This window comes from Chlorocebus sabaeus, chromosome 15 (assembly GCF_047675955.1).
Source record: "Chlorocebus sabaeus isolate Y175 chromosome 15, mChlSab1.0.hap1, whole genome shotgun sequence".
Taxonomy (NCBI): domain Eukaryota; kingdom Metazoa; phylum Chordata; class Mammalia; order Primates; family Cercopithecidae; genus Chlorocebus; species Chlorocebus sabaeus.
The window spans coordinates 89,305,408-89,375,231 of record NC_132918.1 but is presented as its reverse complement, the minus strand read 5'-3'; the positions used below and the strand labels follow the sequence as shown (position 1 = coordinate 89,375,231).

At 51.5% G+C, this 69,824-nt stretch overlaps 3 protein-coding genes and 1 long non-coding RNA gene across 5 annotated transcripts in view; 3 read left to right on the top strand and 1 right to left on the bottom strand.

Moving 5' to 3' along the window:
• GP5 (glycoprotein V platelet) overlaps positions 1 to 6,089 on the top strand; it is a 7,235-nt gene extending 1,146 nt beyond the window's left edge. Inside the window, exon 1 of the mRNA XM_073023757.1 lies at positions 1 to 6,089. This exon is cut by the window's left edge and continues 1,146 nt beyond it. Coding sequence (XP_072879858.1) covers positions 1 to 598 — 598 coding nt within the window. The 3' untranslated portion in view covers positions 599 to 6,089.
• A 21,122-nt stretch (positions 6,090 to 27,211) lies between these two features.
• On the bottom strand, positions 27,212 to 29,311 carry LOC103241940 (uncharacterized). The gene is made up of 3 exons (XR_500643.3): positions 28,794 to 29,311; positions 28,304 to 28,692; positions 27,212 to 27,562 (listed from the first exon to the last, which is right to left on the bottom strand). It is a non-coding gene; the product is annotated as an uncharacterized lncRNA (long non-coding RNA).
• Positions 27,751 to 42,017, top strand: LRRC15 (leucine rich repeat containing 15). Its single transcript, XM_008009560.3, has 2 exons — positions 27,751 to 27,864; positions 36,344 to 42,017. Exon 2 carries the CDS (start codon positions 36,349 to 36,351, stop codon positions 38,092 to 38,094), a length of 1,746 nt encoding a protein of 581 aa, XP_008007751.3. The 5' UTR covers positions 27,751 to 27,864; positions 36,344 to 36,348; the 3' UTR covers positions 38,095 to 42,017.
• Positions 42,018 to 45,147: 3,130 nt separating this feature from the next.
• CPN2 (carboxypeptidase N subunit 2) lies at positions 45,148 to 55,517 on the top strand. Of its 2 annotated transcripts, none has more exons than XM_008009559.3 (2): positions 45,148 to 45,351; positions 53,394 to 55,517. In XM_008009559.3, exon 2 carries the CDS (start codon positions 53,394 to 53,396, stop codon positions 55,029 to 55,031), a length of 1,638 nt encoding a protein of 545 aa, XP_008007750.3. In that variant the 5' UTR covers positions 45,148 to 45,351; the 3' UTR covers positions 55,032 to 55,517. The 2 variants fall into 2 exon arrangements, with proteins under 2 accessions (XP_008007750.3, XP_008007749.3); XM_008009558.3 differs by having other exon boundaries at positions 53,391 to 55,517.
• The last annotated feature ends 14,307 nt before the right edge of the window (positions 55,518 to 69,824 follow it).

The following is a 69,824-nucleotide window of genomic DNA, read 5'->3' as shown; positions in this document are numbered from 1 at the left end:
GGGCAGGCTGCGCCAGGTGTCCCTGCGCCGCAACAGGCTGCGCGCCCTGCCCCGCGCGCTCTTCCGCAATCTCAGCAGCCTGGAGAGCGTCCAGCTCGACCACAACCAGCTGGAGACCCTGCCTGGCGACGCGTTTGGAGCTCTGCCCCGGCTGAAGGAGGTCCTGTTGGGGCACAACCCCTGGCGCTGCGACTGTGGCCTGGGGCCCTTCCTGGGGTGGCTGCGGCAGCACCCGGGCCTCGCGGGCCTGGAAGAGCCCCCGCGGTGCGCAGGCCCTGGGAAGCTCGCCGGCCTGCCGCTCTGGGCCCTGCCGGGGGGTGACGCGGAGTGCCCGGGCCCCCGGGGCCCGCCTCCCCACCCCGCTGCGGACAGCTCCTGGGAAGCCCCGGTCCATCCAGCCTTAGCTCCCAACAGCTCAGAACCCTGGATGTGGGCCCAGCCCGTGGCCACGGGCGAATATCAAGATCATGGCCCGTTCTGGGGGTTTTATTTTCTGCTTTTAGCTGTTCAGGCCTTGATCACCGTGATCATCGTGTTTGCTATGATTAAAATTGGCCAGCTCTTTCGAAAATTAATCAGAGAGAGCGCTCTTGGTTAAGTCAATGGGAAAATCTTCTAATTATTTAGAACGTGACCAGATGTGGCTCGGAGGGGAATCCAGACGGGCTGCTGCTGGCTTGCTCTCCCTCCCCTCCCCACTCTTTCTTCTTCCTCTTCTCTTCCACTGCCACGCCTTCCTTTCCCTCCTCCTCCCCCTCTCCGCTCAGTGCTCTGCGTTCTCACGGGTCCGCAATCCCTCCTCTCTGTCCGCCCCTCCCCTACCCCGCCCTCCTTGAAACTAAGCTTTACATTTGTAACCTGTGGTTGCCTGCCCTCCCCAGCTCCCTCCCACTCGGGTGTACGGATTGTGTTGGGCCCATCCTTGCCCGGCTGTGCCTGGCTTGGCGTCTGGTGGAGAGAGGGGCCTCTTCGGTGTCTAGTGAGTAAGGGGACAACTTCAGGCCGGGGCCTGTCTCCTGCGCAGAGTAAGCCAGTAAATGTTTGTGAAATCAATGTGTGGATAAAGGAACACATGCCATCCAAGTAATGATGGCTTTTCCTGGAGGGAAAGGATAGGCTGTTGCTCTACTTTTTTTTTTTTTTTTTTTGAGACAGAGTCTAGCTGGAGTGCAGTGGTCCGTCTCGGCTCACTGCAGCCTCCACCTCCCAGGTTCAAGTGATTCTCATGCCTCAGCTTTCTGAGTAGCTGGGATTACAGGTGTGTGCCACCACACCCGGCTAATTTTTGTATTGTTTTAAGTAGAGACGGGGCTTCGTCATATTGGCCTGGCTGACCTGGTCTGAACTCCTGGTCACGAGTGATCTGCCTGCCTTGGCCTCCCAAGGTGCTGGGATTACAGGTTTGAGCCACCACACCTGGCCCTCTTTATCGACTTTCATTTGACAAGTAGAGCTCTTGCCGTTTTTTCCCTTGCCCCATTTTTCTCACTTGATGTCTCTCTGACCTATGGGCTACTTGGGAGAGCACTGAACTCCATTCGTGCATGAGCATTGTCAGGATAGGCGACTTCTGTGAGGCTGAGAGAGGAAGAAAACACAGAGCCTTCCCTCCAGGTGCCCAGTGTATGTCCAGCGTGTTTCCTGAGCCTCCTGTGAGTTTCCACTTGCTTTACATCCATGCAACGTGTCATCTTGAAACTGGATTGATTTTCATTTCCTGGAACTCTGCCACCTCATTTTACAAGCTTTTATGGAGCAGCTAACATGTGACTGGTGTTCATACACGTAATGATAAGCTTGATTCTAGTTCAGCTGCTGTCACAGTCTCATTTGTTCCTCCAACTGAAAGCTGTAAAACCTTTGTTGCTTTAATTGGATGTCTGTGCTTGTGAGAGGCAGTGGTTAAAACAGCGGCTGGCAAGTTGACAGCTATGGGTTCAAATCCCAGCTCTACCACTTACTAACTGCATGGGACTTTGGGTAAGACACCTGCTTACATTCTCTAAGTCTTAGTTTCCTCAACCTTAAAAAGGGATAACACAGCACCTGCTCCGTAGAGTTTTTGTGAGAATTAAAGGCAATAAACCGTATAATGACTGGGCCCAGTGGCCTGCAGACAATACATGTTAATGAATGCTAGCTATTATTACGAAAGGATGAGCAATTATTATTAGCATCATGATTTCTAAAGAAGAGCTTTGAGTCGGTTTTTTTCTCTGTGTAGAAAGGTAAGTCCAAACTTTCTCATACTGGAGGTCACATTCAAATCGGTCTGTCCTCCCCTGCGGATGGCCTCGGCCCTGTGTGGCCAGGCTCTGTGATCACAGGCCAGAGCAGGGGCTCCTCCAACACCACCCGGTGGATGTGGAGCAGGAAAGCTGGATCCTGACATTTGTTTCTGGGTTCTGCAGATGTGGGAGTTGGTTTCTGTGTTCTCCACTGGTCTGTTTGTCTAGTCCCATAGCGTACTCACCCTCTTCATTATTGGAGCTTGAATCGTTTTTGGTATAGGGTCATCTCTCCACCTGATTGTTCTTCTATTCTTGGCTCTTTGCAATTCTATGAGTATTTCAGGGTCAGCATGTCAACTCCATCGAGAATTTTAATAGAAATTGCAGTAAATTAGCTGGGTGTGGTGTCTCACCCCTGTAATCCCAGCCCTTTGGGAGGCCAAGGTGGGTGGATCACGAGGTCAGGAGTTCGAGACCAGCCTGGCCAAGATGGTGAAACCCCGTCTCTACTAAAAATAAAAAAATTAGCCGGGTGCAGTGGCAGGTGCCTGTAATTCCAGCTACTTGGGACACTGAGGCAGGAGAATCACTTGAACCCGGAGGGCAGAGGTTGCAGTGAGCTGAGATTGTGCCACTGCACTCTAGCCTGGGTGATAGAGCGAGACGCCATCTCAAAAAAAAAAAAAAAAAAAAAAAAAAAAAGAAAGAAAAAAAAGAAAAAAATTGCAGTAAATTTAAAACAATTTGGGGGAAGAATTTGTATTTTTTTATAATACCTAGTGTTCCTGCCAGTAAGCATGTTTCATCTTCCCATTTATCTATGTCATTTGAAATCTTTCAGTGATGTTTTAGAATGTTTTTTATAAAACATTCATGATGAGGACAGAAAACCAAACACTGCATGTTCTCACTCACAGTCGGGAGTTGAACAATGAGAACACATGGACACAGGGCAGGGAGCATCACACATCGCAGCCTATCAGGGGATAGGGGGATGGGGGAGGGATAGCATCAGGAGAAATACCTAATGTAAATGACCAGTTGATAGGTGTAGCAAACCAACATGGCACATGTATACATATGTGACAAACCTGCACGTTGTGCACGTGTACCCTAGAACTAAAAGTATGTGTGTGTGTGTGTGTATATGTATATATATATATATATATAAAAGAAACCTTGCACTGATTTTGTTAGATTTATTGCTAGGTATCCTTCCTCTTTTTTGATTTGTCATTGCTATTATAGATGGTATCTTTTTAAGAAGTTATATTTTCTAAAGAAAAAAAACAAAAAAATTGTATTTTCTCATTTTTATTACCAATATATAGGAATGTAATTTAATTTTACATAATTATCTTATGTCTCTGATAATTTGCTTCTTCCTATTAAAACCTTATACCCATTATTGATTTATTTTTCTATTTTAAAATATCTTCCTGCACTGGCTAAAACCTCCACTATAATGTTGAGCAGGACAGTGAGCATCTTAGAACAGTCTTGGTTGCAAAGGGTTTTATCAATAAATGTGACATTTCTGGTCTGAGTTTGCTAAGTATATTTAAAAATTATCAGTAAAGTTAGATTTTATCCATTTTTATCTTAACTATTGAGGTGCTTATATCGTTTTTCTCCTTCACTGTGTTAAAATGGTGAATAAATTTATAGACTTTTGAAAAGTAAATTCATTCTTGCATTCCCGAAGTAAACCAAGCTGCGCTGTGTGTCTTTAAAATATATTGCTGAATTCAGCTTGCTATTTTGTTTAGAACTTTTACTATCTGTTCATTAGTGAGATTTGCTTATACATTGAAAATAATATCCTTGACTGGTTTTGGTATCAGGTTATACAGCCTCATAAAGTGGGTGGGGACATTCTCTCTGGAATGGTCCATAAAAACTGGGATCATCTTTTCCTTGAACGTGTTGTAGAACCCCCTGGAAAACCATCGTGGCCTGGTTTTATTGTATGTGTGTATTCGGTATTTATTGTTGCATAACCAATACCCCAGATCTTGGTAGTTTAAAACAATAACATATATTATGTCACAGCTTCTGAGTAGTTGAGTGGCTGTGGCTCAGGGTCTGTCATGAGGTTGCCATCAAAATGTTGGCTGGGGCTATAATCATCGTGACTGTGGCTGGAGGATTTGCTTCCGATATATCCTGCTCACACTGTTGGCAGTGCCCTGCTGGCTCACGGCAGGCAACCTCGGGTCCTTGCCATATGGACCCCTTTAGGGATGCTTGAGTGTCCTCATGACATGGCAGCTGGCTTCCCCCTTTCGTTCTTCAAAGAATTGTGGGTTTTGTGTGTTTTTTTTTAACGTAAGATCTAAAAGAGAAAAAATTAACATTGATCTCTATGTTGCTTGAGCTAGAAGGCATAAGAAAACGAATAACATATATCCATGAAATTTCTCCCAAATGTGCGGTAAAAAGATGAAATCTTTAGATAAGTTATACACAGAAGCTAGATTTACTACTCTCTAAATAGTGAAGGGACCTGCTATATAAAACACAGAAATAAGTTAATGCTTTTGGTAAGAATGTAACCTGAGCTTTGCTGAAGCTTCATATTCCCTGAGGATGTCTAAAATGCCAGTCCAGGCCAGGCATAGTCGCTCACGCTTGTCATCCCAGAACTTTGGGAGGCCAAGGAAGGTGGATTGCTTGAGCCCAGGAGTTTGAGACCAGCCTGCTCAACATAGCGATATCCCCAGCTCTACAAAAAATACAGAATTAGCTGGGCACAGTGGTGTGCTCCTGTAGTCCCAGCCACTTGGGAGGCTGAGGCAGGAAGATTGTTTGAGCCCGGGATGTTGAGGCTGCAGTGAGCCATGATCATGCCACTGTACTCCAACCTGGGTGGCAGAGTGAGACTCCATCTCTCAGTAAATTAAAAAATAAGATTTGATTTAAAATGTTTTATAGTTTAATTTACTGATATTATACATTTCTACTCATATGTTAGATTGAACTGTATTAAATTTTTGATGTTCAACCATTTTTGACCTAAAAAACAAGTTTCTTGGAAAGCCAAGGCAGGTGGATCACTCAGAAGTTCGAGACCATCCAGGCCAGCATGGTGAAACCCTGTCTCTACTAAAAATACAAAAAATTAGCTGGGTGTGGTGGTGCACACCTGTAGTCCCAGCTACTCAGGAGGCTGAGGCAGGAGAATTGCTTGAACCCAGGACGTGGAGGTTGCAGTGAGCCGAGATTGCACCACTGCACTCCAGCCTGGGTGACAGAGCGAGACTCTGTCTCAAAAAACAACAAAAATCAAGTTTCGTGTGATTTAACCAAAAGTTCTGGCACTATATGTAGTTCTTCCAGTGATTACATCTGTAACTTTAAAGTTCACCTTTTTCTCATTCCAGCAACTGCAGACAGTGTCCATGAGTGCCTTGCTCTATGCGCTGACACCTATGTTCCTATTGTCCCATGCTTGTCTATCTCTTCCACCTCCCAGCTTCAGTCAGGACTGATCACTTTTGTATTCTCTTATAGCTAAAATTTTGGTGATTGTTGAAAAACTTGAAAATGAATAAAAAAGATTTCATATGTTTTCTTTGTAAATATTATTTGCTATAGTGCCAAATAGTCCAGTGTCATTATGCTTCCTTTCTAGCACTTCCTTCATTTTTCTAGCATTTCTAGAAATTACGCCAGCCACCTACCTGGCTGTTTCCTAGAACTGATCTTCAGCTTTCCTTGGTTGCTTCCACAATTTCCCAAATTCCATGTCTTCTTTCTCGTCTACTCCCTCATGTTTACAACGACTTAGGAAAAGGGATCCAAAGGATATCCCCTTTCCTGAGTCCTTGCCAGCAAATTTCTATATTCTTTATTCTCTCGTGCTTGATGGCTAGTTTAGCTGGTAAAAGAATTCTAAATTCAGATGATCGTCTTGCACCAAAGGTGCTGGTGGGGATTTGTTGCCATTGTTAACAGGGGACCGCTCTTTTTCTTGGCAGACATCCTTAGGATCTTCTCTATGTCCTCTGTTCTGATTTTGATTTGATGTTTGCCATACATTGCTCTTTATTTCATTCACACAAAGGGGTATTTGCAGGGTCCTCTGGAGACTCATGTCTTTTAAGTTTTGTGAGATTCTATTATACTTTTTTTGGATAATTCCTTTGTCCTCTCCTTTCATCTTTTTTTGCTTTTTCTTTTCTTCATCTTTATAGTCTCTTTTTTCTACCTTCTTTTACTACCTCTTGAGAGACTCCTCAACTCCTTCCAACACTTACATAAAAATGTTAATTTCTGCAATTGTATTTTTAATTTCTGCAATCACTGTTAATTTTTTAAAATAGACTGTTATTCTTGTCTTATGGAGGCAGTTTTTGTTTTTGTTTTAGAATACTAGAGTTGGCCGGGCGCAGTGGCTCACGCCTGTAATCCCAGCACTTTGGGAGGCCGAGGCAGGCGGATCACGAGGTCAGAAGATCGAGACCATCCTGGCTAACAGAGTGAAACCCCGTCTCTACTAAAAAAAAAATGCAAAAAATTAGCTGGGTGTGGCGGCGGGTGCCTGTAGTCCCAGCTACTCAGGAGGCTGAGGCAGGAGAATGGTGTGAACCCGGGAGGCAGAGCTTGCAGTGAGCCGACATCGCACCACTGCACTCCAGCCTGGGCGACTGAGCGAGACTCCGTCTCAAAAAAAAAAAGAATACTAGAGTTTAAGATTTTTGAGTTTTCAAAGTTCCCCTTTACTTTCTAAACTACATCTTTTTTCCTCTGGTATTTCATTTTGTTGTTGTTGTTTGCTTGCTTGCTTCTCTTAAACCCTTGGTTGTTGGTTCATATTTTTAAAGTAAAGCAATAAAAACAACTGACTTTGGGATCATTGTGCACACTGGCAGGGGTTATCAACTTCATTTTAGGCTATGGGGGAGCAAGCTGAGTGTTACACTGGGAACCTCTACAAGCCAGAATGTTTGTGGAGAGTTATTTCTCTAGGATCTTGCAATTTCTTTAATTAACTTTTTGTTTGTTTGTTTTCCTAAGGATGGGAGCAGACACAACTGTTCCTTATACTATAATAGCTTTTAAGTAACTCCCTGGCTTTTATTCCCACAGATCACGCCTCTTCTACATCGTACCCGGTATAATCCATCTTCACGCCTCTCTGGGGTTCTGTTTAGCAGACGAGATCTCTCTGTTCCCACTGGCTGTGGCTTTCTCTTCCTCATCTATCACACCTTAACTGCTCTGTTCCGTAAACTTGCTGAACTCTCCAGTCCATTGCGGATCCTCTCCCTTTCCCTGTGACATTGTAGGCTAATACCATTTCGATTTCTTTTACTGCCATCTAAGTGAGGTCTTTGGAGGGAGAAGAGCTAACTGGGTTTCATCAGTTTGTTTGTTTTTAACTGAAAGTCCAACTATTTCTGTTCTCCGAGTTTCCAGCTCTAGAAGTTTCCTTGACTTCTCCTGGGCAGAGTTGGGTCCTCATTGCCCTGGGTTCCTCATCATTCTGTCTCCTCCCTCTCCCCCACCGCATGTTGTCATTGACTTCACTTTCTGAGAACATCGCAAAAGTTGGGCTTTGAATCTCTGGTGACATCGGAAGTGACCGAGTCTGTTTTGGGAGAAGTCAATCTGGCCTTCCCAGCTTTTAAACAATCACCATCACTACAGGGCGTGCCAAAGGCAGGGAGATGCCAGGACTCACTGCCCAGTAGCTGTGCACACCCTCATTAGACAGCTGGAATGTTACAGGGTGATTCCATCAACAACGTAAAGACAAACATTGAGTTCAGTGGGTGGGTCCAGAGTACTGGAGGCTGAGAGGCCTAGAGGAAGAAAACAATGAGCAGCATTCGCTGTGACACCCGCCCGCCTTCCACCTCTCTGTCAACGCTTCCAGGTGCTCCCTGACTTTGATGACCCCAGCATAGATCTTTCCAAGTCCAATCTCTGGGGTCGGGGAGGCTCTGTTTCAGCTGCTGCCATACTCAGTGAAACCTTTGTTTTTATTAGATTATTTTTTTATTTTTTTGAGATGGAGTCTCACTCTGTCACCAGGCTGGAGTGCAGTGGCGCGATCTCCCCTCACTGCCACCTCCACCTCCCGGGTTCAAGCGATTCTCCTGCCTCAGCCTCCAGAGTAGCTGGGACTATAGGCGCCCGCCACCACACTTGGCTAATTTTTATGTTTTTAGTGGAGACGGGGTTTTTCCAGGATGGCCAAGATGGTCTCGATCTCTTGACCTTGTGATCTGCCCACCTTGGCCTCCCAAAGTGCTGGGATTACAGGTGTGAACCACCACACCCAACCTATTTTTACTTTTATTATTTTATTTTATTTTATTTCATTTTATTTTATTTTAGACAGGGTCCCACTCTGTTGCCCAGGTTGGAGTGCAGAGACGCCATCTTGGCTCACTGCAACCTCCGCCTCTTGGCTTCAGGTGGTTCTTATACCTCAACCTCCCGAGTAGCTGGGACTACAGCTATGTGCCACCACGCCCGGCTAATTTTTGTAATTTTAGTAGAGATGGGATTTTGCTATGTTGGCCAGGCTGGTCTCAAACTCCTGGCCTCAAGTGATCTGCCCGGCTCGGCCTCTCAAAGTGCTGGGATTATAGGTGTGAGCCACCAGAGCCAGCTGTTTTTATTTTTCGAGACAAGGCTCTACTACCCAGGCTGGAGTGCAGTGGCGTGATCACGTCTCACTACAGCCTCAGCCTCCTGGGCTCAAGCACTTTCCCACCTGAGGCTCCAGAGCAGCTAGGAATACAGGCGTGTACCACTACATTTATTTCTAGTAGAAATGGGGTCTCCCCATGTTGCTCAGGCTGGTCTCAAACTTCTGGGCTCAAGAAATCTGCCCACCGTGGCCTCCCAAAGTGCCAGGATTACAGGTGTGAGCCACCACACCCAGCAGTGAACCTTTGTTAACCATCTAATACATACCTGGCATCACGAAGTCAGTTTTCTTAACCCGTCCAACCCCCGGGGGAAGCAGGCATTATTATTTCACTTTACAGATGACAACACTGAGGTCCACGAAGGGGCAGTGACACATCTGAGGTTATGACTGGCAGAGCTGTCACATGAGCTCGTCTTCTGCCTTCTGGCCTAGAGCTCCTCACCCCTGCCCTCACTGCCCACTGTTTCTCCTGGCATGGACTGGATCAGTTGCCCAACCCAGGTCCTGCTGGTCAGGGGGATGCAAGTGCCAGGAAGACACTCATGTTCGTGGACACTCATGTTCGTGTGAGGTCAGACCATAACGACCTCACAGGGGTTCTAGTCCTTTAAGTCTAGTGAGGGCTTCCTGAGAGTTAAGCATTATTTTTGGAGGTCTTGGATGATGAGATGGAGAAAAGCAGTGAGAATAGAGAGGAATATGGGAGAAAAATGGGTGGAGAGAGAAATAGATGGGACAGAAGGAAGTGAGAGAAAGGAGATAGAAATGCAGGTGCAAGCCATGACTCTCAGTCACTGCAGGCCCAGCCCGGACCCAACAGGGACCCTCCAGGGCCCACAGGAGGCATCCTTGTATGCTGGGAACTGCAGAATTGGTCTCAGCTCTGCCACTGACTCAGTTTCCCCATTCACACCAGGGTGTTCTGAGGGCCAAAGAAGGCAATACATGTAAAAGTTCATTGTAAACTGGAGGTGCATCCGAGCAGGGAGGCTTTCCTGGCACTGGTCCACCAGGAAGGCAGGGGTCTGCCCCATTGCTACACCCCGGAGCAGAACCCAGAACACTCCTGCCCAGCACAAAGGACACCCGGAATGAGGAGGTTAACAGAGATGCAGAGATAGCAGGGGTGCGGGAGGCCTTCCAGGCGAGCTCCCCTCACAGGCCCCACAGGCCAGAACTCCTACCCTCTCTACCTGACCTCCACGGCAGGGCCCATCTGAGGCGGGCCAGCACCCCAGCCTGCTCTCAGCAAGAAGGCAGAGGGTTGGGCCTTCTCCTCTGCTCTAAGCCCCTAGCAGTTTATGTTCCCAGTGACATCAAAAGAGAAATGGAAACTGTCAGTGTTTCTAAGGTTTTTGTCGCTTCAAGCTCATGTTCAAATTCATTCGCAGTTCAAATTATTTTTAGTTGATTTGTAGCGAAGGAGTAGAGGAGATGGCGTCAGTGAGATTCCGCAGACCACCCAGCTTTGAGAATGGTATTGCTCTGCTAAGTCATTGGCCTGGCCACCTGCCCAGGTGCCTTTAAGAAGAACACAGTCTATCCAAGGATGAGCCTCTGAGAACCTCTTGGATGCAGCAGACCCCCTGCACACCATGATCCTCCCACTGCACGGTGCTTTACTGTGGTCCAGCTAAAGTCGCTCCTGGGCGCTGTGAGGTTTACTAACATTTCCACTGATTATGAAAACATCAGGGCTCCATTTAAGGAAGATCCTCAGTTCAGAGCTGTCAACAGGACTGAATAGAGAAGATGGGTTTCGAGAAAAGTCGTGAGCCTCTCAGCACTAGAGGCAATCAGGGAGATGCCGGCTCTTTGTGCAAAAGTAAACAAAGAAAAGCAAACAATCAAAAAACAAACAAACAAAAAACCGCACGCCCTGTTTTCTTGTCTTGATGCTTTGGGCAAGTGTATTCTTCTTTATAAATCTCCTTTTCCTTTTTGTTTCTGCAGAAACCTCCTGCAAAGCCTTTAAAGGATTCTTTCAAACGTGGTCATTCCCACAGGCAGAGTTAGCTGTTCCCTGGGTGAGCAGAATAATGACCCCCAAAATGTCCCCTTCCAAATATCAGAGAACCTGTGAATATGTTACCTCAGATGGCAAAAGAGGCTTTGTTAGGAGTGATTAGGTTAAGGATCTTGAGACAGAAGCTGATCCTAGATGATCCCTCAGGTCCTCGTAAGGGACAGAAGGAGGCGGGAGGGTAGAGTCGGATTTGAAGATGGGACGCTGCTGGCTGTGAGGAAAGAAAAAGAGGCCTGTAAGCTAAGGAGTGTGCAGATTCCAGAAGCTGGAAAAGGCAAGGAAAGTGTTCACCCTGAGAGGCGCCGGCAGGAGTGCAGCCCTGCTGACACCTGGACGTTAGCCCGGTGACGTCTCTTTTGGGTTTGTGATCCCTCATTTCGGCCACAATAGGAAATGAACCTTCGAGATTTTGGTGTCTCCATCACCGCCTCTAGCACATTCCACTGTAATTCTCTATGCGCTGATTTCCTAACTGGGTTCCCTGGGTTAAGAGCTGTGTATTAATTAGTCTTTCTCCCGTGGTACTGGCACAGAACTGGGCATGGAGGAGGTGCTCAGGGTGAACTCTCTTCCAACGGGGCCAACATGTCACGCAGGAGCTGGCACCCAGACAACAACCGGGCCCACGGCCCCTTCAACACCTGCTGTGGTACTGCGGAGCTTCCCCCTTTGGACCCCACTACTCTTCAGAGAGCTCAGTATTCATCTTTCTTATTATAAAGGTTTTCGAAAATCAGGATTTGTCACACATATTTAATTATTATGAGCCACAGGTGTTCATAATTTTTTGTCTCTGAGCAAGCGTGGCTTTCCTGTCTGGGTCCTTGAAGCTTGGGCCAGGGGGTCAAGACACGGGCTACAAGACTCGGGCTACAAGACACGGGCTACAAGACTCGGGCTACAAGACACGGGCTACAAGACTCGGGCTACAAGACACGGGCTACAAGACTCGGGCTACAAGACACGGGCTACAAGACACGGGCTACAAGACTCGGCCTACAAGACACGGGCTACAAGACACGGGCTACAAGACTCGGGCTACAAGACACGGGCTACAAGACACGGGCTAACAGGAAGGAGAAGGGGCATAGAGAGAAGCCACCTTCTTAGGTCCCTAGAGCTGGGAAGATTTAAAACACTGCCTTGACCAGGTGCAGTGGCTCACGCCTGTAATCCCAGCACTTTGGGAGGCCTAGGTGGGTGGATCACCTGAGGTCAGGAGTTTGAGACCAGCCTGGCCAACATGGTGAAACCTCGTCTCTACTAAAAATACAAAAATTAGCCAGGTGTGGTGGCGCACGCCTGTGGTCCTAGCTACTCAGGAGAATGAGGCAGGAGAATCGCTTGAATGCAGGAGGCAGAGGTTGCAGTGAGCCAAGATCACGCCGCTACGCTCCAGCCTGAGCAACATAGTGAGACTCCATCTCAAAAAAAAATAATGATAATAAGATAAAATACTGCCTTCAACTCAAATGTTCTGTTCAATCCTGGGAGTCACTATTAAGCAAGTGGAGAGAGTTTAGTAGAAAATAACTAGGGTAGAAGGCAGAAAGAGAGGTGCTGGGGCGAAGAACTAGAACCTAGCCACATGGAAACTGGATAAAATACCCAGGGGTGTCCAGCCTGAAAAAGAGAGGATTCAGGGTTGCTGGTTACAGTGCTGAACCAGTTAAAGGGGTGACACAAAGACGAGGGACGAGACTTTGTCTTATGTGGTTTCAAAGGACAAAATGAGGACAAATTGGTAGGAAATACAGGGGGTTAGATTTTGTCTGTGTCCAAGGAAGACCTTGGTCAGCACCCTCCAGGGTCGGAGTGGCCACAACGTGAGCCACGTGCTCCCACCTGGGGAGGAGCTCAGGCCGAGACCGAGCAACCACAGCCAGAAGGAGTTCCAGCTTTTGATGGAGACAGGCATGAGGCTGGAAAATGCTCCTTCTACCTCACGTGGTCTGCAGTCGGTCACCCCTGCCCTGGATTGCGCTGGGTGGGTGTGGGTGTAACCTGCTGCCCAGGCACTGGTCACATTGGCCATGGCCTTGTGGAGCTGAGCTGCACTGGGAGGAAGAACCATCTGCAGGCATTGAGTTGGTTGGGTGCTGAACGCCCTGGGGTCAGTCCGAGTCCTCAAACAAACGTGTAATACCAGTCATCCTAGCAGCAGGCTTCTTGCAGCTTGTTCTTCCAGGGGAGGAGCCTCTCCCTGGCCCACAGGTGCTTCTTCAGGTTTTATTTTCCCAGCTGTCTTTGGAAAAGCTCGGTTATAGTTTCACTAATAGTCCTTACAGGAGGACTGGTCCCTGCCCACCTGACAGGTCCCAAGTGTGTGTCTGGTCCACCCCTTCCTTCCTCTTCCTCTGGACACCCACACCTCCCCCTTCCCAGGGCATTCCCTCCAGGCCTGGCCTCTCCCTCCTTCCTGCCCTTCCTTTATTGCAACTTGACGGCTCCGGCATCCATTCCTTCCCTGAGAGATGGCCCATTGGAGGGCCCTGCGAGGTGACTCTCCTCTGAGAGGCTGATAATGCTGTGCCGGGTCACCTGGTCCTCCACAGTGGAGAAGGAGGGACCTCACAGGTCACACTGGCCATATTCAGGCTTCAGATACAGGATTAGGGAAGGTGGAAAAGTGGGAAGGCATTTCAAGATGAAAATCCTGTCATGTTTGAAAGCGGGGTTCAGATCATCCCTCTGCTACTGACCAGCTCTGTGACTTTGAGGGAGTCCCTTTCCCCTCTTGGGCCTTAGTGTCCCCATCTAAAATGAGGGTCTGGACCAGAGGGCCCTTCTGACTCTGACACTCTGATACCCAGAGTCGCGTCTCTCCCTACTCCTCACTTTCCTTCCCTGTCCAGTCTGCCTCCATCCTTTCAAAGGCACACCTCATTTGTCACCTGTCCCTTTGCCCTCCCCCAGGCTTCACCTGAATGGCTGGCCCTGCTAATCTCCCTCCTAACACTCAAGCAGCTGTGGAAAGGGCCCTTTCCCGGAGCAGGTGGAAGAGGGCGCAAGTGTCCGCCGCAGCATCCCTGTCTCCATGAGCGTCCCCACTGCCCTCACCACATTTTGCAGAAACGCACCTTGGCTAGTTGTTCTCATGGCTCCGTTGGAGGAGCTCTGACCTCAGGTACAATAGCACCTGCTGACCTAATGTGTAACCTTAAATGCTACAGGGTGAGACCAAGTCCTGCCTCGCAGTGCCTTATGGGTGCCCAGCGGACCTTCGTCACACAGAGCTTTACAAGTCCCAAAGCACTTTCTCACTCTGGTTGTTCCGAGAGCGCCTAATCCCAGCCATCCAAAGGGGCAAGAGTAGGGTTGCAATAACCCAGGGACCTCCCAGTGTTGTGCTAGGAAAAGTGAGATTCTGTGAGGAGGTGCCAGAGAACGTGCCTTCCCAGTGCGGGCAAGAACGTGGCGCCCACAAAGCTGGGGAGACAGGGTGAATGAGGACCCCCCAGTTGCTTCTCACAGCCTGACCCCAGCCAAGTTCTCTCTAAAGTCAGTTCCCTCAACTGCAAAGAAAAAAGGTTCATTTCCAGGCCGTTGACATCCGTGTGTCCCCTACTACCACTCTGTGAACTCAAGAACCTTCTCTGCTTCCCTGGGGCCCCTGGACCACTCAGCTCGGGTTGTCCTGAGGCTGTGGCACCAGGGAGACCAGAGCCCCCTGGGCAGCTCAGAGACTGGGTGTGAGGGCCAATGAAGCAACAGATGCCCCTGCCTCCATTGCTCCCTGGACCTCCCTTAACGAGGAGGGGCCTGCGGGAGAAGTGGGGCTCATCACAGGAAACCAGGCCACACAGCGTCCCGAGGGTGTCCTCCTCATCAACACAGCCCAGCATTCTGGACTCAGTTTATAGACTGCATTATAAGAAGTCACTTAAATACCCAGCTGGAACCTGTCTGTCTCTGTCTCTTCCTTTCTTCCTGAGGAATTCCTGATTTTGCTCAGATTAACCAAGTGTTTCCTTGGTCGGGCACTGAAAGACTCTGTTTTTAGGTGGTGTGATTTCATGAGAGGAGGCCACTCCAGTGTGGTAAGTCTGTATTTTCTGGAGAGGGGAAGCCCTGCCCCTCAACGCTGGGCCAAAAGGGCAGGGTCGGACTCAAACGGCCACCTGATGTTTAAAAGCTCAGGTGAGACGAATACTATTCAGGGAGAGATCCTGGAAAGAGACACGCAGCTCATCCACTCCTCCTGATGGCCTAAAATATATCCTCAACCAAGCTGGATGTGGGGGCTGGGGTCACATGGTGGATAAAATCTGAGGCGACCCCATGGAGCTCACGGCTCGGTTGTTAGGATGCCTGTCGCTGGGGACGTTTGGACCAAGTGACAAAGCGTCCACTGTGCAAGGACCCTGAGGAGAAATGCTCCTCCGGCCCCATCCCAGGGTTACCCCACCCCTCTCCCGCCCCTCGCCCCTGCACCTGGCCATGTAAATGTTTGGTATCTCCTTTTCCCCACTGCCTGCTGGAAAGCTTAGAGGCCAAGGTGTGGCCCACTTTGGTGAGTTCCCCTCCCCATGCCTCCATCTCTGGCTGTCTCACCTCGGTTTCTCCTGCAGGCTCAATCTCTTCTCCCAGTCTTTAAACACTGAAAGCCCGAAACCTCTGCCCCACCCTCCTTCTGAATCTCTGCTAGTCTGGGCAGTTTCCCGCTGGCCATTGCTTCACTTGCCTTCTGGATCAGCAACCTGATTGGCTGCGAGGAACAGACTCCCCGTAGACGCTGGCCTAGCCTAGTTGGGGATGGCTGTGCTCATGTACCTGCCCACGAGCGAGTGTAGAGGCAGACCGTCCAGGGCGGTGTAGCGCCTCCACGGTGTCTACCATCTGTGGCCTGTGGCATTTGTCCCCATGGCTGCAGCTCCTCCCACCTCTGCATTCCAGGCAGGGAGAAGAGTCGGACAAAACTGCATGCTAGCCAACTCTATCCCTTTAAAAAAATAATAAGTGGATATTTTTATTGCCTAGCATCCATATAGACAAGTGCATAAATCACGTGTGCTGCTGGCTGCAGGATCACAAAATGAATTTTGAGGTGTTCGCTTTTAGCCTCTTCCCTGACTCCCTTTTAGTCTCTCACTATTGCCTTTCTTCCTTCTTTGCTTCCTACTTTTATATTTTATTTATTTATTTATCTATTTTTGAGACAGAGTCTCATTGTGTCGCCCGGGTGGGAGCGCAGTGGCGGATCTGGAGTGCAGTGGCACGATCTCGGCTCACTGCAACTTCCACCTCCCGGATTCAAGCGATTCTCCTGCCTCAGCCTCTGGAGTAGCTGGAACTACAGGCGTGTGCCACCGTATCAAGCTAATTTTGGTATTTTCAGTAGAGATGGGGTTTCACCATGTTGGTCAGGCCGGTCTCAAACTCCTGACCTCAAGTGATCCACCCGGGTCAGCCTCCCAAAGTGTTGGGATTACAGACATGAGCCACTGTGCCCGGCCGCTTCCTACTTTTAATTTATTCTATCTTGTTATTATTATTTTTTAAATTGCCTTAAATCCTTTCTGCAGTCGGGAGGGGTAAGAATAAATTCACAAATAGGTGAACGAGTGGATGGGTGAATCCACTGTACTCTGACATGACCAGGAAGCTGATCCGGACAGTCCCCAGTCCTGAGGACCACAGCTCCGTTCCAGACAGGAGGAAAGGCCTCCGAGGAGAGATGGGATGGGCTGGTCAGAGCAGGGTAAGCCTGGGGGATCGTCCACATCAGCCCGGACACCAGCTCGCACCTCTTCATCACCTGTCATCAGGTCTGCATCCACACTGCCAGCCACTTGTTCATTCCATCTGCTCGGTTTTAAGCAGCACAGCCATAATGCTCCTGACTTCAGAGTCCTCTGCTGTGAGGAGCAAGCTCGTCTTTCCCTTAATTTGCCAGGAAGGAAATGGCTTGTGCTGGGGAGAACAAGGTCTGTCATTCCAAGGACTCAGGTGGCGGCTCCGACAGGGGAACCTAGGCTTGTTAGCATTGGTTGGGCGGCTGTCGGGGCTGGGCACATCAGTGCTATATTGACATACGTGTGGTGGGCAGTGCAACAAGAGGGTCAGAAATGAGCCAAGGAGGATGCAAGCATGAACTGGGAACAAGTGTTGCCTGGCCATCTCCTTTCCTCACGTCCTCTCTTCTCTCCTTCCTTCTTTTCCTTCTTTCTCCCTCCCTCCTTCCTTCTTGTTCTTCTTTACCAGATGAGATGGGGTAAAAAGATATATTTTTTTAATAGACTGATAGCTGTTGTAAGTGGTTATCTCACGTGATGTCCCCGCTGTATGGACGGGACACCGATTCCCAAAGGCAGAAGTGACTTGCTAAGGTCCATTTTCTGGGTCTCTAGCCTTCCAGGTCTTTCTTGAACCTGTTCATCGGGCTATTGGCACTTCTCTGTTCCTTCTTGGATTGCTCCCTGAGAGGAATCTGGGATGGGGGAGGTGACGAGGAAGGCAAGCTTCTCAGTGAGGTGGAGGAATGGGGCTCCCTGGATTGAGTCCACGTGCCCCTGTGTTTCTGTGTAACCTTCAGTCACGCAGGGCATTCAAAACAGAACTCTTCCTTCATGTAATAATCAAGGAAAACACAATTGCTCTTACAGCTCCCGACCTTTAATTACATGTGGTGACGCGCTGGCAGCTGCTCCAGCCATGAGGACTGTGAGGTTGTTAGTTTTATCATTTCAAAGGCTACTCTGCTTTATTGTGGCATAAAATTTGGAAGTCTCATATTAAAATGTACAATTAAATGCGACTTGAATAAATTGCTTTAGGCCAAAGAGAACTTTTCCCTTCTGCTTCCCGCCCCCAGCCCTGTCCCCCGCCACCCCGACCTGTTAACTGCCTGCTTTCAAGCTCTCTGAACCTCTCTGAAAGGGAGGAATGAGGGGGTTCTTTGAAAAACAACCTTAGAAAGACAGGCGGCAAGCTTATGAGTTGGGCTCAGGCTGCCCTCGAGGCTGGACTGAGCCCGCGCACCCCTGTGTTTCTGTGTAACCTTCAGTCACGCAGAGCATTCAAATCCCAGCTTTGAATGAGAAGCACTGGCGGCCTCTCAGATCTGTGAGGCCAGGCGGGCTGGTCTCTTTTTTCTTTTTTGAGACGGGGTCTTGCTCTTTCGCCCAGGTTGGAGTGCAGTGGTGTGATCCTGGCTCAGTGCAACCTCCGACTCCCAGGTTCAAGAGATTCTCCTGCCTCAGCCTCCCAAATAGCTGGGGCTATTGGTGTGTGCCACCATACCTGGCTGATTTTTGTATTTTTAGAAGAGAAGATGTTTCAGCATGTTGACCAGGCTGGTCTCGAACTCCTGACCTCAGGTGATCCACCCACCGTGGCCTCCCAAAATGCAGGGGTTACAGGGGTGAGCCGCAGCCCCCGGCCCTGGTCTCTTGATAAAATAAACGAAACCCTCGCACTCACCCCCCTTGCTGATTCCCAGTCAGCCGTAGAAAGAAGTCCACGTGGCCCACCCAGCACGCGAGGGCCTGGTGATCAGCTCCCTGCGAAAGCTCGGTCTCCCGCCATAGCCTCCCTTCCTGCCTCCAGGCCTTTGCTGAGCCCTGCTCTGCACCCGGACGGCCCACCCACCCCTTCGGCCCTTTCAGAATCCCATTCACCCTCCAAAGCTCTGCACCTACGCCCTGCCCCTCTGCTTAGTCAATCCTGGCGGGCAAATCTTTCCCTCCTCTGGTGCTTCAGGACATGTTGCTTAACTCTATGTTTAATTTTTTGAGGACAGGCTTTACTTTGGGGTACTTTATGCTCCTTGTGTGTCTTAGTACCCCATGACTGGACTCTGAGGGAGGAGGCTGAAGCTGGTTCCTGTTATCTCTGCAGACCTCGAGTGGAGTGCCCACCTGGAGCCCAGCCAATGGCCAGTAAGATCTGCTGGGACTTTGCTCCCTCTAGACTGTGAGTCTAGCCCCTCCCTGGGGTCCTACCAGCATGGCTGACCCCATGGCTGAAAAGAGCACATGGCTAGGGGGCTAATTCCAGGCAGTGGAGGCTCCTCTTGAGAGACACTGCAGGGGCTGGCATGGAGGATGAGGTCTTTAACATAGAATTCGGCCGGGTGTGGTGGCTCACACCTGTAATCCCAGCACTTTGGGAGGCCGAGGTAGACAGATCATTTGAGGTCAGGAGTTCGAGACCAGCCTGGCCAACACGGTGAAATGCTGTCTCTACTAAAAATAACAAAAATTAGCCAGGCATGGTGGTGGGGGCCTGTAATACCAGCTATCTGGGAGGCTGAGGCAGGTGAATCACTTGCACCTGGGAGATGAAGTTTGCAGTGAACTGAGATTGCGCCACTGCACTCCAGCCTGGGCAACAAGAGCAAAACTCCGTCTCAAAAATAAAATAAAATAAAACAAAATAAAATAAAATAGAATCCAAGGAATGTTTTTTTCCATTATAAAACTTGTCAGCTGCAGAAAAATGTGAAAAAAAGACAAAATTATAGAGGAAGGAAGGAAAGATGGCTCATATTCCTGTCACCTCAGCACATGCCTGCAGGGTGAGGAGAGCCGAGTTCATCCCAGAGCAGCGAGGTGAGCTACGTGACCCGTTCTTGTCTACACTGAACCAGGGACCAGCTTGCTTAGATTGGGTTTCTGTAGTCTTTTTAAAAAATATACAATGTTTTCAGAAAGGACTAATTTTTAATGTCACAGAACATTTCACCAGCAAAATGGTGGTCCTCAACTTTCTCCAGCATGATTTCATTTGATGCTTGATTTGTGTGTGTGTGGTAAAATCTACAAAACATAAAATGAATCAATTTTTCCAAATTTTTATTGTGGTAAAATATGCATCAAATTACTTTTTTTTTTCTTTTCTTTTTAGACAGAGTCTTGCTCTGTCGGCCAGGCTGGAGTGCAGTGGCATGATCTCGGCTCACTGCAACTTCCGCCTCCCGGGTTCAAGCAATTCTCCTGCCTCAGCCTCCTGAGTAGCTGGGATTATAGGCGCATGCCACCAGTCCTGCCTAATTTTTTAATTTTTAGTAGAGACGGGGTTTCACCATGTTGCCAGGCTGGTCTTGAACTCCTGACCTCAGGTAATCTGCCTGCCTCGGCCTCCCAAAGTGCTGGGATTACAGGTATGAGCCACCGTGCCCGGCCAAATTTACTATTTTAATCATTTTCAGTGCACAGTTCCATGGCATTAGTAAGTCATATTTTGTGCAACCATCACCATCCGTCTTCAAAACATTTTTATCTTTCCAAACTGAAACTCTGTCCCTAATTAAACACTAACTCCCCATCCCCCACTCCTCTCCCAGGTCCTGGAAACCACCATTCTACTTTCTGTCTCACTATTTTATGTACTTCTTATCAAAGGAATCATAAAGTGTTGTCCTTTTGTGGCTCTCTTATTTAACTTAGCACAATGTCTAAGGAAGAATTTTCTTCCTTTTTATTTTTATTTTTTTTAAGACAGGGTCTCACTCTGTCACCAGGCTGGAGTGCAGTGGTGCGATCTCGGCTCACTGCAACCTCCGCCTCCCAGGTTCAAGCGATTCTCATGCCTCAGCCTCCCGAGTAGCTGGGATTACAGGCGCCTGCCACCACACCTGGCTCATATTTTTGTACTTTTAGTAGAGACGGGGTTTCACCATCTTGACCAGGCTGGTCTCGATCTCCTGACCTCAGGTGATCCACCCACTTTGGCCTCCCAAAGTGCTGGGATTGCAGGCGTGAGCCACCATGCCCAGCCTTTCCTTCTTTGTTGAAGTTGAATAATATTCTGTTGTATGGCTGAACCGCATTGTGCTTATCTGTATGTCTCTGCCAGTGGACACAGGGCTGCTTCTACCTTTTAGCTATTGTGGATAGTACTGCTGTGAACACAGATGTACACATATCTGTTCGAGTCTCTCCTTTCAGTTCTTTGGAGTACATGCCCAGAAGTGGAATGATGGGATCGCGTGGTCATCTATGGTTAACTTTTCAATGAGCTGCCACGCTGTTTTTCACAGTGGCTGTACCATTTTACACCCCCGCCCACAGCGCACAAGGGTCCCAGTGTTCCACATCCTTGGCAACACGTGTTATTGTCTGTTTTTTGTGCAGCAGCCCAAATGACTGTGATGTTGAGCATCTTTGCGTGCGCTCATTGGCCATTTGTACATCTTCTCTGGAGAAATGTCTATTCAGATCCTTGGCCCAGTTTTAACAGCGGCTGTTGGTCAGAGGGTTGCTTCTTCATGTGTGAACTCCTCTCTCCCCCACCCACTGCTCCCAGGCTCGACACTGTGACCAAACAGCCTCCTTGGGATACTCATGACTCTGAACACATCATCATCTTGAGGAAGGGATGCTGGGGGCCAAGGGCCGTCTTACGAAACTTGCCTTTGGAGAAACACCTCTAATTACCAGGTATGGCAGGACGTGAGTCTGGGAGTTGTCACTGGGGATTTTAAGAAGGTGACTGTTTGCTTCTTTGTCCCATGATTATTATTCTATATATTTTTAGTGTTTCTGGCTTCATTCTTCCTGCATGAGGATGGTGTGTAGTACTTTATAGAAACCAAATGTTACCCCTTTGGGATAAGTAGGAACAAGTCATTTCCTCAAAGACTGCCTTTGTCCTGCTTACAAAGCGGCAACAACCCTGTAAACAGGGAAAGATGGGAGTGGGAGGGGCATTCCCACTTACAGGGCATCCGTCGTGATCAAGCCCTGAGCTGGGCATTTCACACACGATTCTCCTAATCCTTTCATCAGTCAAGTGTGGCAGGTTGTTATCTGAGCTCACACATGGGGACAAGGAGGCTCAAAGTGGCAGGTCAGGGATGGACAGGGCTGGGATTTGGAAACCACCAGGGAACCTGGGCTCCTTCTGTGATAGGAAAAGCCCTTTTGCTCCTGCTAAGCACTAGAGGGGCGTTAGGGGCCTGTTTCAAGAAGAAATAGCCTCCCCTCCCCCTCCCCCTTCCCCTCTCCTCTCCCGTCTCTTCCCCCCTCCTCTCCTCTCCTTTCCCTTCCCCTCCCCTCCCCCTCCCCTCCCCTCCTCTCCCATCTCTTCCCCTCTCCTCTCCCCTCCCTTTACCCTCCCCTCCCCCTCCCCTCCTCTCCTGTCTCTTCCCCCTCCCTTCCTCCCCTCTTCCCTTCCCCTCCCCTCCCCCTCCCCTCCTCTCCCATCTCTTCCCCTCTCCTCTCCCCTCCCTTCACCCTCCCCTCCCCCTCCCCTCCTTTCCCGTTTCTTCCCCCCTCCCTTCCTCCCCTCTTCCCTTCCCCTCCCCTCCCCCTCCCCTCCCCTCCTTCCCCTCCCCACCCCTCCCCCTCCCCTCCTCTCTTCTCTCCTTTCCTCTCCTTTTCTTTCCCTCCTTCTCCACTAGACACTGACTCCACTAGACATGTCACTCAGTCTATAAACATGCTTCATTCTTTACCATTAAAAAGTTCTGTGTGGTGTATATCCTCCGTATGATATATGATGGTGGATACATGTTGTTACACACTTGCCAAAGCTCATCGAATGACAGCACCAGTTCCACATGGGCCTTACGCTGGAGGCTGATGGTTCCTGTGTTTGAGCCCCTCAGAGTGGGTTCACTTCTGTACACCCGCAGCCGGCTCAGGGCCTGCCGCTTACCGGATGCTGTTATTGAGTGAATGCGGGGCTCCCCGGCGACCCGTCAGGACGGTTGTGGGGAGGGCCTGTGTGGGGCAGTTCCAAGGGTGCAGGAGAGGAGAAGGCTTTGGAATGGATGAGCCTCACATGGGCAAGGGCAGGCACCGTGGGGCCCAAAGGGTGGAGGAGAGCCCAGTGTGGAGGGCCCAGGGAGGCAGGTTTCAGTTTAAGAAAAAGATGTAAAAAATAGAACCTTATCGAGACCAGCCTGGGCAACATGGCCAAACCCCGTCTCTACTAAAAATACAAAAAAGTTAGCCAGGCCTGGTGGTGTGTGCCTGTAATCCCAGCTACTCGGATGAGGCAGGAGAATCGCTGGAGCCCGGGAGGCAGAGGCTGCAGTGAGCCTAGATTGCGCCACTGCACTGCAACCTGGGAGATAAAGCGAGAGTCCATCTCAAAAAAAAAAGAACCTTATTTTTATATTTCAAAATAGTTGCTCTAATTACCTACCGGATGTAATTCAGCAATGCATGTTTGTTTTAATGAAACATAAAACAACACATAGTTACAAACACCCTTGTTTATCACTGCTCCCTGCCCCCACTGCTGTGACAATTTTGTATGTGTCCTTCTAGATCTTTCTCTATGCATTTCTATATAGATACAGAAAAAGACACCATATGTGTGTGTATATATGTGCGATACAAACACACACGGACAGACACACACCATATAGCTGGGTGAAATTACTGTCACCTGCATTGTTCTTTCTTGTTCCTCTTAAGCTGTCAGGGAAAGTTTTCTATAAAACTGAATACATCTACAGACACTCAGGTGGCCGAATGCTCCAATACAGTCCTGTTACGAGAGGCTGTCTGCATGCCAAAAGCGATCCCTGTGTGTCTTTGAGATGCGCTGCTCTGAGGAACAACCTAAAATTCCTCCTTCAGAGAACAGCCAGGACCCTGGGAATGAGCTGGGGACCACTGGCTGCCCCTTGGCTCCTTGGGCCTCTCATGGCCTTTTCTGCCTCCTGAAGGGAGAGCAGGTGGAGGGGCACCCGGGCAGGAGAGAGGTGGGAGGGAACCAGGCGGAGAAGAGAGCCCTGGATGGCCATCTGAGGCTGACTCTGAGGGCACCAAGGGCCATTCAGTGGGAAAGTTGATGTTTCGTACCATCTTTGGGCTTTTTGTGTGATCATGATTGACAAATAGACAGATTGTTCTCCTAACTCTCCCATGTGTTAAGGTATAACTGAGGAGTTGTACATTTACGTCTTTTTTTCTTAAGCCAGTAAGTGCAATTGTATTATATATATTAATCTGTGACTTGATTTTATGCTTCATACATCTGATATGTTTTTCTTCTGCAGTTAAAGATGTATCTGTCTCATCTTTTCAAACTGGCTGTTTGGTATGGATTTTCCTGATGCGCGCAGTCACCGTCCTGTAGCCGGACATCTGAGTTGTTCGCGGTGATCTGTGGTTACCAGCCGTGCTGCCTGGAGCATGCTTGAACGTATCGCTTTGTGCACATGCACCGTCGTGTCTGTGTACGTGAGGGTTTACACATTTTGAGTTTCTTTTTTTTTTTTTTTTGTAGAGATGGGGTCTCACTCTGCTGTCCAGCCTGGTCTCAAACTCCTGGCTTCAAGGGATCCTCTCGCCTCAGCCTCCCTAGTCCCTGGGATTATAGGCGTGAGCCACCATGCCTGGCTTTTTGAATTTTGATAGCTATTGGTCTACCAGTTTATATTCCCATCAGCAGAGTGTGAGACTGCCATCATCCTTACCAGCCCGAGGCATTTTCCATCTTTTTTATTCTGCCAGGGGACGTAACGGTGTGGCCACAGCGTCCCCACCCCTGAGGGGAAGTGAGCAGGGCTGTGGAGGGTGCTGCGGAGGGGTCTGCCCCACCGAGGTGAGGCTGGGTCTCATGGCCTCCAGTGCCCGAGTCTGTGTTTGTTAACTACAATAGAGACACACTCCAGGGCGGGAGAGAGCAGAGTTCCCTAGCTCTTCTGGTTCTCCCAGGGGGCTGGAAAATGAGCCCTGAGGTTACAGGGCCTGCGGGTGGTAAATCAGGCTTTTTCTTTCAATAATAATAGATGTCCTCTCCCCTCATTAGTGGAACAGAACGGCTGTTCTGGGGGCTGACCGGGTGCTGCCTTGCTTTCTCTGTAGGAGAAGGTGCTTCTCTGGGGAAGAGAGGGCTCCACGTGTGGAAACCTGGAGTCCTGTAGCCCGATCTCCACAGTACCCCCAGCCTGGGGGACTGCTCCGTCCTGCACGGCCTGGTTACTGCGTGGAAACCCATGTGCTGTCACGAGAGCCAGAGAGAGTCCTCTGTGAAGACTGGACGCCCTCCACAGCACACTTCCTACAGCATGGCTCCACCTGGGCCTCTCCCTCCTCCGACACTCCTGCTGGCTCCCTACTGCCTGGAGAGGACATTACTCTTCCGGAGTATCCCAGTCCTCGGTGAGGCCCTGCCACACAGCCTGGGCTCCAGCCTCATTCTCCTGCTCACTCTGACCGGGTGGTTTTTCTTTACCCTCTCCCCTCACCTTCCAGAGCCTGCTCATCTTTTTTTGAGACAGACTCTCACTGTGTCGCCCAGGCTGGAGTGCAGTGGCCGGATCTCAGCTCACTGCAACCTCCGCCTCCCGGGTTCACGCCATTCTCCTCCCTCAGCCTCCCGAGTAGCTGGGACTACAGGCGCCCACCACCACGCCCGTCTAATTTTTTGTATTTTCAGTAGAGACGGGGTTTCACGGTGTTAGCCAGGATGGTCTCGATCTCCTGACCTCGTGATCCACCCACCTCGGCCTCCCAAAGTGCTGGGATTACAGGCGTGAGGCACCACGCCCGGCTGAGCCCTGAGGAAGGGTCCGTCAGTGACCTCACTCCTCCCATCTTCTCCCAGCCCCGCTCTGCGTCAGTCTGAACTTCCGTCCGTGGGGGTTGTGTGCCAGAGGACAGGAGCCAGTGGTGTGCAGATAGCATGGAGCCCACAGGCTGGGCTTGGACTCTGGCTCTGTCACTTAACATGTGGCTGCGGAGAAATTAGTTAACAGGCCTGGGCCTCAGTTTTTCTGTCTGTGAAATGGGGGTAATTACTGCCACTCATAGGACTATTTGGCAGATCAGTAGTTCTCAACCATGAGTGTGTGGTGTGTGTGTGTGTGTGCACGTGTGTAAACTCTCCCTTCCTGGGGACATTTGGCAATGTCTAGAGACATTTTGTTTGTTACTTTTGGATTGGGGGATACTGCTGGCATCTAGAGGGCAGAGGCCAAGGATGCCATTGTGCCTCCTATGACGCATAGAACAGCTCCTGCAATGAAGAATTATCTGCCTCCAAATGTCACGTGGTGAGGCTGAGAAAGCTGGTGGAGGTGAAATGATGGACAGCTGCAGTGAGGTACCCAAGGGGTCTCTGGTTCACAGCAGGTGCTTCCCACATAGCCATCTTTAAATGTAGCCGATTCATCCCTGTGCTGTCCACCACTCCCAGCACAGTGCCTGACACAGAGAAGCTGGGTGCTAGGATTAGGGAGGACGGAAGAGGAAAAAGAGGGATATTCTTATTCGTGCAGATTCAATGGAAAGAAAGTTAAAGTGGCCAGGTGTGGTGGCTCATGTCCGTAATCCCAGGACTTTGGGAGGACGAGGCGGGTGGATCACGACGTCAGGAGATCGAGACCATCCTGGCCAACATGGAGAAACCCCGTCTATACTAATATACTAGCTGGGCCTGCACACTGGTGGTGCACGCCTGTAATCCCAGCTACTCAGGAGGCAGAGGCAGGAGAATCGCTTGAACCCGGGAGGCGAAGTCTGCAGCGAGCCAAGATCGGGCCACTGCACTCCAGCCTGGGTGACAAAGTGAGAATCTGTCTCAAAAACAAAGAAAAAAAGTTAAAGTACCTGATTTGGGAAGGTGGAGGGACCAAGGCTGTAAGAGGGCAGGTGTTCTCCAGGTGGGAGCAAGGCTGGTGGGTGAAGGGATGGAGCCGCAAGCTGTGTGGAGCCGCTCCAAGCAGTGCCTGCCCCTCCTGGGCTCCTGGTATTTAATGGACAGACACTTTTTGTTTCTGACTCTGAATCACAGTGCCACGGTGAGGAGGAATGTGGCATGATTCAGGCTGTAGGCCTTGACCATGGCAAGCCACCCAAGCAACTATTTCAGTAATAACACTATGCACTTTTATATCTTCCTTTCATCGCAGATCTCAAAGCACAGCGCAAATATTAATTAAGCCTCTTGGCACTCCATGAGGCACTGTGTGTAAATATCACTCTCCCCGCTCAACTGAGAGGGTAAACTGAGCCAGGCGAGGGCAGGCCGGCTTCAGCCGGGGGCAGCGCAGGCCTTGTTGAGGCTCCATCTCGGAGGAGAAGCTGGGGTTTGGAAGCCTCCCCACCCCTCCAACTATGACTCCTGTATCCTCTTCCCCAGGCCCTTTTGGGGATACCACAAATAGAAACAGTTTTGTCCCCACTGGAGAAGGGGGCAGACAGAGGCAGTGGGGTGTGGGCTGTATTGCAGAGGTGAGGGGCATAGGGAAGCTCCGCACGCCCAGATAGGCCCCTTGACTGCCCGTCCCCAAGCCAGAGATGTGTGTGCCTGCACCTCTCAGGGCAGCAGTAGTGGCACAGACCCCAGCATCGCAAGGAAATCAGAAATACTGTTTTTAAAGGGGACACAGTGGTCATAATTATATTTTTCCTTGGAATCTAAAATAAATGCTTCTTCCAAAATGCTAACAACAGGTGAATCATGTTAATTGTCTGTAAATTTAAAGCCAAATAAAAAGTTTAAAAGAAAAAAGAAATAGAAGAATACATGAGTTTTCTAGAACCACAGGGAGAAGCAGTTGCCAATACTTCCAGGAGCAAAGAAACTCCCTTGAATCCTGCCCCATGCCTCTCTCGGGGTTCTTGTCCATGTCTCCTTGGGAGGGGCAGGGCAGCAGCGGTCCACAGTCACTTAGGGAGGGGGCTACGGGGTCGTTGTAAACTCCCCTCTCACAGCAGCCAAAGCAGTGAAACACTGGGGGAAAGAAAGAGGAAAACATGTCCTGAGCTTTTAAACGCAGCTGAAGCAAACCCCTTACATTTAGGGATGCCAGCTGTGTGTCCCCTGTAGTGCCAGCCCAGGACATCCAGGCGCTGCACTGTGGCCCACAGTCCCCCCTCCCAGGGCCGACACTGCCCTCTGCAGTGACTCATGCCCGGGATAGTTTAAATACCGGGACAGCTCAGGCAAGCCACACTCATGCTGCAGCCTTGAGCCATCCCTCGTCCTCCTCTCAGGCTCCCTCTTGTCCACGGTGGGCGGGCACCAAGCTGCTGGTAAGTAGGCGAGCCACCCCCTCCCTCCTCTCTGCTTAGAGGACCCGGCCAGCCCCTTCCCATTTCTGCTGGGCCTGCTCCCCTGGGAGACCCCAGAAGAGGCAGGGCTGACATGTGCCTGGGGATGCTCTCGGGACAGGGCCAGGAGAAGCCTGCGCTTGGAGGGGTGCAAGCCTGTCTCCCTCACTGCCCGGACACCAGGACCACCAGCCGCTCTGCTGATGCCTCAACAGTCTCTTGGCCCCTTGCCCTGAGCAGCTCATGATGTCATCCTGGGGTGCTGAGATGTCTGAGACCAGCAAGTTGGGCTGAAAGTGGATGAAATTATCACCCGCTTGTCACTGGATTGACCTTTCTGGAATCTAGATCCATTGGGGGAAGAACTTTTCTTTTTAAGGCTCGGATTATTTGAGCCTGTGCTGTCTTTCCTGGCACTTACCCTGGTGGCCCCCAGTGGTCTGCCCCGCATTCGGGTCTGTCCAAGACTTTCCTTCATGGGGGTTTCCCAGGCAAGAGAGCTATCTTCTTTACATAGACGCACAATTCCTGCAGGTGTGACTTCAGCAGTTGTGCCGGTCCCTGGTTTGCAGTTCCAGTTTGGAATTCAGACATGGGCTCAGCGTTGTACAGGCTCTAACCGTGTGGCTTAGGGGACACTATGCTGGCAGTTTCCCCTCTCTCCCGCTGGAAGGGCCGGCTTCGGTGGAACCTGGCGGCTTTGAGCAGGGAGTCAGAGCAGGAGATGCATTTGTGATGAGGGGCGTGTGGATTTGAAATTGTGATGGCTGCACCTTGACCTGTGTCTCTGCTCAAATGTAGAGGCAGGACCTGGGGCCAAGAAACCAACTGTGGAAAACCAGAACTTTCAAGACTCTCCCACCCCTGCCAAAGTGTAAGAGCCATTCCACCCCCTGGGCCCAGTGCGTCACCTCGGTGCAGCTGCACTCTCTCTGGGATGACACGTGTGCTCCAGCGGCAGGTGCCGGGTGCCTGTCTGCCACGTGCCAGCTTCTCCTTTGAGGTTATCTGGGATACATCGCTTTATCTCGGGCAGCTCTCAAATGTGCTGGTGCACTGGCTCCTTAATTTAGAAGTTCTCTAATGGCTGGCACTTCCTTCGTTCTGCATAGATTGAACATCTGGGGTAAATTCAGGGCCAGACAGTCCAATTTGTCTGTGGTCTTGAGTCAGCTGGGCGGGCTCAACAGTGATGAGGCAGGCATGTGAGAGGGGTTGGGGCCAGGGGAAAGTTCTGGATAGATTCCGCAGAAGTCAGGTCGTGAAAGCTTCTTCCCAGGGCTAGGGAACACTCCCTTAGCTTGCTCAGTAAATGGAGGGGGTGGTGAGGCGAGGGTAGGAGTAGATCCAGCCATGGAGAAATAAGACGCGATGGGGGAGAAGCTGCCCCTGCTCAGTCCTGCCAGTAAACAGACTGTGATCACACATGGCAATTTGCTGCCCTGAATCCTGACCACCAAAGAGTCACTGCTGCTTCAGATTTCATGGCCCTCTCTTGGCTTCGGGACACAGAAATTAGAATCTGCTTCTGATGCTTTTTTTGGATCAGGGGCTGATCCATTTCTCTCTACTTTGGGATCCCAGGTGCCCACCTGAGAAGGGGGCTGTCTGTAGACCGTGGTTAGTCTCATAAGAGCCCTTTTGGGGCAGTTCTCCCTGTTCTGCTGGGCGATTTGTCAGTGTCTCCTGCCACCCTTGCCAGGCTAATGACAGTCCTGCTCTGGCCTCTGTAGGAAGCCAAACCTGGGAGGATCCCCAACAGAAGGGCTGGAAAGGAATTGCGCTTTTTAACCGATTTTCTTTTTTAAAACAATAAGCAACATTTTGGCTTTGAAGGGCTGTGAGAGATGAGAGATGGGGTTCCCCACTTGATCAAGGTGAGGGTGAGGGTGTGGCCAGTCTGGCTTCGGAGTTCAAGGATGCTTTCTGTTTGGGGTGGAATATTCCCAAATCAGGGGCCTGTAACCTCCGCCCCAGCTCCTGCCTCTACATTTGAGCAAAGACACAGGGAAAGGTGCAGCTGTCCCTATTTCAAATCCACACACCCCTCATCACAAATCCATCTGCAGCCCTGACTCCATCTCCAGCCTTCTTGTTGAGATTACAGGGGTCAACCCCTTCTGGTGACCCCCTGTCCCTTCCCTCCCTTCCCTACAGTCCTCCAGGAGACCCAGGTGGAATTGAACAAACACTGGCATCAGAGCAGCTTTAAAGAATGAATCCCTGAACCCACGCAGCCTGGTAGTCGGTAGAAGCACTTGCCCTTGGTGAATCATGCTGGGTAGGGAGAAGGTGGATTGTATGAGCCTCAGTTGATTTAAGCTGGGGGGTGCAAAACCACCTCCTCCCCAGTCCCGCCCTGCCAGGCATGTGGTTGACACAGTCCCGAATCCCGGTGATGAGGCTCAGGGGTTCGCCAAGCTCTGTAGTGAGGGGCCCTGATCGGGTGTCAGAAGTCTCTAACGGACTGTGTGACCTTGGGCCAGTCCCCTCCTCCCTGGGGACCCCCTCAGCTTTCCCAGGTACAAAATGAGCAGACGGTTTGACTAGGTGCACTCAGACAGCTCTTGCACCTCTGGTGCTCCAGGCTGTAAGTGCCGTTTCTGGAAGCAGCTTCTATTGCCAGGTTCAACTCAGCACAAACCACAGTTACTGATGGGGATGCAGAAGGGGCTAATGAGAGAAGTATTGGTAGAGGCTGGGGCCAGGCCTGTGCCAGGACCTGCGGCCTCCCCCGTGCTGGGCCCTCTTGTTCTCAGCGGTCAGCGATGAAAGGTCCAAGCCTGGGTTCTCGGCTAGTCTAGACCTCACGTGGTGTTTCTGAGCATGTTCTGTGGACTCCTGCATTGGAGTCATTTGGGAAGTTTGTAAAACATGCAGCATCCTGGGCCCCACTGAGACCTAGGGATCAGGATCTCTGTGGGTGGAGTCTCCAGAGATTCTGATTTTACCCAACAACAAAAATAACGATCGCCACAAAGATTTATTGGATCCTCACTTTGTGCCAAGAACTCACCCAAGTGCTTCACATGCATTAACTCATGTAATCCTCACAGCAGCAACGCTATGAGGTCAGTTCTGTTAAACAAGCCAGGCGATTTTATGTACTGCCCCAGGAGAGGGGACGTTTGGTGAGATGGGGAGGTCTGGAGGCACCAAGGCCTGAGCTTCAGGCCAAGCCTCTCAGGCAGACCTACTGGCCTGAGCCCCGATGAGCGCGTGACTGAGGACAGCACCTGCTGTGGGCAGTGACGACAGACCCCGGCTGCTCCAAGCCTGACATCTTCCTCAGGAGCCCTCAGGCTGTTTGGGTGACATCTCTCTGTAGACGAGGCCATGACTGGGTAGCCAGGGAGAGACAGCCGCTCTCTGGGTCTCAGTTTCCCCGGGTGCACTGGGAGGGGGCAGGACCAGAAGCTCCCAGAGGCCCCTCCCAGTCCCTGGGTTCCAGGCAACAGGTATTAGCTACGTGCAGACATGCTGATTACTGAGTGGGATTGCCCTGGCTGGGAAACTTGGAGGCAGGTGGACCTGAAAAGATGGGCACGGGTTCCTCAGGCCTCGGCATGAAGCTGGAGCCAGGCCGGGCGGCCCTGCTGGAGGTCCAGCAGGTCCTCTGCAGAAAAGAAGTGAGGAGCATGACGGGCTTCAGGTCAAATTTCCTTCCTGCCTCACATCAGAAGATAGCAGAGCTCCAAGGGCCCTTGGAAGTCTTTACTGAAGGGGAAACTGAGGCTTGGCGAATTGCCCGAGGCTCACACTTCAACTTAGTGTCAACCAGAGTAGAATGTTGGTGTTCCAGGCTCCCTCCAAAAGTTATGCTCTGTGGCATTAAAATAAGAAGGAGTCTCCTTCCAGGGAACCTCGTGTTCAGGGAATGTGAACGATGGTATTAAACTAAAAACGTCCCAACCCACCAACCAACAAAGCCCAGGGCTTCGAGGCTAATTATGTGTTTGCTCATGAGTCACGGTGCTTCTGCTGAGACCTGAAGCCGGAGCGCCCTGGTTCGTGCGCTTCTGCTCACGGGGAGGGACTGCATCGGAGCGCCCAGGTGAGCTGTCAGGCTGTCCTTCGGTTTGTCTGCTCGGCTTGCTGACTTCATGGGCCAGTGATAGACGCCAGGCTATTCCCCCTTCCCAGGAGCTGGACAGGGGCTGGACTGAGTCACTGAAGTGATTGAGGACGCTCTCGGCTGCCTGGAGAAGTTATAATTAGGGCAGCTTTGTGGCCCTTTAACCGCCATCTGTCACAGCTGCCAAGCGGCTCCAGGCAGCGTGGGCTATTAGGCCTCCATGTGCTGGGCTCCTGGAGGCTGCGGCCACTACGTGAGCTGGCACCACGTGCTGAGAATCCAAGGGCCCAGCTGTCAATCCCGGTTCTGTGGCCCCTCCCTCTCCCGCGGGCTTTGCAGCTGGGTTTGAGGGGAGCTCTTTGGAGATCCTGTGGAGCCCTGGGCGCCAGCCACAGCAGTCAAAAGTGCTGGAAAACAGGAAACTGCTGCATGTGGTGCTGGGGTGGGCTTTGCAGATGTGAGGATTTATAAAGAGGAAAATCTGCAAATTCTTGCAATATTTGTCATGCTGAGTGTGGTCCATTTTAGACAGTGGTGGCCCGGTTCCCGTAGGGAATTATCTCTGCAGTCCTCCCAGGTCAAGAGGCACCTTCCCCTGGCACAAGCCTGGACTGGCTTGATGCCCCTCCCCAGCTGGGGGGTGCAGACTCAGAGAAAGCCACATAAAGATGGGTCCTCAGAGGGTGCCTCGTCCTACACTGCCATTCATAGATGGGAAACTCAAGGTTGCCCTGGGCTGGCCAGGTGACGTGCACTTAGTCTCTGACACTTGGGCTGTGACACCGTTTTGAAGCACGTTGGGTATATGAGTGTATATTAAATATAAGCGCCAGGAGCTTGTCTCCAGGAGCAATTCAAGCTCCACCTTTTGTACATCAGTCCAGGCAGTAAATATCTCACATATACTTCCACCAAAGAGATGGGCAAACACCCACTGTCCACACAGACCCCTAAAAGCACAGGCACCGTTGTCTTGGTGGACAGATTGTTTTCTCATGCCCTGGAACTCAGCCTTAGAATCCTAAGATCTTAGGAATGGACAGGACACCAGTTGTCTTCCAGTCCAATACCCTACCAGGCGTGGGAATCTGCTCCACAGCTTGCTTACCAAGTGGTTGCTTTAGCCTCTGCTGGATTGCTTCCAGTGACAGAGCTTACTCCCCCTGTGAGGTTGCCCATTTTGACTCTGGATAGGCTGTCTTCCACGGTGAACTGAAATCTGCTACTCTGTGACTTCTGCACCCGTTTGACCTCTGGAGCCACACTGAGCTGGGTGCTTTCTGTATCCCGTGGTAGCCCTTCAGGGATGCTAGAAAAGTGACTATGGCTTCTCAGAGCATTTCTTCCTCTGGTTATTTATTCATCCACAGCTCCTTCACTTTAATTTTAATTTAATTTTTTTCTCACAATGTCTTAGGGTGCTGACACAGTTCCTTCAATGGATGCTCAGATGTTCTGCTTTCTAGACCCCCTCACCATCCTCTAGAATTCTTCGGGAGGTCAGTTTGTCATTAGCCTTTTGAAGTTCAGAGTGGAACTGAGCCCAGCACTCTAGGTGTGGCCGTGTCAGGGCAGTGTAGGGTGAGACCATCACCTCCTTTTTTCCACATGTGATACTTCTATTAATCCAGTCTCAGACCACACTAGCTTTTGTGGGCAGCCTCTTTCCTTTGTTATCGTTAGTAAAAAGTCCTAAGTCTTCTCCTAGGGTGAATATTGGGCCACTTCTTTTTGTGCACTCTCTTTAGGCAGCTCATTTTCTGTTGTCAGCTTCTGGACCTGACATTTATCGATATAAATTTATTTTTTTAGATGTGTCCCTAGCGTAATCTGGCCCCATTCCTTTGCATCTAGATGCCATTGGACAGGTATTCTTTTTCCTTTCTTATTTCCATTGTTCTATATACTTAGTCAAGTTCTTAACGGAAAAGTATAACAGGTCAGGGCTTGCATAGGCTGTGAACAAATAAAAAAATTAAGGTCTCAGCTGGGCACAGTGGCTCACGCCTGTAATCCCAGCACTTTGGGAGGCTGAGGCAGGTGGATCACGAGGTCAGGAGATTGAGACCAGCCTGACCAACATGGTGAAACCCTGTCTTTACTAAAAATACAAAAGTTAGCCAGGTGTTGTGGTGGGCGCCTGTAATCCCAGCTACTCGGGAGGCTGAGGCAGGAGAATGGCTTGAACCTGGGAGGGGGAGGTGGCAGTGAGCAGAGATTGTGCCACTGTACTCCAGCCTGGGGGACAGAGCAAGACTCTGTCTCAAAAAAAAAAAAAAAAATCAAGGTCTGTGTGGTTGGGGAATGGGCTTAGGTTTTTATCTCAGAGTAAGCTTGTTGGGGAAGGGCAGGGAAGGGATGCGTGGGGCTGAGGCCAAATTGGGAAGCCTGAGTTACTCTGAGACGTGGGGCCAGGCTCCAGACCCCATGAATTCAGAGCCACAAACAGAGACCAGAGAAATACCTTCTTTACCCAACCACTGATGGCTTCTATGCCATCATTTGAAATTCCTTTCTCTGACTCAGGAATTTTGCTCATGGAAAGGGAGGCATAGCATTAACACTCAAAGTACTTCGCTAGGGGTCTGGAGACCTGGCTTTAAGCTCAGAGGCCCTTCCTTGCTTCTTGCATCCCCATAAAGTGATGGAAATGAGTGGCCGGCAGTGCTGCTGAATCTTCCGGGAGTTTGGATCTTTGAACCTTTGGTGGAAGTTGGAGATACTTTCACATGTACACAGAAATTCTTAGTTCCTTGACTACGAATGCCAAGACCAGAAGCACTTTGAGGCCCTCTTGACTTTAGGAGTCTCTAGGGTCCATGCTGTGGACAAGCACGGAACAACGGCATGCATTCGCACAGCACTGGCTGGGATGGCCCTGCATCCTTTCCCTGTTCGCTCCTCACAACAGCCCCAAGAGCGGGGCAGGAGTTACCATCCCCTCTTCACACACGAGGGAGCTGAAGCTTGCAGGCCTCAAGCTTCATTCAAGGTGAAACTGCTGGTGATCCTTAAATATTCATATAGGGACCAGCACCCAAGTCCCATATCTCTACATTTTACACACACACGTGCGCGTGCGCACACACAGAGTTATATATGTCATTGTCATCAGTGATTTCAAACACCAACATTTCCATGAACTTGTCTCCATTTTCAGAACATCACCACGTCTGACCTACCATCTTTTAGCTCAAAGTACATCTCAATAGGTTTTCTGGAACTTACTCAAGGACTGCAGTGTTTCTTGTGGAAACTGGGACTTATACCCACAAGACTGGCTTCAGGCGTCAGCTAAGCCACAGCAGCCTCTCCCAGCAAGGTGGGACGTGGTGCAGACACGTCATTTCCTTTTCCTGGGAGGGTGGTTTGAATTCGACCTAGACGAAGCACAGGTGAAAGGGTTAACAGAGGGCTAAGTGATGGCTGGTGGTCATGGGCTGGGCAGGGCAGGCCCAGGCGAGGGTGAGGAAGAGCTGCTTCCACTGTAGCCTTTCAGGCAGATCCTAGCTCTGTGGTCCTAACTCTGCTGCTCCACCTCCCGGCAGGCCACCGTGTTTGTGGCCTCACCAGCTTCCCCCAGGTTCAGCCCTATTTATTTGTTCCCATTGTCTCTGTGTTCCTCCTGACAAGGCTGTGTTTAACCAGCACATTCAGATGATGTGAGGGATACAGAGATGAATAAGATACAGTTCCTGCCCTAAGAACCTATAGGTAAATGGGTAAGATACAGTTCCTGCCCTAAGAACCTATAGGTAAATGGGTAAGATACAGTTCCTGCCCTAAGGAACCTGTGGGAAAGATACAGTTCCTGCCCTAAGGAACCTGTGGGAAAGATACAGTTCCTGCCCTAAGGAACCTGTGGGAAAGATACAGTTCCTGCCCTAAGGAACCTGTGGGTAAGATACAGTTCCTGCCCTAAGGAACCTGTAGGGGTGAAAGATGAATTCCGTGTCCATGGAAAGCATATTGGCTGGGGAAGGAGACAGACAGGGACACAGTGAATGCCATCCAAGGCCACCGTGGCATGGCCAATGATGGAGACTGGGAAGATGACTTCATGGAAGGGTAACTGATTGACTCATGGAATCTGGGAAGTGTCCTAAAGGTGATTGCACTGGAGCTGGACTTGGAAGCATGGGACAATTTTGTATAAGGACAAGGCGCACTCCAGGTAGGGAGAATTGCCTGGGCAAAGACATGGAAGCAGAAAGGCAGGGGCAGAGGTGCAGAGGCTTGCTGGCCGGAGCAGATGGAGCATGAATTCAGCATGTGATGATGGGGTTCAAAGCCAAGCCAGCGTTGGCACTGCAAGTTGATGTTGGCTTAAAACTTGCCAGTGTTGGTTAGGGGACCCTGACTAACGTGTGCTCTCTCCCCCTGCAGAGGCTATGCCACTGAAGCATTATCTCCTTTTGCTGGTGGGCTGCCAAGCCTGGGGTGCAGGGTTGGCCTACTATGGCTGCCCTAGTGAGTGTACCTGCTCCAGGGCCTCCCAGGTGGAGTGCACCGGGGCACGCATTGTGGCCGTACCCACCCCTTTGCCCTGGAATGCCATGAGCCTGCAGATCCTCAACACACACATCACTGAACTCAGCGAGTCCCCGTTCCTCAATATCTCAGCCCTCATCGCCCTGAGGATTGAGAAGAATGAACTGTCACACATCATGCCTGGGGCCTTCCGAAACCTGGGCTCACTGCGCTATCTCAGCCTCGCCAACAACAAGCTGCAGGTTCTGCCCATCGGCCTCTTCCAGGGCCTGGACAGCCTCGAGTCACTCCTTCTGTCCAGTAACCAGCTGGTGCAGATCCAGCCGGCCCACTTCTCCCAGTGCAGCAACCTCAAGGAGCTGCAGCTGCATGGCAACCACCTGGAATACATACCCGACGGAGCCTTCGACCACCTAGTGGGACTCACGAAGCTCAATCTGGGCAAGAATAGCCTCACCCACATCTCACCCAGGGTCTTCCAGCACCTGGGCAACCTCCAGGTCCTCCGGCTCTATGAGAACAGGCTCACGGATATCCCCATGGGCACTTTTGATGGACTTGTCAACCTGCAGGAACTGGCTCTGCAGCAGAACCAGATCGGGCTGCTCTCCCCTGGTCTCTTCCACAACAACCACAACCTCCAGAGACTCTACCTGTCCAACAACCACATCTCCCAGCTGCCGCCCAGCATCTTCATGCAGCTGCCCCAGCTCAACCGTCTTACCCTCTTCGGGAATTCCCTGAAGGAGCTCTCTCCGGGGATCTTCGGGCCCATGCCCAACCTGCGGGAGCTTTGGCTCTATGACAACCATATCACTTCTCTACCCGACAACGTCTTCAGCAACCTCCGCCAGTTGCAGGTCCTGATTCTTAGCCGCAACCAGATCAGCTTCATCTCCCCGGGTGCCTTCAATGGGCTCACGGAGCTTCGGGAGCTGTCCCTCCACACCAACGCATTGCAGGACCTGGACGGGAACGTCTTCCGCATGTTGGCCAACCTGCAGAATATCTCCCTGCAGAACAACCGCCTCAGACAGCTCCCAGGGAATATCTTTGCCAACGTCAATGGCCTCATGACCATCCAGCTGCAGAACAACCAGCTGGAGAACTTGCCCCTCGGCATCTTCGATCACCTGGGGAAACTGTGTGAGCTGCGGCTGTATGACAATCCCTGGAGGTGTGACTCAGACATCCTTCCACTCCGCAACTGGCTCCTGCTCAACCAGCCTAGGTTAGGGACGGACACTGTACCTGTGTGTTTCAGCCCAGCCAACGTCCGAGGCCAGTCCCTCATTATCATCAATGTCAACGTTGCTGTTCCGAGTGTCCATGTCCCCGAGGTGCCTAGTTATCCAGAAACCTCATGGTACCCAGACACATCAAGTTATCCTGACACCACATCCATCTCTTCTACCACTGAGCTAACCAGCCCTGTGGAAGACTACACCGATCTGACTACCATTCAGGTCACCGACGACCGCAGCGTTTGGGGCATGACCCAGGCCCAGAGCGGGCTGGCCATTGCCGCCATTGTCATTGGCATTGTTGCCCTGGCCTGCTCCCTGGCTGCCTGCATCGGCTGTTGCTGCTGCAAGAAGAGAAGCCAAGCCGTCCTGATGCAGATGAAGGCACCTAACGAGTGTTAAAGAGGCAGGCTGGAGCAGGGCTGGGGAAGGATGGGACTGGAGGACCTGAGAACTTCATCTTTCTGCCTCCACCCCTGGGTCAACGGAGCTTTCCTGTGATTATTCTTTCTGGCCCTAGAGAAAGGTGTGCCTACCTCTTCCTGACCGGCCTGATTCTCCCGTAGAGAGGCAGGTCGTGCCGGACCTTCGTACAATCAGGAAGATAGATCCAACTGGCCATGGCCAAAGCCCTGGGGCTTTCTGATTCATACCCCTGGGCTTCCTTCAGGAGGGCTCCTCCTCCAAATCCTCTCCACCTGTCCTCCAAGAACAGCCTTCCCTGTGCCCAGGCCCCTTCCTGGCCTCTGTAGACTCAGTTAGTCCACAGTCTGCTCACTTCGTGGGAATAGTTCTCCGCCGAGATAGCCCCTCTCGCCTAAGTATTATGTAAGTTGATTTCCCTTCTTTTGTTCCTCTTGTTTGTGCTATGGCTTGACCCAGCATGTCCCCTCAAATGAAAGTTCTCCCCTTGATTTTCTGCTCCTGAAGGCAGGGTGAGTTCTCTCCTCAAAGAAGACTTCAAACCATTTAACTGGTTTCTTACGAGCCGTCAAGCAGCCTGGGTTTGGAGATGCTGTGAAAGAGGGAAGGAAAATCATGCCGCTCAGTTCCTGGAGACAGAGCCGTCATCAGCATCTCACTTGTGATTTTTATCTGGAAAAGGAAGGAAGACCCCAGCACAGCAAGTTCAGCCTTTTAGAGAAGGATCTTTCCAAACTGCAAACTTTGCTTTGAAAACTTTAGCCCTTTAAGGAATGAAATCATGTAGGATTTTGGAATTCTAAAAGCATTAAAATCAGCTTATTGGTACAGGATAGAGAAAGAAATCTGGTGCCTGGGGGTCCTTGTGTTCACCCCTAGAGTTTTGTTTTAAAATTTTTAATGGAAGCGTATGTGCAGAAAAGTGGGTACAGCTTGGTGGATTTCCACAAACTGAACGCAGCTGTGTAATGAGCATGCAGACCCAGACACAGAGCATCACCAACATCCCCCATCCGGGGCTTTTCCCAGAGGAGACCGGGGCTTCCGGAGAGGGACTTACCTAGGACCTGCTCCCCGTGAGCCAGGACGGTCCCCCCACAGCCAGCCTGTGCAAAGGCCCAGTGGCCGGGGGTGGAGGAGGATATGTGGGTGTAGACAGGATGGGAGACTCCAGCCTGCACAGGAGATTTGATTAAATCTGGAGACCCTGAAACCTGGGGCACCCTGGCTGGCCAGGTCAGAAGCATCCTGACTGCAGAGGTCCGTGCAGCCACACCCCCTTCCCTGCCAGCAAGCTGTCTGTGGCTCATCGGAGGCCCCTCCGCCTGGAGCCTTTTATGGGCATGACATGCCTGTATCTGTTTTTAATTTTCATTCTTCACTTAGGGGAAGTGAAATAGCTCAGAGATGAGATCCTTTAATTGAAAACCAAGTGTAACGGAATCCAGTGTCTTTCTAGTATGGTAAAATTCTCCGTCAGCATCACAGTCAGCTGGCAGCTAAACTTCAGCATCTCACTTACAGCAGGCAACACAGGGGTACAACGACGGGCCACACTGGGTCTGGGGGCTCCCTGGAGCTCCTCTTGCACGTGGTCTGGTTAGGAGTTGAGTTGTTTGTTCCCGGGTTAGTCTCCTCGAGTCACAGTCACACGAATGCCTGCTTTCTCTGGCCTTCCTGCTACAAACATATTCACAAGGCGCTCAAGAAGTTAGGCTCATGGCAACATGTGGCTTTCTCCGGACAACTGGCCCAGTTTACAGTGAAATGGAGAATTTCGGGTCTCCATGTCTGCCCAGGAAAGAACTTCGGCTGACTCCGCGGGGACTTGGAAATCCACCACCAATCCTGACGGGCTCTGGTTAGTTCCCTGCTCTGCAAGACACTGTGACATCCCCCAGGATCGGAGCACAGCGCTGGCCACGTTTCCCTTCCACTTCCTGCACAAAAAACGTCTAGAGGGATGTTTGCAAACTCTAGTGCACTTTGTAACTTTTCACCCTCTGTCCCAGGGAATCTAGGAGAGATGAGGCCGGTCAGAGACAAGAGACGTCATCGCCCCATGGCAAATCTGGGTCCCCAGGGCATTTCCAAACCATTGGTAGTACCTGGAGGACGTGCACCAAGCCTTGCCAGGGCCAACAGGAAGTGAGCCCAGAGCATGGCACATGAGTGTCACCCGCTGATGGTGGCCTGCTGTGCCTGGTGCCAACAGGGGCAGCCCGGCCCCTACCCCTCCAGACAGGAAGCATGGGTTTGCCCACATTCCTCGTCTCCAGACCTGTTGGGTGCTCCTGTGAGTGGCCTCCAGGTGTCTCTGAGCATAGGCACAAGTGGGCCAGGGCTGGAGAGACGTGGGAGGCCTCCTCATCCAGTGGGCCCTGCCAGTCTTAACCCAGAACCCCTGGTATTCCTGGCAGTAGCCATGACATTGGAACACCTTCCTCTCCAGCCCAGAGGCTGACCTGAGGGCCGCTGTCCTCAGAGGACACCACCTAGGAGCACCATAGGTGAGGGGTGAGGGGTGAGGGGTGGCGGCTCCTTTATGTGAACCTCTTGCCTCTTCCTTTCTCCCATCAGAGTAGTTGGATGGAGCCATTGGGCCTCCTTTTCTTCAGTGGGCCCTTCAACCTCTCTGCACCATGTTGCCTGGCTGGGGAACTACAAGAAAAGTTGAGTGGAGTCTCCTTTCCAACAGGATGATGCATTTGGTCAATTCTCAGGGCTGGAATGAGCTGGCTGGTCCCCCAGAAAGCTGGAGTAGGGTACAGAGTTCAGTGCACTTTTCCCCTCTGTTTCCAGCTCCTTGACAGTCCCACGCCCATCTGGATTGGGAGCTGGGAGTCAGTGTTGGAGAAAAGACAACAAAAGCCAACGAGAACCACTATTTTTTAAGAGGGCTTACTGTGCACAGGTACCCTTCAAAGCACTGGGTGTGGATTCTCTCTCTAGCCCTCAGCACCGCTGTGGTAGGAGTGCCACCTCTACCAGCTTGTGATGAGGTACAGAGGCACTTGCTCTTCTGCATGGTATTCAATAGGCTGGGAGTTTTATTTATCTCTCCGAACTTTGTACAAGAGCTCATGGCTTGTCTTGGCTCGTCATTAAACCAAAGAAAATGGAAGCCATTCCCCTGTTGCTCTCCAAAGTCTTGGTCATCGGAACCTCACTTGGCATCATATAGATCAAAAGCTTTGTAACTACAGGAAAAAATAAACTCACCCACCCCTTAAAGAATAGAATAGCTGGTCCCTCTCATGGGAATTGGGCTGTATGTATATTGTTCTTCCTCCTTAGAATTTAGAGATACGAGAGCTCTTAGAACTTTTCATGGGTACAATTTCCACAACCTTTCAGATGCCAACGTAAAGCTGTTGGGAAAGAATTTCCAAACTCAGGAAGTTTACAGAGAACAGACAGCTAGAGATAACTCGGGAACCAGAGTTGGTCGACAGATGTTAAATGTATCCTAGCTTTTAGCTACAAACCACTGAAAAGATTCTGTCCCCAGATCCCACAGTCAGAACTGGTTCTGGGTGGTTGGGAAGGCAGTGGTGGCCTTGGGAGGAAGCCACTGCCGTGGTTCAGAGAGGGCGGGCTGGCAAACCACTTCCGGGTAAAACTCCTTCCGCCCCAGGTTTCTTCTTCTCTTAAGGAGAGATTGTTCTCACCAACCCTCTGCCTTCATGCTTCATGCTGCCTTCAAAAGTAGATCATGTTTGCCTTGCTTAGAGAATTACTGCAAATCAGCCCCAGCGCTTGGCGATGCATTTAGAGATTTCTAGGCCCTCAGGGTTTTGTAGAGTGTGAGCCCTGGTGGGCAGGGTTGGGGGTCTGTCTTCTGCCGGATGCTGCTTGTAATACATTTGGTGTACAGAATCAACAATAAATAATTTACATGGGCTGTGCGTGCTCTCTATGGACGTCTTGGGTAGGGGGTTTCACACCTGTGGATTCTGCTCTTGCTGTGTTTGTGCAAGGTTGAACTGGACAGATCCTCACAGAACGCAGATTCTGGGCTGAGAATAGGCCTTTGGAAAGTGAGTGGGAGGCCAGGCGCGGTGGCTCACACCTGTAATCCCAGCACGTTGGGAGGCTGAGGTGGGTGGATCACCTGAGGTCAGGAGTTCAAGACCAGCCTGGCCAACATGGCAAAACCCCATCTCTAGTAAAAATACAAAAATTAGCTGGGCATAGTGGTGTGTGCCTGTAATCCCAGCTACTCAGGAGGCTGAGGCAAGATAATGGCTTGAACCTGGGAGGCAGAGCCGAGATGGCGCCACTGCACTCCATCCTGGGAGACAGTGCGAGACTCCATCTCCAAAAAAAAAAAAAAAAAAAGAAAAAGAAAAAGAGAAAAAAAAGAAAGAAAGAAAGAAAAGAAAATGAGTAGGGACCAAAAAGAAAATAACAAATGGTATCTATAGGCCACTGTGACTGGAAAAGACCTGAAGAATAAGTTCAACCCATTTTATAGATGAGGAAAAGGAGCTCAAGACAGGAAATGAATGTCCTATAGTCACCCCGTAAGCCAGTGGCTGAGCCAGCCCTGCAACCCAGGCCTCAGGCTCCCAGGCTAGTTCTTTTATGCCACCAGGAAGGCACTGACATTCAGTCAGCATTTGTTCAAAGCACACGCGTGTATGCACACACACACATGCACGCAGGCAGGTGGCAGGACTAGCTTGCACACCTCTGGACTCCGGTAAGTACTTAGCACCAGGCTCAGGAAGTTCCAGGCTCTCAAGCGACACTGTCTGAAGGAAGGTGACTCCCTCCAAGTGTCCAGGCATCCCCAGAACTCCCTCAGGCCTCTGGGTTCCAGGGGTGCCACAGCTGCTGGTGCAGGCCCAGCAGTTAAGAGAGGGGTGATCTGCTGTCCCTGTCCCTTTATCCCACGATTATACCCAGGAAAAGGGCTTCCAATCATATTTACCTGGACGCTTCTAGCGCCTTAGATCCCTTCTGCCAGGTGGAAGCCTGTCTTAGGAGATGAAGCCCGACAGGGGTCAGTCATGTTCACCATATTACAGGGCTGGGCCCCTTCGATGAGCGGGGCGGGGCTTGGTCCTTCCCTAGCCACTGAACCTTAGTACACTCAAACAACTTTCTGGAATTTTGGATAATGGGGAAAGGAGTTAGAATCTCCATCCCTTCTCTTTCAGAAAATTCTTGGAATTGTTTTATTTGTTTGTTTGAGGCAGAGTCTCATTCTGTTGCCAGGCTGGAGTGCAGTGGCGTGATCTCGGCTCACTGCAACCTCCGCCTCCCGGGTTCAACCGATTCTCCTGCCTCAGCCTCCCTAGTTACAGGCATGCACCACGATGCCCAGCTAATTTTTGTATTTTTAATAGAGACAGGGTTTCACCACGTTGGCCAGGATGGTCTCTATCTCCTGATCTCATGATCCGCCCGGCCTCCCAAAGTGTTGGGATTACAAGCGTGAGCCACCTCGCTTGGCCAATCCTTGGAATTTTAATGCAAGTCCCCTTCCACAGATGTTTCACCCTACACACACACACATGCTCTCTCTCTCTCTGTCTGTCTCTCTCTCTCTCCTACCTCCCCAGGCCTTCTGCCACACCCATTCCGCAGACCAGAATGCAGAGGCTTGTAGAGATTAAATCACTTGTCTAAGGACTGACTAGTTAGTTGAAGAGTCAGAATTCAAACCCAGATCTGTCCAATGCCAAATTTCTCTTGTTCACCAGGCCACGTTGACCAATGGACAAACGGTGTTGCTGGAGGTGAGTGTGGATGGCTTGAGAACCTTGAGTACAGGGCAGTGCCAGGCTCTTCCCAGACCTGCTTGTGAGTGCCCCCACGCAAGCCATTTTTCCCAGCCACTGTCCCGCCCTTGCCAGCCTGGGGGCCGCCGAGGGGGAGCTGGGAACACTTTGTTCACCGCCTTTCTCTATCTGAGAGGCTCCTGCTCTCCTCTGCCAGGTGCATTTGTGGTATATTGCCACTGAAACACACTTCCTTGCCACACCTTATTAGACCTTTGCAGTTTGGCTGATGCAATCAGCTCACGTGCAAAAGAAACATTATTTTGCACTCATAAAAAGCGTGAGATAAAAATACCACGCAATGAGTGAAAAAGCCATCAGTCTACTTTAAATGGTAGACTCCTGGCACTGAAACGATCTTAGATTTGCTCGTCCAGGTCACCCCTTCACCCTGCACACCTTCACACACCCACTCCTACGCTCTCACCACACACCCACACACCCTCACTCTCACACTCAGTGCACACTCACACCCACTCACCACACACCACACACACCCACACACCCTCACTTTCACATTCAGTGCATACACACACCCACTCACCACACACCACATACACCCCAACACACACACCTACTGCACACTCACACGCACCCACTCACCACACACCCCTACACCCACTCACATACACCCACTTACCCCACACCCACACACAGGCTCACCACACACCCCTACACCCACACACACATATACTCCTACACCCACTCACACACCCACTCACACACACCCACACGCACGCACTCACCACACACACACTTCGCATGTCCTGCAGCCCTGGTTCCACACCTCCAGAGACGGGAAACTCCCTCTCTTCCAAAGCGGCATCTTTCATCCTCGGACAGCCCTGAGTGTGTGAGCGCTGCTCTCCACATTGGGCCCCAATTCATCTCCCTATAGCTTTTCCCCCTTCTAACTCAGGAAGGGTTTAGAGAGTTCATTCATTAAACAAACACACACAAGACAAAGCAACAAATCCACAGCCCTCTTGGAATGCCTCCGGGCGCTGAGAGCAGAGCAGAGCAGGGGCCCGAGGCTGAGGGCAGGCTCCCAGTGCTTCTGCCTCTGCCCACAGGGGTGGGTGTGAACGTGGACCCCATCCCAGTCCTGACCAACCCAGCCGCCTGCGGGTGTCTCTAGGGCTTGCTGTGTCCCTGGGGTGCTGAAGGTACCAACCCTGCGACCTTGGTGGGATTTTGGCCCCACGAGGGCTCTGTAGGTGGGAGGAGTTCAGGGTCGTTTTGTAATCTTCAGAGGCCTTGCCAAGGCCCTCTCCCGTCCTGTGACCCTGGTGACATTCTGGGACGCTGGGGCCACGTGAGGGGAGGAACCACTGCCTGGAACTTTGATCAGCGCTGGGGCTGGATTGAGCTGACCACAGGCCACACCAGACTCCTCTCTGCTCCTCAGGAAGACAGGGCAGCCCAGCGCCACCCGCTCGGCCTCACGGTAGGCTCCTGGGCTCGCTAAAGGGCTCCTGGGTCTGCAGGGACATGGGGGCAGGAACGGGAACTTGCGGTCTCCCCGTTTCAGAGCGTTCCCCAGCTCCAGGCAGGCTGCAGTTCCAGGGGGCCCCTGCCCTGGGAGGAGAAGTCCCCTAGGTGCTCGGCCAGGGCGCTGCTGGGAAGAGGCAGGAGGCAGGTGGGGCGGGGGCGGGGGTTGTGAGATGAGAACCAGCCGGTCCCGGCCTGCAGGGAGCTAGTAGTGAGTAGAGGATAAGCAGGGTGACCAGATGTCCAGGTTGGCCTGGTTCTGCCTAGTTTATACTTGTCATCTTGGCATAACAATAATAAATAGTATTACTGATTATTTATTAATACTATATTAATACTAAATATTATTAATAAATATAATTATTATTGTTTTTCGAGATGGGGTCTTGTTATGTTGCTCAGGCTGGTCTTGAACTCCTGGCTTCAAGCGATCCTACCACCCAGCCTGCTCAGTAGCTGGGATGACAGCGCACACGCGGCACCCAGCTCAGGCCCGAGGATGACTAGCTCCTCGTTTCCCTCCCAGAAGCCTGCTGTCTCATATGATAAAGTTTACGGTCATATAAACCTGCAGGGAGCCACCTTTTATTGAATATTCAGTATTTGCCAGGCACTGTGTTAAGGGCTTTGTATTTACTCTCTTATTTAGCCTGTTTATTATCCAGTGGAGTGCTAATTTTAACCCTGAGGGCAGAGGTGATAATTAAGGGTGGAAAACCTGAGGCTTAGAGCCGTTGGAGTGATTTGCCCAAGCCCACATGGCTCGTAGGTGATGGCATCAGAATCTGATCCCAGTTTGTGGCACTGGCGGAGCCGACGTGTTTTCCCCTGCTACTAAGCAGGATGAGAGTCAGGCCTGAGATGCGAAGTCACTGACAGCCACCAAACACATTCCCTTCAATTCAGCACACAGAGCCTGGCTGCCTTCTCAGTGCCCAGCCCTGAGCCAGGTGCTGGGGTGCAGAGCTGCTTGCAGAGACGCCGCAGCAAGCCTGCAGTACCACGGGCTCACTCGGGTGGGTGCAACTGAATAGAAAACAGCGGAAGAGCGCAACATTCAACACAGTACAAGAGGGATCTGAGGACCCAAGAAAGGGTCGGGCGCGGTGGCTCACGCCTCTAATCCCAGCACTTTGGGAGACCAAGGCGGGTGGATCACCTGAGGTCAGGAGTTTGAGACCAGCCTGGCCAACATGGGGAAACCCCATCTCTACTAAAAATACAAAAATTAGCCAGATGTGGTGGCAGGTGCGTGTAATCCCAACTACTCGGGAGGCTGAGGCTGGAGAATCGCTTGAACCTGGGAGGCAGAGGTTGCAGTGAGCCGAGATGGCATCACTGCATTCTAGCCTGGGCGACAAGAGTGAGACTCTATCTCAAAAAAAAAAAAAAAAAAAAAGGATAGTCAAGGAAGGCTTCGTGGGGGAAGTGTGACTTCCACTGGCCTGAGAGGGTGGGTATAAATTGGGAGGGTCGCACAGTGCCCAGTTCACAACTGCCTCTTAGTTCAACCTGTCAGCTGTCGTCTCTTCCAGAAGCTAACACGGCTGATAGACAAGCTCCCCTGGGCCTTTGCAACATCACTGCCAGGAAGGAAAGAGTCAAGTAAGCCCCTACTATGTGTGTGGAACTGTGCTGTGCATTTTACACATTTATCTCGATATTTAGAATAAAATAGGTTTCAACCTCACCGCAAAAGTGATATGTTTCTTTCGTAAAAATGTGGAACATACATTTTTAAGCAGAAGGAAAAAATCAAAATCATCCACGATTCCCTTTTTCAGAAGTAATGACCACAATTTTTTTTTCCTTTGAGACAGAGTTTCATTCTTGTTGCCCAGGCTGGAGTGCAGTGGCGTGATCTCGACTTACCGCAACCTCTGCCTCCCGTGTTCTAGCGATTCTCCTGCCTCAGCCTCCTGAGTAGCTGGGATTACATGCGTGTGCCACCATGCCCAGTTAATTTTTGTATTTTTGGTAGAGACGGGGTTTCACCATGTTGTCCAGGCTGGTCTTGAACTCCTGATCTCAGGTGATCTGCCCGCCTTGGCCTCCCAAAATGCTGGGATCACAGGTGTGAACCACAGTGCCAGACCCCACCACAAATATTTGGTGCATAAGCTTCTATTGTGTTTTCTGTGCACAAATACACCTTAAAAATGGAAAAGTAGCATTCTGAGACTTCATATATTTCACTTAAGATATTGCAAACATCTTGTCAATAAATACACATCTGTAATAAATTTTCTTTTTGTTTAAAATTTTATTTTTTACTCTATTTTTTTTGAGACAAGGTCTCCCCCTGTCTCCCAGGCTGGAGTGCAGTAGAGCAATCACTGCTTACTGCAGCCTCGACCTCCCGGGCTCAAGCCATCCTCCCACCTCAGCCTCTCGAGTAGCTGAGACTACAAGCATGCACCACTATGCTTGGCTAATTTTTATAATTTTTTTGTAGAGATGAGCTGTTACCATGTTGCCCAGGCTGATTTCAAACTCCTGGCCTCAAGCGATCCTCCTGCCTCCGTTGCCCAAAGTGCTGGGATGACAGGCAGGAGCCACTGAACCCAGCCTGTAATATAGTTTTAAAGATAGCGGAGAAGGTTTCCATTATCTCCGTGTAGCATGATTCATGTAACCAATCCCTCATGTTGGACATTTAGGTTGTTTCTATTTTGTTGCTGTGGCCCGATGCCTGTTACCTCATTTAAGAGCCACAACAGCCCTAACAATGCTATGATTGAGGTATTATGATGGTTATTGTTATCGTGGTCGTTCTGGGTTTACAGACACCGAGGCTGGGGCTCTGAGAGGTGGCTTCACTCCCTGGGACACAACTGGGCCGCGGATGGGGTGGGCTGGCCAGGGCAGGAGCAGAGGCTGGGACCCGGCGCAAGCCCGACCGCCTCAGCCATTGGACTTATGTTGCTGGACTGAGAAGAGAGGGGACCAGGTTTGGGCAGCGGCAGGTCTTCTTGGAGGACCAGAAGAGGCAGCCAGGGACTCTGGACGAGTCTCAGAAGCCCCTCTTTGTGCTTCCAGCTGAGCTGGAGCCCAAGTGGCCAAATCCAGGCCCGCTGGCGAGGCAGACATCCGTGGAGCCAGCGTCGGGTAGCAGTCCCTGGGTGTCTGGGGCCAGGGTTCTAGGCCCCATTCTAGGTCCCATCCCCCTCTGGAAGAAGTGAGGCTTAGCTCTGTGGTGGATGACAGACTGGCTTGAGGCATGCACAGAGATGTACCCTCCCAAGAGCAATCTGAGGAAAGGAAGGAGCTCGTTTGCACCCAGCCAAACCCTCCCTATCCCCCCAAAAAAACCGTTTAAAAAGCCAGACTTCCTTGGCTTGCCGAAAGTGTGGAACATTTTTGTGGGCATTTGCTGGTCTTATTCCCAGACGAGGAGCAGAAGGCCTCTGGCTGCCGCCCCGCTGTGGCCCTTGGGGCCTCCACAGTTCCCAGGGAGGGGCGCTTCCGTCTCCAGAGGTCCCCAGTGACCTGCTTTCTTGAGGGCAGGCTGGGGAAGAGGCCCAAGTCCAAAGCCTCCCAGCCAGAGCCCTCAGAATCTGTGCTTCCCTAAACCTTCTAGCTCTTTCCCTTGGCTGGAGGAAAGCGCTAGGAGGAGTGCAGTGGAGCGGGGTCTCACTGGCCCACAGCGGGGTGGTTGGATGGTCTCATGGGTTTCTGCCTAGCGAACCCGTGACTGCTTCAGTACAGAGCTGGGGCTGCACTGCTCGGAATATCGGGGTCACTAACGTTGCCGAGCACTTGCCGTGTGCTAGGGCCTGAGCTTGGAGCTTTTCATGCATTTTCTCATTCCATCCTCACAACATCCCCACCAGGAAGGTAGTACTGTGCTCACTGTTTTGAAGAGAAGGAAAGCGAAACACAGAGAGGTTAAGCCATGCAGTCAAAGCCACAGAGCTAAGCTGGAGGGGAGTTAGGATTGAACCCAGGCTGTCTGACTCATCACCACTCCAGGGTGAGGTGAGGGGGCTCGGGCGGGGAGTGGACCGTCTGCGAATTGTCAGTGTTCTGTGCCCTCACTGTGAGGATCATCCCTGCCTCCCCGCCCCCTGCCCCAGTAGACCCAGGCAAGAGGGGTCTTGCCCTGAACTTAGAGGGCCCTGTTCTGGCCCTCCTCCCCCATGATACCACCCCCAAGAGGTGCCGACGGCACATGCCCATCTGGAGGCTGTGCCCCCATTTTAAACCACGCTCTGGGTACCCAGAACCCCAGTCTGTGTGGGCTGCCTCCCTGGGTCCATCTTCCCTAGGTTGACCATGCCCCAGAAGTGCACAGTCTTTGGCCTGTGGGGTGCCGAGGGGCGATGTGTGTGGGGTCTCCACTCACAGTGCAGGAGAGTCAGGGGAAAGAGAAGGGAACAGACAATGGGTGGAGTTCCAGGTAGACAATGTTCTCCCTGGGACCTGCAGATACGAGGAGAGGGCCTGCCCACACCACCCACTCCACTGCCCTGGGACAGAGCCTGGTGGTGTCATGGCAAGGACCCCGCAGAGCCCGGGCTGTCAGGACTGGCCCTGGCCCCTCGCTTCTGTGTGTGTGCCCTTGGGCCAGTCGCTGTAGCTCTGGGGGCCCCAGTCTCCCTGTCCTGGGCACTTCTAGGTTTGTGCTGAGGATCAAGATGTATGTGCGGGAGCTTTGGGAACCGGCAGGCGGAAACTGACCCCTCAGCCAAGCCCCCGCATCACCGAGATGTCTTTCCCTCTGCCTGCGTCTCCCGAGCCGTAGCTGATTTGCCTGCACTTGACTTTCTGTGCCACCAGTGCCATGGTTTTGATTCAAGGCTTGAATCCTAGAGCTCCTTCCTTTGTTGGAAATGTGTGAAGCACATTATTTCTAAATGACAGTGGATTAAAAGTGAGAGGCACAGACCCAGGGAAGCCAGGGAGCACTCAGCTTGCTCAGCAGAGAGGTATACTCCCCGCATCGGGCTTGAGCGTCCCACGGTGCAACTCCGGCTTTGGCCTGTTTTCCTGGCAGAAGTGATGAACAAAACCAGGAGATCTGGGCTCCACAAGCCAAGCCCTGCTGTGAAGAGCCCGGGGCCTTGCCTCACTCTCCCTGCGAGGAGGCCAGATGGTCTCGGGACCTGCAAGCCCCAGCATTGTCTGGCCCATCATTCCAGGGGAGTACTTTCTGGAAATAGCCTTTGAGAAACAATGACCAATGAGGCTAGCAAGGGAGGGGGACTGGCACCATGATGATATTGTGGCATGTTAAAAATAAGAACTCACCAGGCACAGTGGTGTACGCCTGTAGTCCCAGCCACTCTGGAGGCTGAGGCAGGAGGATCACTTACATCCGGGGGATTGAGGCTGCAGTGAGCTATGATCGTGCCACTGCATTCCAGCCTGGATAACAGAGTGAAGTTCTGCCTCAAAAAATAATAAAATTAAACACAATTGCTCCCCTCTTACTCTCGGGAGGAACCGAGGCAGATCTGGCAGCCTGGCTGGGGGTCACTCATTCTGGGGTTGCCCATCCCAGGGGAGGTGGCTCTGCCTCCCACACTGCTCTTCCCAGCCTTGGAGAGCTCCATTCACCAAAACCTGCCTGAGCCCAAAGGAAGTCACTGCTGCTCTGGGCATAGAGAGACGAGTACACAGAACAGACTGCCATGAAAACCCATCATTTCGGTGCCTATACTGAGTGTTAAAGTGGAGACACGTTCTCCAGGTCCTCCTTCCTAGGGTCCGGGGCGGCTTCCTTCAGGACCCCTAGGGGTTTTGTGTAGGTGCCTCAGGGGCAAGCCAGGTGCTAGTGGCAGCTGTGTGCCTGTGTGGTGTGTGTCGGGGGACAGTGGCTACCCCAATCCTCTTCAGTCAGGCCCACTGCTTTCTGTTTCTAGTCTCATGCTAGCTCTGTAGCTGAGGTCTAGGGACACAGACCCAGGAGGCACACGCTTGCCTGAGGCTTGTTCCATTCCCTCACATGTCCTAAGTGGCAGGGACATTTTCCTTTTCCTGGAAGAGGTGATTGCGGAAGTCAGATTCTATTTATTTATTTATGAGATGGAGTCCAGCGCCCAGGCTGGAGTGCAGTGGCACGATCTCGGCTCACTGCAACCTCTGCCACCTGGGTTCAAGCAATTCTCCTGCCTCGGCCTCCCGAGTAGCTGGGATTACAGATGTGTGCCACCACATCCGGCTAATTTTTGTAGTTTTTAGTAGAGACAGAGTCTCACCATCTTGGCCAGGCTGGTCTGGAACTCCTGACCTCATGATCCACCTGCCTTGGACTTTCAAAGTGCTGGGACTAGAGGTGGAGCTCTCCAGCCGCTCACACCAGGCGGGTGTACGCCCAGCCGCAGGAGTCAGATTCTAATCCCAGGCCAGCGGTTATTACTGGTAGAGACTTTCCTTACCACCTTCCCAAGCTCGCTTAGCTATGCATGCCTTAGCGCAGCCTAAAGGAAGGCGTGCATTTTCTCAGGGAGAAGTTGTTCCTTGTCTACTGATGAGGCAGAACATTCCTGGAAGGACTGAGAGTCACTGAGTGACTGAGCGGGAGAGTAAAGGGGGCTCCCCTAAGCACTGGGTCCTAAGCCTATGAGTTTAATGGGAGACCTTCAGCCAGAAGCAGAATCTCCAGGTGGAGGAGGCACCAGCAGGGGGCAGCAGAGAGACAGCCAGCCAAGAGGGCTTGGTACCCAGATTCTGCAACTGGGGAACCCCTTTCGCAGATCCCTTTTACTGAGAAGAAGTTAATTAAGAAAAATTAGGATTATTTGTGAGAGGGCTTCTTTCTTTTTTTAATTGTTGGTAAATTCAAGTGTATTTCGTCTAAAGAGCGTTTTGTTTTTAATTTGATTTTTTTTTTTTTTTTTTTGGTGTTCAAATAACCTTTTCTGTAGTGAGGTAGCTTGCAACCTTTAACGATAGTTAATGAGGTTGATTAATTACTCACTCTATGCCAGATCCTGATGTAAAACTGTTACCTATATCTACTCACTTAATCCCTAACAATTACCCTCACATGGTAGGGACTATTATAATCCCCACTGTACAGATAAGGAAACTGAAGCACTGATGGATTAAGCAACAAGCTCAAGGTCATGTAGCTGGAAAGCGATGGACCTAAGATTTGAACCCATGGAATTAAGAGCACTCCAAGCCATGTGAATAAGTGCTGTGCGTGGGAACAGTGGCGGCCTGGAGGGCACACACCCTCTAACAGGGCGGGGGCCACGAAGCCCCAGCTGGTCTTGCTACGTGGAAATGCGGGCCCACTGTCCCCAGTTCACTCTGAAACCTAGACCTTTACCGTGACGTTTTCCAATTTTTACATGTTGGCTACTGATTCATATATGAAAAATGTCACTGAGGAATGAAAAAAACATATTTGTGAGGTGCATCACCAATCTGTGACCTGTGAGTAGATGCTAGAAAATCTACTGTTTTTTTTTTTTTAAAAAAAGAAAATCTAAAGAATTTTGGAGAATTTTAAAGAAATCTACTGTTCTGTAGAATCCCCAGGTCTGGGGTCCTTCTGTCCACATGACGTTGGAACGCTCCTCGGGCCCCGCCGTGGAGGAGTGGGCACAGGTGGGCGGGGGGAGCGCATTTCAGCAGCAGTTCGAGGAGCCATCTCGTCTCTGTGGCTGCCCTCCCCCTCCACCAACTGTGCAAAGAGCAGGTGCCAGGATCTCCGCGTCATTTGGCTCTGATGTGTGCTGAGATATGGAAACTCAGGAAGAGTTATGGTCTAGGAACTTCCAACTCAGGAATAATCTGTCCATATCCTATATATTATCTTTGAAAATGCCACAATGCCCATGGTCTCCTTTTATGCCTCTCTTCCATGCCTTTTTGTCTCTTTTCCGCTTCTTTCCCCAATCTGGACAGAACACAGAAAGCCCCAAAGCCCTGTGTCTTTGTCCTGCCGCATGTTCGAGCTCGCGGTCCAGTGCCCTGGTCACTGTGCCGTGCTGTGTGATGATTAAGTTTCCCTTCCTGTTTTCTCTCCATCCTCGAATCTAGAAGATGCTCCCTGGAGCCTGGCTGCTCTGGGCCTCCCTCTTGCTCCTGGCCAGGCCTGCCCAGCCCTGCCCCGTGGGTTGCGACTGCTTTGTCCAGGAGGTGTTCTGCTCAGACGAGGAGCTGGCCGCCATCCCGCCGGACATCCCGCCATACACCACAAACATCATCTTTGTGGAGACCTCGTTCACTACGGTGGAAACCAGAGCCTTTGGCAGCAACCCCAACTTGACCAAGGTGGTCTTCCTCAACACTCAGCTCTGCCAGTTTAGGCCAGATGCCTTCGGGGGGCTGCCCAGGCTGGAGGACCTGGAGATCACAGGCAGCAGCTTCTTGAACCTCAGCGCCAACACCTTCTCCAACCTGACCTCGCTGGGCAAGCTCACCCTCAACTTCAACATGCTGGAGGCTCTGCTCGAGGGCCTCTTCCAGGACATGGCTGCCCTGGAGTCCCTCCACCTGCAGGGGAACCGGCTCCAGGCCCTGCCCAGGAGGCTCTTCCAGCCTCTGACCCATTTGAAGACACTCAACCTGGCCCAGAACCTCCTGGCCCAGCTCCCAGAGGAGCTGTTCCACCCACTCACCAGCCTGCAGACCCTGAAACTGAGCAACAACGCACTCTCTGGCCTCCCCCAGGGTGTGTTCGGCAGACTGGGCAGCCTGCAGGAGCTCTTCCTGGACAGCAACAAGATCTCGGAGCTGCCCCCTCGGGTGTTCTCCCAACTCTTCCGCCTGGAGAGGCTGTGGCTGCAGCACAATGCCATCACGCACCTGCCACTCTCCGTCTTCGCCTCCCTGGGGAATCTGACCTTTCTGAGCTTACAGGGGAACATGCTTCAGGCCCTGCCTGCTGGCCTCTTTGCCCACACCCCACACCTGGTCGGCCTGTCTCTGACCCATAACCAGCTGGAGACGCTCGCTGAGGGCGCCTTTGCCCACCTGTCCAACCTGCGTTCCCTCATGCTCTCATACAATGCCATTGCCCACCTCCCAGCTGGCATCTTCAGAGACCTGGAGGAGCTGGTCAAGCTCTACCTGAGCAGCAACAACCTGACAGCACTGCACCCAGCCCTCTTCCAGAACCTGTCCAAGCTGGAGCTGCTCAGCCTCTCCAAGAACCAGCTGACCACACTTCCAGAGGGCATCTTCGACACCAACTACAACCTGTTCAACCTGGCCCTGCACGGCAACCCCTGGCAGTGTGACTGCCACCTGGCCTACCTCTTCAACTGGCTGCAGCAGTACACCGACCGGCTCCTGAACATCCAGACCTACTGCGCCAGCCCTGCCTACCTCAAAGGCCAGGTGGTGCCCGCCTTGAATGAGAAGCAGCTGGTGTGTCCCATCACCCGGGACCGTCTGGGCTTCCAGGTCACATGGCTGGACGACAACAAGGCAGGGGGCAGCTGGCATCTGGCTGTGCCGGAAAGGGCAGCCCGGAGCCAGTGCACCTACAGCAACCCCGAGGGCACCGTGGTGCTCGCCTGTGACCAGGCCCAGTGTCGCTGGCTGAACGTCCAGCTGTCTCCTCGGCAGGGCTCCCTGGGACTGCTGTACAATGCTAGTCAGGAGTGGGACCTGAGGTCGAGCTGCGGTTCTCTGCGGCTCACCGTGTCTATTGAGGCTCGGGCAGCCGGGCCCTAGTAGCAGGGCATACAGGAGCTGGGGAAGGCGGCCTCTGGGGCCTGACCAGGCAACAGGTGGGGGCGGAGAGGAGCTGAGTCTCCAAAGCCTTGGCTTTTCACATGCAAGGGACAGGGTTGCACCCCCAAGATGAGGGAGTGGAGTCTGGTCTGCTCCACTAACCAGGGTCTCCTCCTCCCCCTCTTCCTTCATTGCTTCTCCCCGGAGTGTGTGGCCTAACAAGGCCATCCTTGTGCTTTGCAAAGCACCCTTGAAGGCTGCACCACGCCTGGAGAATAAAATATCCTCAGCCCTGTTGCCTCCCCATTATGTAACACCCACCCGCTCTCGCCCACACCTTGAGGTCTACTCACTGCATCCCAGAGATACAAAGTGGAGGCCACTGCCTTCTGACATCTGGCTCACAAGCCCGATGTCTGTTTCGGTGTCTCTCCCTGGAATTGTGTTTTAAATTGGTATAGAGAAATAAAGGATGTGACAGATGCAGAGATGATCAGAAAGCATAGGGGTAGGGTTCTGACTGGTGTGTGGGTGACCCTGTGGCCAGCACCCACCTCCACGCTGCGCCCAGGAGAAACTGAGATAAAACGAAGCCCCGGGAAGGGAAACGGCAGACGCTCGGCTTGTGACACAGAGCCCCCAGAGCGGAGGTGGGTTCGCCTGCTCAGCACACAGGACAGCTGCTGCTGAGGAGGAGGAAAAGGTTTGAGGTATAGGGGCAGCCTGGGCCGGCCGGGCGGCAGCTTCATTCTCACAGCAGCTGAGTACCAGCGGCTCACTCACTAGCGTTGTTCTCCCTTGTTTTCTCGTTTTTTTCTTTTTTGAGATGGAGTTTCGCTCTTGTTGCCCAGGCTGGAGTGCAGCGGTGCGATCTTGGCTCACTGCAGCCTCCACCTCCCATGTTCAAGCAGTTCTCCTGCCGCAGCCTCCCGAGTAGCTGGGATTACAGGCACCAGCCACCACACCCGGCTAATATTTGTAGTTTTAGTAGAGACGGTGTTTCATCACCATGTTGGTCAGGCTGGTCTCAAACTCCTGACCTCAGATGATCCACACGCCTCGGCCTCTCAAAGTGCTGGGATTACAGGCGTGAGCCACCGCACCCGGCCTCTTACCCAGCTCGGCCACCCCTGCAACCCTCCTGGGCCGCCTCCTGCAGCTTCATCTCAGGGATCGCTGCCCTCCCATGCCCTGGACAGCCTCCCATGCACCCCTGTGTGGATGCCTCTTCTTTGGTAATGAGCCCAGCTCTCCTCTGTGCTCAGCTCTTTTCAGACCCAGGCTGGTACCCCCTGCTCAGAGCCCCATGTCCTCCTGTTGACCACAGACACGTCTAGCAAGGCTCTGTCCCCTACTCCCCCTGATTCTCATCAGCGCATTGACCAGCCCAGGAGCTGGGCGTGTTCTCCACTCACTCCTCCCCTTCAGTCCTTAGAGCCAAGGAGTCCCGGAATGCTCAGGCTTCCAGCCTCTGAGCCTCCCTCTAGCCGCTCCTCCCCTTCTGCTCCCAGATGCTTTGTAGCCCCGGGCTGAGCCACCGCACAGCCTTCTGCCTGGCTTCCGGCTGTATTGTGGCTGGCCTGGGAAAAAGGCTCAGGCAGGGAGGGAGAAGGGAACCAGACGTACAGCAGGCCCCCAGGAGCTCCTGGCCACCGGGAGAAATCAGCCACATGGGATGAAAACACAAGGCAGAAAGAGGTCAGCACAGGCCAGTGTTGGGAAGTTCAGAGGAGGCGAAGCGGCGGGAAGCACTGGCCACGAGAAAGGCTGCATTGGATCTTGGGCCTTAAGAAGGGCTCCGGGTAGAGCTGGAAACTTGTGCAAGAAGAGCCTGAGCTAAGGGATGAGGAGGGCAAGGACAAGGGGTCAGGGCTGTGGAGGGGGGACGAGGAGGAAGACATAAGGCTGGAAGCCCAGATGGAGCTGATTCTGCAGGGCCCTGGGGTGGAGGGAGGAGTGTGTGTGTTGATGAACGGGGCCCCAGGCAGTTACTGAAGGTCATGCAGAAGAGGGACGTCATGCAGAAGAGGGGGCAAGACTCCCAAATTCACTTGGTTTAAGAATGACCTTGCCCAGACCCTTCCAAGACTGGGGATCTTGGCCGTGGGCTCTGGCTCCCGCCTGGATGTGTTGCCACTCTCTGGGAAAGTGACTCCATGTCTAGCACGTAGCAGGAGCTGAAATCCCCATCGCCCGAACTCCTGTCTGAGCAACAGACATGTACTGTCCGCGGGCAGGGATAAAGGGATAGGAAAATCCAGCAGACATTTCTCTCAATTAAATTTTCCCCTCAAAACATAACCCTGCGTTAAATTACAACATCAGAATTTTTCTGTGCCAGATGATGTTGGGGAAACAGCATGGCCAACAGCCAGCTCAGGCCGAGGAGAGATGGGCGAAGAAGCATCTCCCAGTGTGCCCTGCTTCCTAGGGCGCCTCATGCCCCGTCTCCTGGTGATGTATCTGATCTGGCCCAACAGTAACGTTTTCCATGGGTTCTGGACTAGAACTCAGCACACGCGGCTCCCATACTGCTTTTCTTTTCTTTTTTTTTGAGACAGAGTTTCACTCTTGTTGCCCAGGCTGGAGTGCAATGGCGTGATCTCAGCTCACCGCAACCTCCACCTCTCGGGTCCCAGGACAAGCAGTTCTCCTGCCTCAGCCTCCTGAGTAGCTGGGATTACAGGCACGTGCCACCACACTCAGCTAATTTTTTTTTTTTTTTTTTTTTTTGTATTTTTAGTAGAGACAGGGTTCCACCGTGTTGGCCAGGCTGGTCTCGAACTCCTGACCTCGTGATCCGCCCGCCTCAGCCTCCCAAAGTGCTAAGATTACAGGCGTGAACCACCGCACCCGGCACCCACACCTCTTTTCTTCACATTCTTCAGCCTTTGGCAAATTACAGCTCCTCTCGGGGCCCCAGTTTCCTCCTCTATATAAGGAGATTGGCTCTCAATGCTGGTTGAACCCTTGGGGAGGCTTTTAAAAACCGGTAATGACAAAAAGCAAAACGCCGGTGCCTGGGGCCCCATTTTCTGAGATTCTGATTCAATTAGCCAGAATCTCTGGTGGTCGTGTGACCAGAAAAGGGTCTCAATCCAGACCCCGAAAGAGGGTTCCTGGATCTCACGCAGGAAGGAGTTCAAGGCAAGTCACTGAGTGCAGTGAGAAGAGACATTTTATTGAAAGCTACTCCCTTACAGGGCAGGGCGTCTTCAGAAGGCCTTTAAGTTTTTCTTATACAGGGGCCTTGTCTATGAAAGATTAAACTCAGCTGTGACTACATGTGGATGGCTGATACCACATGACAACATTTATTATTTTATTGATTTAAAGGAAACGATCCTTGACATTCAGCATATGTAAGCACATCAAAGCATAACTATAATTTTCCTGAAAGCGTATATTGCTATGGGTGTTGACGAAAAGAGTCAGACTCTGTGAAATATTTTAAGAGATTTATTCTGAGCCGAATATGAGTGACCATGGCTCATGACACAGCCCTCAGGAGGTCCCGAGAACGTGCCCAAGGTGGTCTGGCGCAGCTTGGTTTCATACATTTTAGGGAGGCAGGAGACATCAGTCAGACACATTTAAGAAATACATTGGTTTGGTTCAGAAAGGCAGGACAACTCGAAGCCGGCGGGGGGCTTCCAGGCTGTAGGTAAATTTAAACATTTTCTGGTTGACAATTGGTTGAGTTTAGCTGAAGACCTGGGATCAATGGAAAGGAATGTTCAGGTGAGAATAAGGATTATGGAGACCAAGTTTTATAGTGCAGAGGAAGCCCTCAGCGGACTTCAGAGAGAGAGAGAGCAGGTTATAAAATGTTTCTTATCGTACCTAAAAGGGTGCCTGGCTCTTAGTTGATGATCTCCTGGATCTGGAAAGAAAGGAAGGAAAACAAATGGGAAAGGGATTCTCTATAGGACATGGATTTTCCCACAAGAGACTCTGCAGGGCAATTTCGAGGCAGGGCACGGAAATATATTTTGGGGGTTAAATATTTTTTCCTGATTATGCCATAATCAGATTAAAAAGTAAGTCACGATATACAGGGTCAAATAAAACCCATCTGATGAGAATTTATGATTTGTAAGGCGCAACTCCCCAGACCCCTTAGGTAGGAATTTGGGGAAGACGAAAAATCAGAGCTTAGTCCTCATGGGTACTGGGAACCTGGACGCTCTGTGGTTGGAGGAGTTTGTCCTTGCATCCTTGCAGGCCATTGCTGAGCTGCTTCCTTAGCTCTAAACATCTTAGGACCATGGGTCATGATTGGCAAGGAATGTGCCTTGCTAGCTTCAAGATGGAGTTGATTTTCAGATGATCTTACTCTGTCTCTTTTAGGCTCTTGCTTGTCTAACACTGGGGTTACCCAGATATCGTTTTGTTTAAGTCTCCCCCAGCGATTCTAACACATGGCCAGGGTTGAAAATTTAGGGCAGAATTTTGTCTCTGGTACACTGAACCAGGGCTAGGTTCAGTGTAATTTGCACTGGGCAATGCTAGTCTGCTCTGGATGAATTCATGAATCACAAGTGACAAACATCACGTATAAAAATATTGCATGGATTTTATTTTTCTTTCTGGTTGATGTTTTTAATTTTTTTTTTTTTTTTTTTGAGATGGAGTCTCGTTCTGTCACCCAGGCTGGAGTGCAGTGGCACGATCTTGGCTCACTGCAACCTCCACCTCCCTGGTTCAAGCAATTCCCCTGCTTCAGCCTCCTGAGTAGCTGGGATTACAGGCATATGCCACCACGCCCGGCTAATTTTTATTTTTTATTTTTTTGTATTTTTAGTAGAGATGGGGTTTTGCCATGTTGGCCAGGCTGGTCATGGACTGGCCTCAGGCAATCTGCTCACCTCGGCCTCCCAAAGTGCTGGGATTCCAGGCATGAGCCACCAGGCCCAGCCGATGTTTTTAATTTTATCAGCATTGGTGCTCTCATAAATCTTGCATTTTTGAAGAAACAGCAGCTGGGGGTGCACTCTGCCTTGCTTTTTTTTTTTTTTTGTCTTTTTTTAGATGGAGTCTCCCTCTGTCGCCAGGCTGGAGTGCAGTGGTGCAATCTTGGCTCACTGCAACCTCTGCCTCCAGGGTTCAAGCGATTCTCCTGCCTCAGCCTCCCAAGTAGCTGGGACTACAGACACGTGCCACCATGCCCAGCTAATTTTTGTATTTTTAGTAGAGAGGGGGTTTCAACATGTTGGCCAGGATAGTCTTGATCTCTTGATCTCGTGATAGTCTTGACCACGTGATCCGTCCGCCTGGGCCTCCCAAAGTGCTGGGATTACAGGCCTGAGCCAGCGCGCCCGGCCTGCCTGTTTCTTACAGTAAAGGATGGCTAAGTCGTTCCAAAGCTCCTCCTTCCAGCAGGCGGGACTCCTTTCCAGGAAGCTTTGAATGTTGTACCTTCTTTAGTGATGTCCTGCTACTTGCCAGCCATGCAACCCTGGGCAAGTTACTCAGCTGTCTGTGGCTCAGTGTCCTCACCACACTTTTATCACATAGCACCCACTTTACAGTGTTATTGGTGAAGATAAAATCAATGCATCCATACAAACTACCCACAACAGTGACACATGGTACATTCTCCAAAATTGTTATCGTGCATTATTATTTTTGTTAGTATCATTCTAGAGAGAACTGTGGGTGTGGGTGCGGACGGGGTAGGCAAGTACCGGCCAATTGTTTTGCCTGTTCCCGTTGATCTGTTTCCGGAAGAACATTAAAACCGCTGTTTATATATCAGAATCACATTGTTTGGGAGGACTGGAAATGCAATTGACACAATTGTTCAGTGCTAACAGTGGATAGTGGAAAACCGGACGGTGCCCTCAGAGATTAGACAGTCTAGCGCGATGCGAGTCCAAGGACGAATGCTTTCCGGCACCCTCAGCCTGCTTCCACCACGCGCGCACCTGCAAGCATTTTAAGTCTGCGCCTGCAAGGGTCCCGAGCCCGGTCTCGGAGCGCCCCCTTGTGGTCTCACGGAAGAACGCGCCCCGGGCCGACGTGGAGGGTGAGCGAGGGGCTCGCCCAGCTCCGCTCGCAGGCGCCGCGCGGTACCTTATTCCGGGAAAGTCAGAACCGGGTCCCCCAGAAGGGACACGGGCACATTGACTCGGTGACCCGGGGGATACTTGCCGGCGTGCATGCCGAGCCGTCACAACGTCTGTCTCCTGCACGCGTGAAAAAGCGCCAGGTTCGCTTAGTGCGGTTCACCGAGGAGCGGCCGGGCGGAGGCGAGTCCGCCCTCCACCCGGTGGGGCTGCGAAGCGTTGGGGCGCTCCGGCTCGTTCCCGCGCTGCCACGTCCTGCACAGTGAGTCGTCCCGTGCCCTCCGCGACTTCCAGGCGTCCCCTGCGACCTCCAGAGGCCGATGTGGTGCGGACCCCATGCGCGAGGATCTCAGCGGGGAGCCTCCTGCTGCCACCTGCAGCCACGTGGACGCGCGGTTCAGGACCGCACCTGGCAACGTGCACCGTGGGAAGACTGGGCTTTGTTGTCTTTGGGATTTTATCAAGAGTTGTTCAGCACTTTGGCAATCTTTTTTCCCTAGGCCATGCTTAGCCCTGATTTCAAACTGTCAAACACGGACAAAAATGCATCCTTTACTCATTGTGAGTGAAAGCGACTTCCAGTCTGTCAGTGAGGTCTTGGCCAAACATTCCACATGGAAGCGAATTCTTTTATTACAAGTTGTCTTTGACTTCGAGTTAATATTACAGATAGAAGGTTTTATTTTTAAATTCCCTGCGAGGTTTGATGATATTATCTGTGAAGTTGTTCTTCAGGAGACTAAAGCAGGTGTTACAAATGATTTGCCATGAAATCATTAGGTCTGTGGGGGTGGGGTTCAGAGTTCAAAGTAGCAGAAGGAGCAAAACCGCATGGACTTCATCAAAGGAGGCCTGCTGGCGTTTTCTGGCCCTGTTTTCCTCCTGGGGTGGAGGCTATGGGTGTGAGGCTCCCTTTCCCACCGTGGCGTGAGAGATCCTTTAGCAGAGAAGCTTTGTAAAGGGGAGTAGAGATTCCAGTTGCATTTGGAGGGAGAGGACAGATTCGTGTATTAGTCTGTTCTCCAGAGAAAAAGAACCAACAAGAGATGATGGGATGACGGATAGATAGGAATTGGCTCATGCAATGGCAGAGGCTGAGCGATCTCAGGTTCTGTAAGCTGGAGACCCAGGGAAACTGGTGGTGTAATTCCATCCAAGGCCCAAGTCCTGAAAACCAGGGGAACTGATGATATAAGTCCTAGTGCAAAGGCAGGAGATGAGATGTCCCAGCTCCAGCAGTGAGGCAGGAAGACGCGGGGCAGTTCCTCCTTCCTCTGCCTTTTTGTTCACTCAGGTCCTCCGTGGATTGGATGGTGCCTGCCCTGGCTGGGGAGCAGAGCTGCTGTGCTGAGTCCACCATTCCAAATGTCAACGTCATCGGGAAACGCCCTCAGAGACACACCTGGGAACGGTGTGTCATCAGGTTACCCTGTGGCTTACTCAGGTTGACACCTAAAATTGACCATCACAGTTAGGAAGCCTGATGTGTGGCACCTGCTCTGCCTCACTTGCGATCTGTGCCTGTGAACAAGCCACTCCCCCGCTCTCCAGGCCTCAAAATCTTTACTGAGTAACTAGGAGCTGAAAGCCTGGGTGGACGTGTGGATGCCCCACCTCCTGCTCCAGCCATCCTGAGGTGTGCCACCTCTCTGGCAGGCACCCACCCCCTCACTTGGCCTGAAGGATGGTGGGCACCTCCCCAGGGTGGGGCCCAGCCAGAGCCCAAACTGTCAGCACTCTGGGGGCAGCAGAACCCCTTGGCCGCCACTCAGGGCAGACTGCAGCCATCTAGCCTGGCCCCTCAAGAACCTTCTCTGCTCTCTCCTTGCCCACTGGTTGTGCTCAGTGATGATGAACTCACTCCCTCTCTGTGCAGCCCAGCCTTCCCTGGGCAGGCCTCCCTGTAACATTCCCGCTGGCCCTGGGCAAGTGGACACCCCTGTCCCCAAACAGCCCTTCAGAAGTGGAAGCAGTCTTTGTGATGCTCAGCCAGTCCTCCTGGCCCCAGTCTAAACAGCGCCAGGAGCCGCTTCTCACAAGTAGTTGCTCACACAACGCAGAGCCTTCCCTTCCACCATCTGTGTGCCGTAGACGCTGGGATTGCGGGCCATCGTGAAGGATGTGCTTCCTTGCAGGGCTGGGGATCCGGGGCTGAGGTCTCACGGTAGCTGGGAAGCCTTTTTCCTGGCAGTTTTCATCCATCGCTGAATCCAGGGATCTTTCTATTTTTTTTTTCTTTTGACTCTGTGGCTGGCCTGCCTGTGTCCTTTGATTCCAGTCCTGTAGGATGGATTATTCCAGCAACAGCCTTTGCAAGATTTCTTCGCCACGCTGGCTGTCATGGAAATTTGAAAGACTATGGAGTCGGCCTTCAGAGAACTATTTCCTGGTCATGGACATTCCTGTGATTGGATGGGGAGCTTAATACTCCTGCAAGGTTGAAAAAGTGGCCTGTGCAGGCTCTGGCTAAGCCCTTTGAAGCAGACGTTCTACTAATCCGGAAGGCCTGTTGTGCTTAGGGGTCTCTGGAGATGGGCTACCAAGGGGCTCGGACACCACCTTGCCCGCTGCAGAAATGAAAATCCAGTCTTCGGAATGACAGGTGAATCCAAAGAAGAGACCATTTGATAACCTTGAGAGTTGCTGAAACTTCCTAAGCAATACTGACATTTCTTTCCTGCCCAAGGGACAAGGTACCAGCCGACCCTGGTACACTTGGCTGAAAGAGACTAGAATTAGATATTACCCCTCAGGATTCTGGACAACCTGTGTACCTGGTTGAACCGAGCATTCAGAGCAATGGGAACTTTTCCCAGAAATGCCTTGAATTGGAAATGATGACTTTGGAAAGCAATCTCCCTGGGAAGCTTCCCTCTTATGTCTTCTTTGGGCCAGTCAGTGGCACACAGGGGAAACTCAGTTCAATGAACTGGCCCAGGCCAGTTCTGCAAGCCTGCTCTTCCGGGAGCAGGGCCCAGCTGGAACAGATCCAAGCTTCTGCCAGGCACCCCTCCACCAAGAGGCTGAGTAGTTTTCATACCCAGATTTCAGTTCTTCCTTGGAGAATCATGGGTTTGGGAAACTCACATATTTCAGCATGGAGGCCAATTACATCTCCTCTTTAAAGGATGATGCATTTTCTTCTTTTGCAAACCTTTTTGGAATCTCTCCCTGGAGCCATCAAGTGGTAAGCTTGTCTCAGGGCCTTCTGCATCCCCAGCCAAGCTCTCATCCATGAGATTCCTTCTCAGGTGACCTCAGAGGATTCCCATGTGGGTGAAGTTGTCATCATCTCACTGCCACTCTGTGCAACAGCTGAAATTCGCCGAAGGGCCCTGCTTTGCTTACAGCCAACCCTGCTGAGGCTTCGCCACCCTCAGGAGCATCGAGTGTCATTGAGGCCACTGAGCTCCATGACCACACTCTCAACCTGCCAACCTCTCTGCAGCCAACGATACTCAGCCTGCAGCCACACCCCCGTCAACCTCCTGTGTGCACACCAGCCCTCGATGCCAGCGTTTCACATCCCCAGGTCCTTTCCAGCCACCGCGACCCTCAAGCTGCAGCCCTGCTCTCACCTGCAGCCATGTCCAGAATGCCAGTCTGTGGGGCCTTCTTGCCACGGTTCCAGTGAAATACAGATGGTCCCCCCTGGAGACTGCAACTTACGATTTTCTGACTTTATGCTAGATTTATTGGGGTATTAAATGCATTTTTGACTTATATTTTGGACTAACAATGAGTTGATCAGGATGTAACCCCATCATAGGCCTGTAAACCTCCCTTTGCCTGGACTTCGAGTTCCTCTCCAACAGGGAGCCCACAGCCACCATGCACGCTGAGCCCATCCAAGAAAGAAACACCCATTCACTACCCGTCCTGGGGAGGTGCCCACAGCCAAAAACATTCGAAAGGTTTTTCCAACAACAAATTCCCATGTACTTTCGCCCACCCCGGTTGTCAGCAGCACAGAAAACACTTGGGAGACAGCGTCAGTGACCCTGTCATTACGATCAACACACCTGCTGGGGTTTGCTCTTGCACCTGTCCCCAGCACTCAGCTGCTCTGTGGCCTTTGCCAGCTGTGCCCATCAGCCAGGCACCAGAGGCTGCCCCTGAGCCCCAGAGATCAGGAAAGTTGCAGGGGAGGGAGCAAGCCCCGGCACAGAACTCTTTGTACACAAGGAATCCCAGGGAGTCCTCCCAGGACCAAACGGACACGTACCTCCTGCTGCCTGCAAGAGGGGACATGCAACTTCTCCAGAGAGGAGAGGGGACATCTGGGTGAGACCTGGGGACTGAATGGGGGGGATTTGTATTCAATCCCTGGACTGATTTTATTTTTGCTCTGAAATATGTAAGCCGCCATTTTTTTTTTTTTTTTTTTTTTTTTTTTTTTTTGGTGTGTGATGTTGTTTTCACATCTCTGCAGCTGGCACACTTGTGAAGTCTCCTGGAGTCTTAAAAACTGGATGTAAAAGTTGGAAATCGGTGTATGCTAATAAATGGCAAGGCACGGCCCTAGGGCATTTGAGGTAAGTATTATTAGACCCACTGCATTCATCCACAAACACATCCCATAGCTAAATTAAAATATAAGAACGAACTCAATACGATGTTTGACTATCCAGCCTCTACCCCTCTCCTCAATAGAGCTCTAAACCAGGGAAATAAAAATATCTCCTGAGCAGCCAAAATCAATTTCCAATGTATGAAATGAAAGCTCACACATCTGCTCCAAGGAACATTCCTCGTTTCAGAATCTGTTCGCCTTCACGACAGACACAGGCCATCAAGTTTGGTCATGTGATTTCCAGGCGATAGCAGATTAAAGACAAAAATGATCAGTTGGGAGGAAGGTAGCGGTCCTGCTGGAGGAAGCCTTGTTAACAACAAAGAAAGAAAAATAGCAAAATAGTGATAGAAAAATGGCAAAATCGGACATGAACCCCCAAAGAAAGCTGGGCCATTTAATGGAAGGTACCTTGTAGCTTCTGAGGGCAGCACGCTACAGCAGCACAGGTAAGAGCTGAGGGAAGTAGTGATGACCCCAGCTACCTTGGAAAAGGTCACAGCAGGTATAATACTGTCTCAGTTTGCATTCCTGTGAAAGTAGAGCTTGGTGCAAGGACTTGGATGCAGCTCAGTTGGACTGTGGTCCCAGGGAGCAGGCCCATGAGATGCGGAAGGGGGAAAACTAGTGGAGAAATGTGCTGGCTGTGGTGGCTGCTGCGGGGCCTTCCTGGGAAGCATCTGGAAGGTCTCCAGGGCTGCCTTCCTGAAGCACAGGAGGCTCGCATGCCTCCACCGGCTCCCATCGCCAGCTTCCACTCCCCACGCTTCCGTGCTCAGGCAAAGGGGCATCGGGGAACACCACCGGGCAGAGACAGCAGAGAGCTGGGCCGGGAGGTGGGAGCCGGGGTGGAACCGCGCTGCACAATGGCTGATGAAAAGAGCGGGGGTGACCGCATCCGCTGCCAGTACCCTCTGTTCAAAGCAGCAGCAGCAGCACCTCTCCCACGCTGAGCTACACTCTTCACTCTATTTCCACTCAAAGGAGTGGAAGTGCTGAAGTTTTGTCACTCGGCAGGCAAGTCCTCACTTGTCCAGAGGTGACCCAGTCCAGACTAACGTCCACAGAGGGTTAGTGAACGAGGCTGTCTTGGCCACGCTGGGACAGGTGCACTCTGCAGACGTGCGCATGAGGGCGCCGTGCCAGTGACCTGCATGAGTGTGAGCTGTTTGAAGGAGAGGCACCGGAGGACTTTTCATTCCTGCTGGCTTCAGCCACGCCGTTGTGTGGTTGTGTGTGGTGTGTGTGGTTGTATGTGTGGTGTGTGTGTGGCTGTGTGTGTGGTTGTGTGTGTGGTGTGTGTGTGGCTGTGTGTGTGGTTGTGTGTGTGGTGTGTGTGGTTTTGTGTGTGGTGTGTGGTCTTGTGTGTGGTTGTGTGTGGTGTGGTTGTATGTGATTGTGTGTGGTGCGTGTGGTTGTGTATGTGTGGTGTGTGTGGTTGTGTGGTTCTGTGTGCTGTGTGTGGTTGTGTGTGGTGTGTGATTGTGTGGTTGTGTGTGGTGTGTATGGTTGTGTGTGTGGTGTGTGGTTTGTATGTGGTTGTGTGATTGTGTGGTGTGTATGGTTGTGTGATTGTGTGTGTAGTGTGTGTGGTTGTGTGGTTGTGTGGTGTGGTGTGTTGTGTGTGTGATGCATGGTTGTGTGTGGTTGTGTGTGTGATGTGTGGTGTGTGTGGTTGTGTTGTGTGGTTTTGTGGTTGTGTGTGGTTGTGTGTGTGGTTGTGTGGTTGTGTGTGGTGTGTGGTTATGTGTGGTGGGTGGTTATGTGTGGTTTGTGTGGTATATGTAGGTGTGTGTGTTGTGTGTGGTTGTGTGTGGGGTGTGTGTGATTGTGTGTGGTTGTGTGTTGTGTGTGTGGTTGTGTGTGTGGATGTGTAAGTGCAGCGTTTTCTCCAGCTCTCTTTAGGGCAAGGCTCCTCCTCTGCTCCGACCTTTTCCTTTAACCACCTGCCCTGATGATGTTATCATCAGAGTCATTTGGTTTGTTCCACAAACGTTTCCTGGTGTTTAGGTCAGGCTCCCCGGAGGCAGTTGTTGGGATGAGGGCCCAGACACAGGTGATTTATTGAAAGGAGATGATCCCAGGAGGAACTGGTAAGGGAGTCAGGAGTGCGCAGCCCAGGTGGGCTGGGGGAAGCCTAGCTGGTGCGGTTTCCCTGGAAGAATCAGCCCGAGCCAGATCCCGCAGGTAAGTTCTGGAGTATAAATTATTTCTGAGTTTGCCCCAACTCAGGCAAGGGAGTTGGGCGTTTAGACCCCTCCCCAGTTAGCCACGGCTAAAGGCTGCTCCCCACTTCCCTGCAATGGCCCGAGGACAGGGCCCCAAAGCAAGTCACAGGCGCCTGGGTTAGCCATGGAAGCCCCCCGGGGCTGGGGAAGGGCCGGCGCAGGAAGGGGTCTGGTGGGGGCTTGCAGGAGCACCACCAGGGGTCCACCACAGGTCCCCTCTGTGTGGCCTGGACTGGGGTGCAGCTTCCCAGTGTGTGCCCTCTGTCCCCTCGGGGAAGGACTGGATTTGGTTACTTCTGCCCCAGATGCACTGTCCTCCGGACGGGTGGGCCCCCCATCTGACCCTGTGACCTTCGGAAGTCACTGCCTCTTTGGAGTTCAGTCCCCATATGTGAGGGGGTTTGACTCTGGAAGACCCCTGCCTCCTGCCACCCTGTGGCCACAGAAGCTTCACTTGATGGGGTGGGGTACTGATAAAGAGCGCACTGCTTAGTGACCATTTGGTGAGGCTTTAGATAGTTTGTGTCCAGAGAGATGTGATGAAAATCCTATTAGAAGGCTGAAGAGATCACGGAATTCTCTCATTAGTTGGTAGAGTGGGAGCACGTGAGCGTTTTACGGAAATTCAATCCCAAGAGTTCAGGAGAGAGCTTGTGAGTGAGGAAGTGTGTGTGTGTGTGTGTGTGTGCATGTGAATATGTGTGGCGGGGAAGTATGTGTGTGGTGTGGTGTGTGAGTGTGCGTGTGGTATGTGTGGTGTGTGTGTAGTGTGTGTGTATGTGTGTGGTGTATGTGGTATGTGTGCTGGGTGTGGGGTGTGTGTGTGGTGTGTGTGTGGTATGTGTGTGCTGTGTGTGGGGTGTGTGTGGGGTGTATGTGTATGTGTGTGGTATGTGTATATGTGTTGTGTGTGGTGTGTGTATGGTGTGTGTATGTGTGTGCTGTGTATGTGTGTGGTATGTATGTGTTGTGTGTGGTGTGTGTATGTGTGTGCTGTGTGTGTGCTGTGTGTTTATGGGGTGTGTGTGGTGCATGTGGTGTGTGCCGTGTGTGTGGTGTGTGTTGTGTGTGGTGTGTGTGTGGTGTGTGTATGTGTGTGGTGTGTGTGGTGCATGTGGGGTGTGTGTGGTGCATGTGGTGTGTGACGTGTGTGGTGTGTATGTGGTGTATGTGTGTGGTGTGTGTGTGATGTGTGTATGGTGTGTATGTGGTGTGTGTGTGATGTGTGTATGGTGTGTATGTGTGTGGTTGTGTGGTGTATGTGTGTGTGTGTGTGTGTTGTGTGGTATATGTGGTGTGGTGTGTGTGTGATGTGTGTGAAATGTGTGGTGTGTGAGTGTGCATGTGTGTGGGATATGTATATGGTGTGGTGTATGTGTGTGTGGTGTGTGTGATATGTGTGGCGTGTGAGTGCATGTGTGTGTGGTATGTATATGGTGTATGTGTGTGGTGTGTGTGTGTAGTGTGTGATGTGTGTGGTGTGTGTGGTGTGTGTGCATATGTGGTGTGTGGTGTGTGTATGTGGCGTGTGTGGAGTGTGTGTATGTGGTGTGTGGTGTGTGTGGCATATGTGTCTGGAGTGTGTGTATGGTGTGTGTGTAGTAGGCGTGTGTGTGTGGTGTGTGTGTGTGCATATGTGGTATGTGGTGTATGTGGTGTGTAGTGTGTATGGTGTGTGGGTGTATGGTGTGTGTGGTGTGTATGTGGGCTATGTGTAGTGTATGTGGTGTGTCGGGGGTGTGGGTGTGTGCCTGTGTATGTGGTGTGTGGTGTGTGTATATGGCGTGTGGTGTGTGGTATGTGTGTGTATGTGGTGTGTGTGGCGTGTATGTGTCTGGTGTGTGTAGTGTGTGTATGTGGTGTGTGTGGGCTGTGTCAGGTGTGTGGGTGTATGGTGTGTGTGTGGTGTGTGTGTAGTGTGCCT

Bases quoted from the DNA above. Each gene is read 5' to 3' on its own strand.
- LRRC15 (XM_008009560.3), top strand. From the start codon at position 36,349: ATGCCACTGAAGCATTATCTCCTTTTGCTGGTGGGCTGCCAAGCCTGG.
- CPN2 (XM_008009559.3), top strand. From the start codon at position 53,394: ATGCTCCCTGGAGCCTGGCTGCTCTGGGCCTCCCTCTTGCTCCTGGCC.